Source organism: Centropristis striata, chromosome 24 (assembly GCF_030273125.1).
Source record: "Centropristis striata isolate RG_2023a ecotype Rhode Island chromosome 24, C.striata_1.0, whole genome shotgun sequence".
NCBI lineage: Eukaryota > Metazoa > Chordata > Actinopteri > Perciformes > Serranidae > Centropristis > Centropristis striata.
Window position 1 is genome coordinate 706,027 of NC_081540.1, and position 72,089 is coordinate 778,115.

General features: G+C 35.2%; 1 protein-coding gene across 2 annotated transcripts; it reads left to right on the plus strand.

The window, feature by feature from the left end:
• Positions 1-8,957: 8,957 nt before the first annotated feature.
• Positions 8,958-51,030, plus strand: abcb11b (ATP-binding cassette, sub-family B (MDR/TAP), member 11b). 2 transcript variants are annotated; one of them, XM_059327920.1, is made up of 29 exons: positions 8,958-9,089; positions 10,250-10,338; positions 10,460-10,478; positions 12,964-12,990; positions 13,068-13,119; positions 13,832-14,103; positions 14,669-14,756; positions 14,852-14,985; positions 15,059-15,230; positions 15,913-16,037; positions 16,927-17,101; positions 17,806-17,919; positions 18,000-18,110; positions 19,017-19,142; positions 21,986-22,189; positions 22,267-22,437; positions 25,305-25,506; positions 25,583-25,652; positions 26,778-26,898; positions 27,683-27,856; positions 30,322-30,426; positions 31,943-32,104; positions 33,491-33,694; positions 35,806-36,047; positions 37,153-37,309; positions 38,572-38,769; positions 43,751-43,957; positions 47,354-47,500; positions 50,705-51,030. In XM_059327920.1, the coding sequence occupies exons 2-29, from the start codon at positions 10,260-10,262 to the stop codon at positions 50,903-50,905; spliced, it is 4,059 nt and encodes a 1,352-aa protein (XP_059183903.1). In that variant the 5' UTR covers positions 8,958-9,089; positions 10,250-10,259; the 3' UTR covers positions 50,906-51,030. The 2 variants fall into 2 exon arrangements, with proteins under 2 accessions (XP_059183903.1, XP_059183904.1); XM_059327921.1 differs by lacking the exons at positions 30,322-30,426; positions 31,943-32,104; positions 33,491-33,694; ... (4 more) ...; positions 47,354-47,500; positions 50,705-51,030 and adding an exon at positions 29,273-29,551.
• The last annotated feature ends 21,059 nt before the right edge of the window (positions 51,031-72,089 follow it).

Consider the following 72,089-nt stretch of genomic DNA (forward strand, 5'->3'; position numbering starts at 1 on the left):
GTGTCTTTATCCACCTTTTTTGGTTACTTTGTGTCTTTTTTACACCTGTTTTTGATAATTTTGTGTCTTTCTTGGTCATATTGTGGAAATATGAACAATTCAAAATACCCAGTTTAGACAAACACACAAACACACCCAGACATACATGCATAGTCCCACAGGAAAACAACAACAAACAGCATGAACACAGTCGAGACAACAACAGTACAGAACATATCTCAGGCGTGTTGAGCCATCAATGTGAATGCAGTACAATATTATGGTTTTTTTTCAGTATTGAGGGTTCCAGTGTGGGGAGAGGGCAGCCGACAGATGCCAAATGTTAAAAAATGTTTAAAAAAAAGTCCCAAAATGACCAAAAACAGATGTAATGAGACATAAAATGACCAAAAAAAGACACAAAATGTTTAGAAAGGTCACAAAATGACCAAAATGCTGTTTCTTGCCTCTGTACATCTGGATGTTTATATCTGTAAATATGAGTATTTTATGTGTATATATGAGTATTTTATGTGTATATGTGAGTATTTATGTGTATATATGAGTATTTAATGTGTATCTATGAGTATTTTATGTATATATGAGTATTTTATGTGTATATATGAGTATTTATGTGTATCAATGAGTATTTTGTGTATATATGAGTATTTTATGTGTATATATACGAGTATTTTATGTGTATATATATATATATGAGTATTTTATGTGTGTATATATATATATATGAGTATTTTATGTGTATCTATAAGTATTTTGTGTATATATATATGAGTATTTTATGTGTATGAGTATTTTGTGTATCTATGAGTATTTTATGTGTAAATATGAGTATTTTATGTGTAAATATGAGTATTTTATGTGTAAATATTAGTATTTTATGTGTATATATATGAGTATTTCATGTGTAGGCTATATGAGTATTTTATCTGTAAATATGAGTATTTTATCTGTAAATATGAGTATTTTATGTGTATATATGAGTATTTTATGTGTATATGAGTATTTTATGTGTATATGAGTATTTTATGTGTATATATGTGTATTTTATGTGTATATATGAGTATTTATGTGTATCTGAGTATTTTATGTGTATATATGAGTATTTTATGTGTATCTGAGTATTTTATGTGTATATATGAGTATTTCATGTGTATATATGAGTATTTTATGTGTATATGAGTATTTTGTGTATATATGAGTATTTTATGTATATATAAGTATTTTATGTATATATAAGTATTTTGTGTATCTGAGTATTTTATCTGTAAATATGAGTATTTTATGTGTAAATATGAGTATTTTATGTGTAAATATGAGCATTTTATGTGTAAATATGAGTATTTTATGTGTATATTTGAGTATTTTATCTGTATCTATGAGTATTTATGTGTAAATATGAGTATTTTATTTGTAAATATGAGTATTTCATGTGTATCTATGAGTATTTCATGTGTATCTATGAGTATTTCATGTGTATCTATGAGTATTTCATGTGTATCTATGAGTCTTAACCAGCTGCTTCCTGTTTCTCTCTCTATCTGATTCTTGTCCTCAGCTGTTGACCAGCTGGATCCTGTTTTATTGACAGATTTCTGAAGAATTATAGTTTAGTTTCTGTTTCATGAAACATCTGGATTCTAATAAAGCTCATTTCTGTGGTTGGAGTCAGCGTTCTTTGTCTCTTGGTGGTTTTTTATTTTCTGCAGCTTGTTTATTTCCAGCCAACACAAAACATTTCCACAGTTAACAGAGTGTGTAAAGAGTGTTCTGTGGGTCAAAGGTCATCTGGAGCGTTTTAATCTTGTATTTCACCAGCAGGTGGCAGCAGAGCTGTTTCCTTCTTCATTTCCTGCCTTACAAACTAAAAATAATCTAACTCTACCACTATTAGACCAATAAGTCTTTGTTCTATCATCAGTGTAAACTACCGTATGTAATAATAATAATAATAATATAATATTGTATGTGATATAATACTGTTTTTCATGGAAGTGAAGGTTATGATTTCAATTCAGATCACATTTATTTTATGTCAAAAAAATGCTGAAATCTAGCAAAAAAAGACACAAAATTACAAAAAACAGATGTAAAAGACACAAAATAACCAAAATAAGACGTAAAAAGATACATAATTACCATAAAAGATGGAAAAAGACACAAAATGACCAAGAAAATAGTAAAAAAAAAAAAAACCCAACACAAAATAAAAAAGACACAAATTGACCAAGAAAATACACAATTGTTTAAATAAAAACAACACAAAATAACCAAAAAAGACACAAAATTACCAAAAAAGACACCAAATGAACAAAAACAGATGTAAAGAGATACAAAATAACCAAAGAAAGACGTAAAAAGATACATAATTACCATAAAAGATGGAAAAAGACACAAAATGACCAAGAAAATAGTTTTTTAAAAAAAAACCCTACACAAAATAAAAAAGACACAAATTGCCCAAAAAAATACACAATTTTTGAAATAAAAACACAAAATAACCAAAAAAGACACAAAATTACCAAAAAAGACACAAAATTACCAAAAAAAGACACAGAATGAAAAAACAAACAAGAAAACGACCATAAAAATAAATTTCTCTCACAGAAGAGACGTGTCTACAAACAAAAGATATATGATAATAATTATATTACTAATTTATTACAGATATAAACCGATTCAGCCAATGAAAAAAACAGACAGTAGAAAGACAGTAGATGGTAAAATATTATATATATATATATATGGTCATTTTGTGTCTTTTTTTTGATAATTTTGTGTCTTTTTCTTGGTCATTCTGTGTCCTTTTTGGTGATTTTGTGTCTTTTTTTGGTGATTGTCTTTTTCTTGGTAATTTTGTGTCTTTTTTTATTATTTTGTATCTTTTTTGGTCATTTTGTGTCTTTTTTTGTTATTTTGTATCTTTTTGGTCATTTTGTGTCTGTTTTTGTTAATTTTGTGCCATTTTTTGATAATTTTGTGTCTTTTTCTTGGTCATTTTGTGCCATTTTTTGGTCATTTTGTGTCTTTTTCTTGTTAACTTTGTGCCATTTTTTGGTCATTTTGTGTCTTTTTCTTGGTCATTTTGTGTCTTTTTTTTGTTATTTTGTATCTTTTTTGGTCATTTTGTGTCTTTTTTTGGTCATTTTGTGTCTTTTTCTTGTTAACTTTGTGCCATTTTTTGGTCATTTTGTGTCTTTTTCTTGGTCATTTTGTGTCTTTTTTTGTTATTTTGTATCTTTTTTGGTCATTTTGTGTCTGTTTTTGTTAATTTTGTGCATTTTTTGATAATTTTGTGTCTTTTTCTTGGTCATTTTGTGCCATTTTTTGGTCATTTTGTGTCTTTTTTTGGTCATTTTGTGTCTTTTTCTTGTTAACTTTGTGCCATTTTTTGGTCATTTTGTGTCTTTTTTTTGGTCATTTTGTCTTTCTTGGTTGTGCTGTTTAACAACCCGACTTCCAAGAAAAGTTGGACGCTCTGTAATAGAAACAGAATGATTTACAAATAATGTGACCTACATTCAGTTTAACACAGAACCAAGACCAGAGATCTGCTCCTCAAACTTCTATAAACATAAACACTCATTCAGAGTTTGATGCTTTCTATATTTATGCATATTATAATTTCTGCAGGTTTAAAAAGCTGCTCTAAGAGTCAAAGTGTTGTGAAATCTTCAGCGTAGTTTTAGACACACGTGAGATCTGATTATTGATGTTTCTGCAGCTCGACCTGCAGGTTGTTCACCTCCTGCTGAAACATTTCTACCTGGAATGCAACAACTACAGAGAAACACACATTATTTTCACACTGATAAAACATAAATCTAATATTAAAACGTTTTCTGATGAGGTAAAATGTTTCTGAACATTTTAAGTAAGAAAACAAACAAACACAACAGACAGATATTTCAGATTTTATTCATTTGCTAATGAGGCTCATCAATTAAGCATGAAAATATAATTATTTTAATTTATAGTGTCTTTTCTTGGTCATTTTGAGTTGTTGTTTAAAATAACCAATAAAAAGGACACAACATGTCCAAGAAAAAGACACAAAATGACCAAAAAATGGCACAAAATGATCAGAAAAAAGACACAAAATGACCAGAAAAAGACACAAAATGACCAAGAAAAAGACACAAAATGACCAAAAAATGGCACAAAATGACCAAAAAAGACAAAATGACCAAGAAAGACACAAAATTATCAAAAAATGGCACAAAATAACAAAAAAAGACACAAAATGACCAAGAAAAAGACACAAAATGACCAAAAAATGGCACAAAATAACAAAAAAAGACACAAAATAACCAAGAAAAAGACACAAAATGACCAAAAAATTGCACAAAATGACCAAAAAGGACAAAATGACCAAGAAAGACACAAAATTATCAAAAAATGGCACAAAATAACCCAGAAAAAAGACACAAAATGACCAAAAAAGATACAAAATAACAAAAAAAGACACAAAACGACCAAGAAAAAGACACAAAATCACGAAAAAAGAGACTCAAAACAACCAAAAAAATAAAATAAAAAATACAGCATAAAGCACAAGAAGAAGGAAAATCATCTCCATAAATAAGAAAGACTGACTCTTCTTTTTGCAAAAAGAGTAAAAGGTGTAGCAGCAGAACTTCTGAGTATTAATGGAACTTTTATTAATGTCCTGAATCACTTTTATCTGCTCATTAAAGAAATTAACTCAAAGATTTGCTCATAAAAAGAAACTAGTGAAAAAAGAAACAGATTTTTAGTTGACAAAAATACCGTTTGCAGGTCTTAGTCTATTTTGTGAAGCACGTAAATACATATTTATCTTATTATAGAGTAAAATACTTAGTGAGCCCCACTTAAACACATATAATATATAATATAAGAGAATATGAATAAAAAGCATTAAATAACTGGGTAAAATCATACAACAGCATTAAACTAAATGACTAAGAAATAGTAAAAATAAATAAGTCTTTAGTCAGGATTTAAATGCATCATTAGTGTTAAAGTGTTTTAAAGTTTAAAATGATCTGAAGCACCTTTGATCTGATCTATAAAGTCAAACAGTCTCTTCAACATGCTGCTGCTGCTGTTTCAGCTGCTGCAGGAAACTAAATTCATCTGTTGGTAAAGTGAGATAAGAGAGAGATGTTTGACAGCTTTGATGGATCTTTGTGTCCACACCAAGATTAGAACCATCACAACGTTCTCTTTATTCTAAGTTAAAAGAGAAAAGATTAGAACCAATACATCAGAACACTCACTTTATTCTAAGTTCAAGAGAAAATTACCAACAAATCACCAGAAAAACTGACTGAATCTGAAACTTTATAGTTAAAGGAGAAACACAAAAAGACTCTACGTTGGGGCATAAATAGTAATAGTAATAATAGTAATAGTTATAGTAATAATAATAGTAATAATAATAATAGTAATAGTAGGGCTGGACGATATGGACCAAAACTCATATCCTGATATTTTTAGGCCGAATGGTGATATACGATATAAAATCATGGAAAAAATGGTTTCTTGTTCATTTTATTATATATTTATATAATAATAACAATAACAACAAAAATATCTGATAAGAGTTTAATTTAAGAGCTGATATCTAGACATTTAATATGGTTTTATTCATAATAACCAAAACATTATCAATTGTGTCTTTTTTGGCCATTTTACGCCTTTTTTTGATCAATTTGTGTCTTTTGGGTCAATTTGTGTCTTTTTTTGGTCAATTTGTGTCTTTTTTGTGTCTTTTTTTCTATCACTTTACGTCTTTTTTGGGCATTTTACGTCTCTTTTTTGGTCATTTTACATCTTTTGGGTCAATTTGTGTCTTTTCTGTCATCTTACGTCTTTTTTTGGCCATTTTGTGTCTGTTTGTGGTCAATTTGTGTCGGTTTTTTTCATTTTGTGGCCAATTTGTGTCTTTTTGGGTCAATTTTGCATCTTTTTGGTTGAATTTCAATGGTTGAATGGTGATATATACGATTTATATTTGGTATTTTAATCAAAACGTGCAAAGTGTTTAGTTTTAACTCAACGCCACTAGAAATCATCATCAACCTGTTTTATTCAAAGACAAAAAAGAAAGATGGAAAGATCCAAAACAAACATTTTTGTGTAAATGTGACTATATTTAGTAGATTTCTCCTGCACAGTATTCTGTGTTCTACCACCCAGCCCTATTTTATAGTTAAAGGAGCACAAACAGACATAAATATCCTTATCATGTTTGTTTCTGGAGCTTGTAAAGCAATAAAAGCTCTGTTTGTAATCCCAGCTGGAAGTGAATGTATTAAGTCTGTGTTATTAGCTCTTTTTTGTGGGCTTTTTGTGTCTTTTTTTGGTCAAAGTTGCGTCTTTTTGGTCAATTTCTGTCTTTTTTGTCATTTTGTGTATTTTTTTGGCCATTTTACACCTTTTTGGGGTGATTTTGTGTCTTTTTTTGGTCAAAATTGCGTATTTTTTATCATCTTACGTCTTTTGTTGGTCAATTTGTGTCTTTTTTTGGTCATTTCACGTCTTTTTTTTGGTCAATTTGTATCTTTTTGTGGTCAATTTGTGTCCTTTTTGGTCAATTTGTGTCTTTTTGTTGCCAATTTGTGTCTTTTGTTGGTCAATTTGTATCTTTTTGTGGTCTATTTGTGTCGTTTTTGTGTAAATCTGACTATATTTAGTAGATTTCTCCTGCACAGTATTCTGTGTTCTACCACCCAGCCCTATTTTACAGTTAAAGGAGCACAAACAGACATAAATATCCTTATCATGTTTGTTTCTGGAGCTTGTAAAGCAATAAAAACTCTGTTTGTAATCCCAGCTGGAAGTGAATGTATTAAGTGTGTGTTATTAGCCGTCAGAGCTTGTTTCTGTGCGTTTCTAATCCCTCCATGAAGTCTTGGAGACATTATTTGCCCGGTCCAAACACTCTGCAGCCCAGAAACAGTCTGACTTTATTAGTTTTATCTGGCCGACTGACAGTAATAATCCTCTAACTACAGCATCAAATAAACAAACAACTGGACGTTCCCGTCTCAGGCCCTCCGCCTGGTTTCTCCTCCTGCAGCTGCACATTAGCATAAGACTCAGAGAGGAATTCCTCTATGAAGCCTGAGGGGAATTACAGGAATAACAACACAGGAGATTGTGACCAGCGAGGCAAATTCAGCCCTCAGAAACATTTTGCATGCAGAAAATGTTTCTGAGGGCTGAATTTGCCTCGCACAAAAAGCCCACAAAAAAGGGCGAAAAAAATGACGCAAATTGACCAAAAAAAGACACAAAATTACCAAAAAAGACACAATTGATAATGATTTTGGTTATTATGAATAAAACCATGTTAAATGTCTAGATATCAGCTCTTAAATTAAACTATTATCAGATATTTTGTTGTTATCATTATATCCGTCCAAACAAATTAACCTTTAGTTGTACCAGACATTAAAATGAACAAGAAACTAAAGAAAACAAGCTGGTTTAATCATTTTTTCCATGATTGTATATCGTATATCACCATTCGGCCTAAAAATATCAGGATATGAGACCAAAACAGACACAAAATGACCACAAAATGGAAAAAAATGACACAAATTGGCCACAAAAAGACACAAAATGGCCAAAAAAAGACACAAATTGACAACAAAAAGACACAAATTGACCACAAAAAGACACAAATTGACCGTAAAAGATGCAAAATGACCGAAATAGACACATATTGACCAAAACAGACACAAAATGACCACAAAATGGAAAAAAATGACACAAATTGACCACAAAAAGACACAAATTGACCAAAAAAAAGACGTAAAATGACCAAAAAAATATCTTCAAAACCAGCAGAATCCATTCACAAAAACAGAGAAAGAGAAATCTGTCAGATTTATTGTTGGATTTATTCTGAGACTTTTGGTCATTTTGTGTCTTTTTATGTTCAAATTTGTGTCTTTTGTGGACAATTTGTGTCTTTTTTGTTCATTTTGTGTCTTTTTAAAAAAATCATTTTACATCTTTTGGGTCAATTTGTGTCTTTTTTTAAATCATTTTATGTCTTTTTTGGTCATTTTACATCTTTTTTTAGTCAATTTGTGTCTCTTTTGTTCATTTTGTGTCTTTTTTGTCATTTTGTGTCTTTTTCGGTGAATTAGTGTCTTTTTTTAAATCATTTTATGTCTTTTTTGGTCATTTTGTATATTTTTTGGTCGTATTATGTTTCATGCAATGTTCAGATTTATGTCCTGCAAAATAGTGTTCTTGTCTTGTCTTAATGTAAATAACAAACTGTGGAAGTTTCATGGTGAAATCTATAAATTGCACAGTAATAAATCATATTTCCGTCACATCTTTGATCTCCTCTTTGTCTCTATTGTTACATAATCTGATTAAAGCATCTCCTGGTCACCTCCAGCCTGAGAGGATGAAGAATTTGTGGGATTTTTTTGTCCCCTTTACGTCTTTTTTTGGTCGATTTGTGTCTTTTTTGACATTTTACATATTTATTTGGTCAATTTGTGTCTTTTTTTTGGGTCAATTTGCCTTTTTTTTGTCATTTTGTGTCTTTTTTTGTTCATTTTGTGTCCTTTATGGTCTTTTTTATGTCTATTTTTGTCATTTTGTGAGGTTTTTCTCTCGCAATCAGTCAGTTTTTTCCAGCAAATTTGTGAGTTTTTTCTGGTAAATTTGTGTTGCAGTGTAATAAATCATATTTCCGTCACTTCTCTTTGTCTCTATTGTTAGATAATGTGATTAAATCATCTCCTGGTCGCCTCCAGCCTGAGAGGATGAAGAAAGATGAAGAAAGAGGTAGAATATTGACCTGCTGGCGGGTTCACTCACCTTTTTAACATTCATGAACGTCCGGAGGGACGATTACCTTCAGAGAGAAAACAACCAGCGTGACCCTGAGCTCTCTTTAAAAAGACTTTCTGATTCTGGGCCAAACCAAACAGTCTGACTGACGAGCTGCCGGACACTAAACACCTCAAACATCTGTTGGAGGACTTCATCTAGGAGGCTTTCTGCTGCTCCTTTTATTATTAGAACTAATGCATCAAGGACAGAACAAACAAGGCTTCTGTTGAGAAAGAAACGTGTTGGTATGTCTCCGTTCTTTTCTGATAAAAACTTCATGTTTGTTGAGTGGTTGCAGCACAAACTGCAGCAGGTTTAAAGAGTCTGGCCTCTAAAATACCAGATTCATTCGCTCCTCATGCACCATGCAGCTGCACTTTCTCTGCATTCAATTTTAGCAATTTAAATATTTTTTTGTATCAAATTTGTGAGTTTTTTTTCTCGCAACTTGTCAGTTTTTTCCAGCAAATTTGTAAGTTTTTCCCGGTAAATTTGTGTGTTTTTTTTCTCACATTTTGTGAGTTTTTCTAGTCAATGTGTGAGTTTTTTTCTGGTAAATTTGTGAGTTTGTTCTCCCCAAATTGTGTGTGTGTGTGTGTGTGCGTGCGTTAGTTGTTTCTTGCAAGTTTTTTTTTGTTTTTTTGTCCCAATTTGCGAGTTTTTTCTGGTAAATTTGTGTGTTTTTTTCTCACATGCTCATTTTATATCTATTTTTGGACAATTTGTGTCCTTTTTGGTCAATTTTTGTCCTTTTTTGTGAATTTTTATGTCTATTTTTTTGTCAATTTGCCTTTTTTTTGTCATTTTGTGTCTTTTTTGGTCATATTATATCTATTTTTGGTCAATTTGTGTCTTTTTTGGTCATTTTGTGTCCTTTAGGGTCTTTTTACGTCTATTTTTGTCATTTTGTGAGTTTTTTTCTGGTAAATTTGTGAGTTTGTTTTCCCAAAATTGTGTGTGTGTGTGTGTGGTGGGGGGGGGGATGTTTGTTCTGCTAAATTTGTAGCTTCTTTGTGGTAAATTCGTTAGTTTTTTCTTGCAAGTTTTTTTTAGTTTTTTTGTCGCAATTTTTTTTTTTTCTGATAAATTTCTACGTTTTTTCTGGTAAATTTGTGAGGTTTTTTTCTTGCAAATTTGTCTTTTTCTCTCGCAATTTGTGAGGTTTTTTTTCTGGTAAATTTGTGAGTTTGTTCTTCCAAAATTGTGGGGGGTTTTGTGCAAATTTTTGAGGGTTTTTTTGCCGCAAATTGTGAGTTGGGTAAATTCGTGAGTTTGCTGTCCCAAAATTGTGTGGGTGCAAATTTGTGAGCTTTTTTTTCGCAATTTGTGAGTTTTTTTGAGGTAAATTTGTTGTGTGTTTTAGTTGTTAAAGCAAATATTCTTCTTTATTTTGTGCTTTTTGTAGACCCGTCAACATGCCGAGTGGATCAGTGAGACTGCAGAGCATCAAGAAACTGGGACAAGAAAATCACAGCTACGAGTTCTCAGACGAAGGTAAAAACAGAAACAGAGATTTATTATCTTATCTGAATAAAAGATAAAGGTTAAAATAAGACTTACGGCTGCAGACGTAAAGTGTAAAAACGTTAAAAGCCTGTTTTATTTTTTCTTACAGAAGCAGCCGGATCCAATGCGTAAGTACTTTTTTAAATGTTGCTATTTTTGCAGGTTTTTTGGGATAAAAGTCGACTGTTTTATATTATATAGTTTCATTTGCTCCTGATAAATGAGGCTGCAGCTGCACTTTCTGTGCAATTTAAATAACGTTTTGTTGTTCAGCAGGACAAAAAGCTTTGAAGAGCACAAAACGCTGAAAACGTGCTCCGAAATTTGATATTGAGCAACTTTAAAGACAGTTTTTTCTGGTAAATTTGTAATTTTTTCCTCACAAATTTTTGAGTTTTTTTTTGTCGCAATTTGTCAGTTTTTCTAGCAAATTTGTGATTTTTTTCTAGTAAATTTGTCTAAAACTCTGCCGTGTTTCGTCTCATCACCCCTCAGGAAAAAAACAGCCAACTTTAAGTTTTAAACATTCTGTTTCTCACCTGGTTCTTCCTCTCTCCCTCTTCATCCTCCTCTCTCCCTCTTTGCACTGAAATCACAGAAAACAAGCAGAATTTAAGAACGAATAGTCATCTGTTTTTGGTCAATTTGTGTCTTTTTTTGGTCGATTTGTCTTTTTTGTTAATTTGTATGTCTATTTTTTGTCAATTTGTGTCTTTTTTGGTCATTTTACATATTTTTTTGGTCAATTTGTGTCTTTTTTGGTCTTTTTACATCTTTTTGTGATCAATTTGTGTCTTTTTTTTTGGTCAATTTGCGTCTTTTTTTGGTCATTTTGTGTCTTTTTTTGGTCATTTTTTGGTCAATTTGCGTCTTTTTTTGATCATTTTGTGTCTTTTTTGGTCATATTATATCTATTTTTGGTCAATTTGCGTCTTTTTTGGTCAATTTGTGTCCTTTTTGGTCAATTTGTGTCCTTTATGGTCTTTTTTTACATCTATTTTTGTCCTTTTGTGTCTTCTTGTTGGTCAATTTGTCTTTTTTGGTCTTTTTATGTCTTTTTTGGTCATACAGTAGCCACAAAGAATGCAGGTTTAAGACTCGTCTGCATCACAAACTGTAGAGAGAAATAACAGAGACAAACCAGTAAAACAGTTTTTTTCTATAAAATAGCGAACATTTTGAACAAACAGTACCTATAAACCTGCAACAATCTCAAAATACTTTGAATTCATTTTCTTTTAAATACAATTTGAATGTTTGTTGCATATTTAGTGTTTTACTTGCTTGTGTTTTTCTTCATTATAATTCATTTTGCTTGCTTTTATAGTTTTTTTATCATTTGTTTCTGGTCCTTTAAAGCGCTCTACCTTTCCTTTGGATTGGAGAATATAAATATAAATAGAGTGGCTTTCCATTCACAGGAACAGAGGGAGATTATTAGAAGAGATTATCTGCGTAGAGGTCAATGACCAGCAGGACTCTCTGTGTGTGTGTCTGTGTGTGTGTGTGTGTGTGTGTTTACATTCTCCTGTTGAGTCTCACGTGAGACCAAAGAGACATTTCTAGGTAATAGGTAAAACTTCAAAATAAGAGCACAGAACACAGTGTGAAGTAATGCAATCGTGAAGATTTATTGCACAATTTAATGCAACTAACAGCAATTTTGATCATTGATTAATCAGGCGATTATTGTTTCCATTAATGAGGTTTCCAGATTGTTTTTACCTCATTTATATGTGTTGCTTTTCAGCAAAGGTTAAAACCACCTCGACCAAGTCTAACATGATTTTACTGAAGTTTTTGAAGAGATTTTTTTTTAATTTTGCAGTGTGCATTCAGCATTTCAATGCATTTTTAATGCAATCTTTTGTGTTTAATGTTTTTTTTGTGTGTTTGTGTTTTTTTGTATTTTTTTGTGTTTTTTGTAATTTTCTTTTTTTTTTTTGCATTTTTTTTTTCTGTCTTTTGCATTTTTTGTGCGTTTTTGTGTTTTTATGTGTGTTTTTTTGTGTAATTTTTTGTGGGTTTTTTATGTGGGTTTTTTTATTTTATTTTTTGTGTGTTTTTATGTGTTTTTTGTAATTTTATTGTTTTTTTAATGTTTTTTTTTGTAATTCTATTGTGTTTTTTTTATGTTTTTTTGTGTGTTTTTTTGTACTTTTTTTGTGTGTTTCTGTGTTCAAAATGTTGATCCAGTAAGTCAAAATAAATAAACAAGAGGTTTTTTTTTTTCAGTCATTGGATTATTATTATTGATGCATTTATGAAAGAAGCATTTTACTGTTATGCGTCGTGTTTTTTATGATAAATCTCCACCTGAAGAGTAAAGCTGTCAGATAAATGCAGTGGAGTAGAAGTATAAAGTTACATAAAATGGAAATACTCAAGTAAAGTAAATCAAAATTGTACTTTAGTACAGAACTTGAGTAGATGTATTTAGTTACATTCCACCTCTGGTTATTAAACGTCTCTTTTTAACCCTTTTATGTCTCTTTGTAGCTGTTTTGTGCCCCTTTGTAGTCTCAAGTAGAAGTTTAAAGTACCTCAAAATTGTACTTAAAAGCTTGAGTAAATGTACTTATTTCCACTAATGTTGTGTGTTTTTTCATGCAGGACCACAACAACTAACAAGGATGACAAGTGAGTAAATGATAATAGAGATCCTGTATATTTTGCACGTCTTGTATAAAAACTGACTGATGTTTTATTCCAAACAGGAATAAAGGAGATAAAGAGCAGCCGGCCATCAGAGTCGGCTTCTTCCAGCTGGTAAAAACTTTCTTTATGTGGTTTCTTTCCTCCATATGAGCTGCAAACTGGTCAATTTGTGTCTTTTTGTGGTCAATTTGTTTAGTTTTTTGGTCTTTTTACGTCTATTTTTGTCTTTTTGTGGTTAATTTGTGTCTTTTTTGGTCATTTTACATCTATTTTTGGTCAATTTGTGCCTTTTTTGGTCTTTTTACGTCTATTTCTGTCTTTTTGTGGTCAATTTGTGTAACATGCAACAATGCATGCAATTTAAATATTTTTTCGTATCAAATTTGTCCGTTTTTTTGTCGCAATTTTTCAGGTTTTTCCAGTAAATTTGTGAGTTTTTTTGTTGCAATTTGTGAGTTTTTTTGTTGCAATTTGTGAGTTTTTTTCTGGTAAATTTGTGAGTTTGTTTTCCCATAGTTGTGTGGGCGGGGGTGCAAATTAGTGATTTTTTTCCTCACAATTTGTGAGTTTTTTCGGTGATACAAATGCATGCAATTTAAATATTTTTGTATCAAATTTGTGAGTTTTTTTTCTCGCAATTTGTCAGTTTTTTCCAGTAAATTTGTGAGTTTTTTTGTTTTTTTCTCGCAATTTGTCAGTTTTTTTCTGGGAAATTCTTAAGTTTTACTGTTAAATTTGTGAGTTTGTTGTGTGGTTTAGTTGTTAAACCAACTCTTCCTCCCTATGAGCCGTGTGGACACTAACTGGAGTGTTTCTGGTCCAGTTCCGGTTCGCCTCCTGCAGCGAGGTGCTGATGATGGCGGTGGGCAGCGTCTGTGCGGTTCTCCACGGCTCGGCTCAGCCTCTGATGCTGCTGGTGTTCGGGCTGCTCACCGACACCTTCATCGAGTACGACATCGAGCTCAACGAGCTGAGCGACGACAGGAAGGAGTGCTTCAACAACACCATCCAGTGGAAGAGGAACTACAGCGACTACGACTTCTCCACCAACCAGACCTGGGAGATGCTGGTCCCGCTCAGGAACAGGACCTGTGGGTGAGGAGAACATCTAGAACATCTAATGTAGTAGAAGATGTGACAGAAAGAGGAGAATCTACAGGTTTAACTACAGATATCAGCAGGAAACTTACAGTTTGTTATCCACTTTAACCTTCTGGAGGCTGCAACAGAACCAAAGCTTCATCACATCCAGACTAGAAAACAAAGCAGACCAAAACAGACACAAAAAGACACAAAGTGACTTAAAAAAAGACACAAAATGACCAAAAAAAGACACAAAAAGGAACAAAATGACTTAAAAAAAGACAAAATGACCAAAAAAGACACAAAAAGACACAAAATGACTTAGAAAAAGACACAAAATGACCAAAAAAGACACAAAAAGGAACAAAATGACTTAAAAAAAAGACACAAAATTACCAAAAAAGACACAAAAAGGCACAAAATGACTTAAAAAAAGACACAAAATGACTTAAAAAAAGACACAAAATGACCAAAAAAGACACAAAAAGGCAAGTGCATGAAAATAAAAACATGTTTTGCATGTTTTTGTGTCTTTGTGTTGCTCATTTGTGATTAATAAACTGTATTTGTCTTTCAGAATTCTGGACATTGAATATGAAATGACCTTGTTTGCTCTATATTACGTTGGAATTGCATTAGCCGTCTTCTTGCTGGGATACTTTCAGGTAGGACTTAACATGTTATTTATACATGCAAACACTTTCACTGGATCAGATCTTCTGCAGATCAGAGTCTAACTGGTGTGTTTTCCCGCGGTCAGATCTCTCTGTGGGTGACGTCAGCGGCGCGTCAGATCCAGCTGATCCGGCGGATGTACTTTGGTAAAGTGATGCGGATGGAGATCGGCTGGTTCGACTGCACCTCCGTCGGAGAACTCAACACTCGCATGTCAGAGTGAGTGGGACAACGATCAGCATGTTTGGAGTTTTGGCGTGCATGTTTTACAGTGTCTGTGTTTGTATTACAGCGACATCAACAAGATCAACGACGCCATCGCGGACCAGGTGGCCATCTTCCTGCAGCGCTTCACCACCTTCGTGTGCGGTTTCTGCATCGGCTTCGTCAAAGGATGGAAGCTCACCCTCGTCATCGTCGCTGCCAGTCCTCTGATCGGGATCGGAGCCGGACTCATGGCTCTGGTGAGACTTACATTCACATTTAGTCATTCAGCAGACGCTTCTATCCAAAGCCACTTACAGAAAAAGGGGAACAATGAGGTTCCTGCTGCCTCAAAAAGGCCAATTCCATCGTGAAAGACTCATCACACCTCGGTCACAAACTGAACTGCTGCCATCAGGCAGGAGATCCAGATCCATAAAAACCAGGACAAACAGACTAAAAAACACTTTCTACCCACCAGCCATTATCTCACTGAACGGTATTACCAAAGCATAGCTTTTATGTTTTATATGTTATGAATGTTTGGGTGGGATATGTGTGGGCTGTGAGGTATTTATGCACTTTTTTATGTCCATAGTGACTTTTTACTCATTTATTGCTACTTTTGCACCGAACAAGGAATGCACTTAATTTCGTTGTACCTGTTACAATGAAAAATAGATATTATTATTATTGGGCACCCCCAATAATAACATGGAGTCAGTTTGATGTTGATGTCATGGTGTATTGTAGGTTTAGCAGGGAGGAGCAGCAGTTTAGTTCAGTTGACTTCTCTTAACTTCTGCTGACTTGATTGAACTCGTTAAGACTTTTCTTCTCTTGTAAACTTGATCTGACAACTTGACTCCTCTTGACTTGAATCCTCTGGACTAAAACTGACTTCTAGTCTCCATTAACCATGCTCCACTGTGTCTCCTCCAGTTTGTGTCTAAGCTAACGGGCTTGGAGCTGCAGGCGTACGCTAAAGCTGGAGCTGTAGCAGACGAGGTGCTCTCCTCCATCAGGACCGTCGCTGCTTTCGGTGGAGAGAGGAAAGAAGTCCAGAGGTACAAACATCAAGACCTCCTTTAACACATTCAGGACTGAAACGGCTGGAAAAACTGCCTGTAAAACCTTTAAAATCAGCCCCTAAAACCAAGTTTCTCTGTAAATCCAACAGAAGTGTCAACTCTTCTACTAAATAATAGATTTTTCAGCCTCTGTAGCAGATAGAAATGAAATTCATAAAGTATCTGAGAGCTTATAGCTGTTATATCTGAGCTCCCTCCGCTATAGTCGTCTTCACCATGATTTATAAGTTCTGGAAAAGCCCCATGATGCATTGCCACACTCCCACATATATTCTCATTTTGTGTCTTTTTTTGTCATTTTGTGTCCTTTTTTGTTCATTTTGTGTCTTTTTTTGTCATTTTGTGTCCTTTTTTGTTCATTTTGTGTCTTTTTTTGTCATTTAGTGTCTTTTTTTTTTAAATCATTTTGTGTCTTTTTTGTCATTTTGTGTCTTTTTTTGTAATATTTCGAGAAAAAAGTTGCAAATTTACTAGATTAAAGTGGCAAATCTACAAGAAAAAAAGTTGCAAATTTACTAGATTAAAGCGGCAAATCAGTGCGAAAAAAGTCGCAGATTTATAAGAAAAAAGTGGGAAAAAGCAACTTTTTTCTCACAGATTCACACCTTTAAATCTCATAAATCTGCACATTTTTTTCTTGTAGATTTGCCACTTTAATCTTGTAAACTTTTTTCTGAAAATATGACCCCCCTCCCCCTGGATGTATGTTTTTTTTTTACACATTCTGGCTGTATGTAATATCCTCCAATATTCTCTAGGGTAGAAATTTGGAATTTGCAAGTATTTCAATGAGTCCTATTAAGGGTTAATAAATGTGTAAATCTCCATATATCTATCTCTTGAGCTGAGCTTGTCCTGTGTGCAGGTACGACCGTAACCTGATCTCAGCCCAGCGTTGGGGCATCAGGAAGGGTCTGATCATGGGTTTCTTCACCGGCTTCATGTGGATGGTGATCTTCCTGTGCTACGGTCTGGCCTTCTGGTACGGATCCGGCCTGGTGGTGGACACCGAGGAGTACACACCGGGAACCCTGCTGCAGGTATCTTTGCCTGTTTCTATGTCATTTTGGGTCCGTTTTGGTCACTTTATGCCAGATTTTTGTCATTTTGTGTATTTTGATGTCATTTTATACCTGTTTCTTGGTCATTTTGTGTCTGTTTTGGTAATTTTATGCCAGATTTTTGTAATTTAGTGTATTTTTCTGTCATTTTATGCCTTTTTTTTGTCATTTTGGGTCCGTTTTGGTCACTTTATGCCAGATTTTTTGTCATTTTGTGTATTTTTCTGTCATTTTATGCCTGTTTTTTTGTCATTTTTGGGTCTGTTTTGGTTATTTTATACCTTTTTTGTCATTTTGTGTCCGTTTTGGTCACTTTATGCCAGCTTTTTGTCATTTAGTGTAATTTAGATTTAGATTCAGAAGTGTTAGATAATTTATCTTGTTTTAAGAGTTAATTTCTTATTTTAATGCTCATGCTTATTTCTAGATTTAATAATCTTAATTTAAGAAATCTCTTGGTTTTATTCTGCTTTTAAATGGTTTTATTCTGCTTTTATTCTTGTTTTAAGAGTTAATTTCTTATTTTAAGTGTTGAACGTGCTTATTTCTAGACCATTTCCCTCAGATTTACTGTTTGATCTGGTTTTTAAACACCTTTTTAGCAGTGCACATATAGAATTTCCCCATTTTCTCTGCTAACGGCTCGTGTTTGTAGCTGTAACACCCTGACCTTGTTATTCCAGGTGTTCTTCGGGGTCCTGATAGCAGCCATGAACCTGGGCCAGGCCTCTCCGTGTCTGGAGGCGTTCGCTGCCGGCCGCGGAGCTGCAACCATCATCTTTGAGACTATTGAGAGAGTGAGAACAGACGTTAGCATTCTGAAAGTTTCTCATCCTTACAAGGCTCTTTGTTAATATTTTAACCGTGTCACCGACAGGAACCGGAGATCGACTGTCTGTCTGAGGCTGGGTATAAACTCGACAGGGTCAAAGGAGATATCGAGTTCCACAACGTGACCTTCTACTACCCCTCCAGACCCGAAGTCAAGGTATTCTCTCTTTAAACACTTACAATTTGATCTGTGGGAACAGAAATGTTCACTTTTTGCCTTTATGCAAGGTGTCATGTGAGAACCTGGTCCCACAGGAATCCGTGAAATAGCCACGGATTAACTCAAATTTCCGTGAAACTGACACGGATTCCGCTACAATGCAAGTTAATGACAGTCATATCCCGTGGCTATTCCATGGATATTTGTTCCTATTGGTTTGTTCCAAGTCACGTGACTTTCAAGGTCCCAGCGGTCAGAACAAAAAACATGGCGGACAGTTCTCTCATTTTTAGTGAAAAAATCAATATTTTGACTTAGTTTCTGCATAAAAATGGATTTTGATCACATTTCTAGTGAGAAATATATGTTTTATTTTGTAAATATTCACTCAGTGAATGTACATAATCACTTTGTATGTTGGAATATCGTACAAACAGAGTTATTCTTCAGTGACTTTGCAAATTTACTAGATTAAAGTGGCAAGTCTACAAGAAACAAATGCACAGATTTAAGAGATTTAAAGTGGCATATCTGTGCGAAAAACAACTATTTCCTCGCAGATTCACCACTTTAAATCTCTTAAAAATCTGCGACTTTTTTCTCTCGTAGATTTGACACTTTAATCTCGTAAACGTCTTTCTCAAAATATTAGGCTACCCCCCTCCCCCAGGTCCGTATGTTTTTTTTTTTTTTTTACACATTCTGGCAGTATGTAATATCCTCCAGGGTTGAAATTTGGAATTTGCAAGTTTTTCAATGATTGCTCACCGTATCTCAGGTTACAGCTTTTGTTTGTAACACACACATTTAGCTCAACACAAGTCAATTGATCATTGCTGCTTTCTGTTTTATTAACAGACTCTCTCTTGGATTAAATGCACATTGTGTTTTATATTCTATCAGATCCTGGACCAGCTCAGTGTTGCGGTGAAGTCCGGGGAGACCACGGCCTTCGTGGGCCCGAGTGGCGCCGGGAAGAGCACCGCCGTCCAGCTGATCCAGCGGTTCTACGACCCGAAGGAGGGCATGGTGGGTTTGGTGTCTCATGGGGGGTTTGGTGTGGGTTTAGTGCCACATGGTGGGTTTGGTGTGGGTTTGGTGTCACATGGTGGGTTTGGTGCCACATGGTGGGTTTGGTGTCACATGGTGGGTTTGGTGCCACATGGTGGGTTTGGTGTCACATGGTGGGTTTGGTGCCACATGGTGGGTTTGGTGTCACATGGTAGGTTTGGTGCCACATGGTGGGTTTGGTGCCACGTGGTGGGTTTGGTGCCACGTGGTGGGTTTGGTGCCACGTGGTGGGTTTGGTGCCACGTGGTGGGTTTGGTGCCACGTGGTGGGTTTAGTGTCACGTGGTGGGTTTGGTGTCACGTGGTGGGTTTGGTGTCACGTGTTGGGTTTGGTGTCACGTGTTGGGTTTGGTGTCACGTGTTGGGTTTGGTGTCACGTGTGGGGTTTGGTGCCACGTGGTGGGTTTGGTGCCACGTGTTGGGTTTGGTGTCACGTGGTGGGTGTGGTGTCACGTGGTGGGTTTGGTGCCACGTGGTGGGTTTGGTGTCTCGTGGTGGGTTTGGTGCCACATGGTGGGTTTAGTGTCTCATGGTGGGTTTGGTGTCACATGGTGGGTTTGGTGCCACATGGTGGGTTTAGTGTCTCATGGTGAGTTTGGTGTCACATGGTGGGTTTGGTGCCACATGGTGGGTTTGGTGCCACATGGTGGGTTTGGTGTCACATGGTGGGTTAGGTGCCACATGGTGGGTTTGGTGCCACATGGTGGGTTTGGTGCCACGTGGTGGGTTTGGTGCCACGTGGTGGGTTTGGTGCCACGTGGTGGGTTTGGTGTCACATGGTGGGTTTAGTGCCACATGGTGGGTTTGGTGTCACATGGTGGGTTTGGTGCCACATGGTGGGTTTAGTGCCACATGGTGGGTTTGGTGTCACATGGTGGGTTTAGTGCCACATGGTGGGTTTGGTGCCACATGGTGGGTTTGGTGTCACATGGTGGGTTTGGTGTCACATGGTGGGTTTGGTGCCACAAGGTGGGTTTGGTGCCACATGGTGGGTTTGGTGGCACATGGTGGGTTTGGTGTCACATGGTGGGTTTGGTGCCACATGGTGGGTTTGGTGTCACATGGTGGGTTTGGTGCCTCATGGTGGGTTTGGTGCCACATGGTGGGTTTGGTGCCACATGGTGGGTTTGGTGTCACATGGTGGGTTTGGTGCCACATGGTGGGTTTGGTGCCACATGGTGGGTTTGGTGCCACATGGTGGGTTTGGTGTCTCATGGTGGGTTTGGTGTCTCATGGTGGGTTTGGTGTCTCATGGTGGGTTTGGTGTCACATGGTGGGTTTGGTGCCACATGGTGGGTTTGGTGTCACATGGTGGGTTTGGTGCCACATGGTGGGTTTGGTGCCACATGGTGGGGTTGGTGCCACGTGGTGGGTTTGGTGTCACGTGGTGGGTTTGGTGCCACATGGTGGGTTTGGTGTCACATGGTGGGTTTGGTGCCACATGGTGGGTTTGGTGTCACATGGTGGGTTTGGTGTCACATGTTGGGACGTGTGACGCTCTTTCTTCTATAAACGGATCTTTTTCTGACAGATTTTTCCTCGTGAGATTGAAGACTCCCTCGCCACGCTGCAGCCGCCGACTCCTTCCTTTAAAGCTTTTTCTTTCTACTTGATTCAAAAATAACCATTCCCCGAGGGTGATAGAAGTACAGGATAATCTGTTTCATTATTCAGCCAATGGGTTCTAACAGCCTCATTTTTCACTTTTACTGGAATTAGAGCTCTCTGTACACTTTACTCTCATATTCCTTTCAGCTCCCAGAAGAAAATAGCCCCTAACAGCACAAGGAAGGTTAGACACCAGACCTGGCTGTTGGAAAGTAGCATTATGCACACGTCTTTTTTAGGCATTTTGTGGCTTTTTTTTGGGTCATTTTGTCTGTTTTTGGTCACTGTGCGTCTTTTTTTGGTCATTTTTTGTCTTGTGTTTTTTTCCCGGTCAATTTGTGTCCTTTTCGGGTCATTTTACGTCTTTTTGGCCAGTTTGTGTCTTTTTTTGGTAATTTTCTGTCTTTATCGGTCATTTTGTGTCTTTTTTTGGTCATTTTATGTCTTTTTTTCGTTCAATTTGTATCTTTTTTGGCCAATTTGTGTCCTTTTCGGGTCATTTTGTGTCTTTTATCAGTCAATTTGTGTCCTTTTCTGGTCATTTTACGTCTTTTTATTAGTCATTTTGTGTCTTTTTTGGTCATTTTGTGTCCTTTTCTGGTCATTTTACATCTTTTTGGCCATTTTGTGTCTTTTTTTGGTCATTTTATGTCTTTTTGGTCATTTTGTGTCTTTTTTTCGTTCAATTTGTATCTTTTTTGGCCAACTTGTGTCCTTTTCGGGTCATTTTACATCTTTTTGGTCATTTTGTGTCTTTTTTGGTCATTTTGTGTCTTTTTTCGGTCAATTTGTGTCCTTTTCTGGTCATTTTACGTCTTTTTGGTAATTTTGTGTCTTTTTTTGGCCATTTTGTGTCTTTTAATTAGTCACTTTGTGTCTTTTTTATGGTCAATTTGTATCTTTTTTGGCCAATTTGTGTCCTTTTCTGGTCATTTTACGTCTTTTTGGTCATTTTGTGTCTTTTTTTCGGCCAATTTGTGTTTTTTTTTGGTCATTTTACGTCTTTATCGGTCATTTTGGGTATTTTAGATATTTTCTGTCATTTTTTGTGTCTTTTTTTAGGTCAATTTGTGTCCTTCTCTGGTCATTTAACGTCTTTATGGTCATTTTGTGTCTTTTTTGGTCATTTTGTGTCTTCTTTTGTGTTTGTTGTTGCAAAGTGCTTTAATGGCGCCATCTATCCATAAATTCCAGGTGACCCTGGACGGCCATGACATCAGAGGGCTGAACATCCAATGGCTGCGCTCTCTGATTGGCATCGTGGAGCAGGAGCCCGTGCTGTTCGCCACCACCATCGCAGAGAACATCCGCTACGGCCGGCCCGGCGTCTCCATGGATGACATCATCAGCGCCGCCAAGGAGGCCAACGCCTACAACTTCATCATGGACCTGCCGCAGGTAAACAGGCGGCTCCAGGACTCACCTGAGCTCCTGTTAGGCCTGATAACTTCACCTGGTTCTGTTTCATCCCACAGAAATTCGACACCCTGGTTGGAGAGGGCGGAGGGCAGATGAGCGGCGGGCAGAAGCAGCGTATCGCCATCGCCAGGGCGCTGGTCAGGAAACCTCGCATCCTGCTGCTGGACATGGCGACCTCGGCCCTCGACAACGAGAGCGAGGCCACGGTTCAAGAAGCTCTGGATAAAGTGAGTCTGACTGGTCTATGTGCAGCATTAGATCATGAGAATCAGAAGCCTTTATCGTCATTGCACAGGGCAGTAAAACCAAATCAACCCGTCCAAAACGTATAAAAACACACAAACAATATTAGAGATATTTCAATGTGCAGGCTGGTTGCTAGACTAAATTCCCCTACAAAGGCAACATTTTATATACTGTTAGCACTTCTTTGTTTAAGTTGTTATTAGAGATGACGACCTTATAACATCTTTGAGGCAAGGTTATTATAGTTAACGAAATAAAGAAAACTAGAATTGAAAAAACATTTTTTTAGTTAACTGAAATAAAAATAAGAATGAGAGCTTTTTAAAAAACAATAACTGAAACTGTATTGTGTGGTTACAAAACTAACTAAAACTAACTCAAATTATAGTGAAAATGTTCTTCGTTTTCATCTTTGTCAACTTTTTTCATACGTAAATCTTTTTGGTTGATATGAAATCTATTTCATCTATCTGGTTTTATGACTTAATAAACTTATTGGAGCTGAGATGGATCAGACAAAGGAAATAAAGGAAACATTTATTATGAGCCTCCGGCCCCCGCGGCTCGTTAAGGAGAGCCTCCGGCCCCCTCGGCTCGTTAAGAAGAGCCTCCGGCCCTTGTGGCTCGTTAAGAAGAGCCTCTGGCACCCGCGGCTCGTTAAGAAGAGGGGAGAAACACGGGGAGAAACACGGCCCCGCCCCCTGGTGGTTGGTGGACTACTGGTGTAGAAAGTGTTGGTTAGATATGCAGGAGAGACGCATTTTAAAATGGAAATATCGCCGACGATCAGGTTAATTTAAACGTGATCACAATTAAAATTTGATTAATTATGCAGCCCTAGGTTTCATTGTTTGAAATGTGGCAGGTTTTTCTCTTGCAATTATATAAAATTAATCCATAGCTGTATCATGCTGCTATCTGAGCTTCTACAAAAGGTTCATCAGCCTGATTTCCTTTGTAATACGTTTCGAGGGAAACATATTTTCTGGGTAACCTTTGTTCTTGACGCATCACAGAAACGTTTCTAATCAAAGTCCACACGGTTGGTGGATGGACGGGTCAAACAAACGGAGGTCTTTAACCTCGGAGACAGCTGTTTGTGTCAAACCAAATGTCAACACTGAGTTATTTACCGCCTCGCTCTATTTCCTCGTGTATCCATTTGATCCCGTTTGTCCTCTCAGAGTATTTTTTCAGTTCAATCCTGCTTCGAATCAGCCTGCACACCTGAGACCGTCCACTCATAAACGCCTGCAGCACATTTAATCCTGATTACAATCTTCATCAGAATAATCGTGATTATCATTTTGGCCTAATCGTGCAGCCGTGTAGAACCCGATAATGTAATAACCCCGAAAATGTAATAAAAATCTGCACTTGAGTCCATTGAAAATGTAATAAAAAAGTGTATTACATTATTGGGAAATGCACTTTATTACATTATCGGGAAGTTACTACATTATCAGGTTTTATTACATTTTCAATGGACTCAAGTGCAGATTTTTATTACATTATTGGGAATTTATTACATTATCAGGTTTTATTACATTTTCAATGGACTCAAGTGCAGATTTTTATCAAATTATCGGGAATTTAATACATTATCAGGTTTTATTACATTTTCAATGGACTCAAGTGCAGATTTTTATTACATTATCGGGAATTTATTACATTATCAGGGTTATTACATTATCGGGAAGTTATTACATTATCAGGTTTTATTAAATTTTCAATGGACTCAAGTACAGATTTTTATTACATTATCAGGGTTATTACATTATCTGGAATTTATTACATTATCGGGAAGTTATTACATTATCGGGAAGTTATTACATTATCAGGTTTTATTACATTTTCAATGGACTCAAGTACAGATTTGTATTGCATTATCGGCAATTTATTACATTATCGGGGTTATTACATTATCGGCAATTTATTACATTATCGGGGTTATTACATTATCGGGAATTTATTACATTATCTGGGTTATTACATAGGTTCTACAAGCCCTAATGAAACCTATAAATTAATTAAATTAAAAAAAGGACTAAAAACTTTCCTTTTTAGCAAAACCTTTGGTTCCTCCCATCTAGATGGTTTTTAGATTATGTATGTATGTTTTTAGCTGTTTTTTCCTTTTTTTAATTAGACTGTTATGCTTTTAACCTGTAGCACTTTGAGATTTCCTGTAATGTAAAGTGCATTACAAATAAAATGTATTATAATTATTATTATTCTATAGATAGGAGAATGAACATCTCTTCACAGTCTTCTCAGACACAAATTGACCAAAAAAAAGGACACAAATTGACAAAAAGATATAAAATCAGCAAAAAAAGGACACAAATTGACAAAAAAGACACAAATTGACCCAAAAAAGGACACAAATTGACCACAAAAATGACCAAAAAAAAGACACAAATTGACCCAAAAAAGGACACAAATTGACTCAAAAAAGGACACAAATTGACAAAAAGACATAAAATTACCAAAATGGACACAAATTGACCAAAGAAAGACACAAAATGACCACAAACAGACACAAATTGACAAAAAAAGACAAATTGACAAAAAAGACACAAATTGACCAGAAAAAGACACAAAATGACAAAAAAAAGACAAAATGACCAAAAAAAAGACACAAAATGACCAAAAAAGATGTAAAATTGCAAAAAATACAAATTGCCGTGGGTCAACAATAATTGCGTGCCGTTGGAGTGTAAAAGCACTTTGAAAAATAATAAAAATAGACACCAATGACCAAAATAGACAAAGTGCCACAGCTGACAAAATGAGACATTAAAATTAATTTTCCAGGGTGTAAAACAGATCTTCCGTTTGGTTTCAGGTCCGGATGGGTCGCACCACCATCTCCATCGCTCACCGGCTCTCCACCATCAAGAACGCCGATGTGATTGTGGGATTCGAGCACGGCCGAGCGGTGGAGAAAGGAAAACACGACGAGTTACTGGAGAGGAAAGGAGTCTACTTCACTCTGGTCACCCTGCAGAGCCAAGGGGACAAGGCTCTCAACGAGAAGGCTCGGGAAAGTAGGTCCCCCAGAGACATTTACTAAATATAGAGTCTAAAGAGACCAAGTTCTGATTGTTGGATCTCTTGTGTTAGTGGCTGACAACGAAGAGCAGCCGGAGAAGTTGAATCTGTCCCGAGCAGGAAGCTACCGCGCCAGCCTCAGGTACCATCACTCACTCATTTATTACCCGAGGATTAAATACATGCATCTAAATATTATTATTGAGGTGTGTCATGGCAGAAACTGGCACTTTTATTTACTTAACTATGTACAGGTGCATCTCAAATGACTTAAAAAAAAGACACAAAATGACCAAAAAAGATGCAAAATGACCAAGAAAGGCACAAATTGACAACAAAAGACCAAAAAAGGCACAAATTGACCACAAAGACACAAAATTACAAAAAAAGAACCAAAATGGCCAAAAAAATACACAAATTGACCAAAAAAATACACAAAATGACCAAAAAAATACACAAATTTACCACAAAATGACCAAAAAAAGATGCAAAATTACCAAGAAAGGCACAAATTGACAACAAAAGACCAAAAAAGGCACAAACTGACCACAAAGACACAAAATTACAAAAAAAGAACCAAAATGGCCAAAAAAAAGACACAAATTTACCAAAAAAAGACACAAATTTACCAAAAAAAGACACATTACCAAAAAAAGATGCAAAATTACCAAGAAAGGCACAAATTGACCACAAAAGGCACAAAACGACCAAAAAAAGACACAAAATGACAAAAAAAGACGCAAAATGACCAAAAAAGATGTAAAATTACCAAGAAAGGCACAAATTGACCACAAAAGACACAAAATGACCAAAAAAAGACACAAAATCACCAATAAAGGCACAAATTGACCACAAAGACACAAAATTACAAAACAAGAACCAATATGGCCAAAAAAAGGCACAAAATGACCAAAAAAGGCACAAAATGACCAAAAAAGGCACAAACTGACCAAAAAACCTAAATTTTCTCTCTTCCTGTTATTGTGTCCATCTATATGACTCAATACTTGTTTGGGGCTGTTTGACTTGAACTACTGGAAATGGACTTTTCAATCATATTCTAAAATATTGAGATGCACCGCTAGTTACATTTATTTAATATTTGAAGCTTTTCTAGCTGAAACAACCATCCAGAGCTCCTTAGTATTGGTGGAGTCATAATGACTGCAGGAACAACAGCAGCAGCAATAAATCCTGTGTTCTTTGAATGTTCATGTGCATAAAGTGGACGCTATGGATGACAGCAGCTCTTGTTTTTTATTTGCAGAGCCTCGATCCGCCAGCGGTCCAGGTCTCAGATGTCCAACCTGATCCCAGAGTCTTCTGTGGGGATCGCTGGAGAGCTCGGCCCCAGAGCGTACTCCGTGTCTCACGTAGATAAATCTCAGGTTGGTTTACAGTTTTATACGTGGCTGGTTGACTATAAAGACACAAATTGACCAAAAAAAGGTGTAAAGTGACCAGAGAGATACAAAATGACCCAAAGAAAGACAAAATGACCAAAAAAGACGTATATTGACTGACAAAAAGACACAAAATGACCACAAAATGACCAAAAGACACATACAATGACCAAGAAAGGACACAAATTGACCACAAAAAGGACACAAAATGACCAAAATAGATGTTAAATGACAAAAAACCCCACAAATTGACCAAAGAAAGACACGAAATTACCCAAAAAAATTAACAAATTGACCAAAAAAGATACAAATTGACCAAAAGAGATGTAAAAAGACCAAAAAACAACAACAAATTGACCAAAGAAAGACACAAAATGACCACAAAAAGACACAAATTGACTAAAAGAAGACATAAAATGACCAAAAAAGGACACGAAGTAACTCAAAATATAAACAAATTGACCAAAATAGACGTAAAATGACCAAAAAAAAGACACAAATTGACCAAAAGACATAAAATTACCAAGAAAAGACACAAATTGACCACATAGACACAAAATGACAAAAAAAAGACACAAATTGACCACAAAAAAGTATATAAATTGACCACAAAAAGACACAATTTGACCAAAAAAAGACGTAAAATGACCAAAAAAGGACGTAAAATGACTCAAAAATTGCATACCGTTGAAATGTGGGTGTTTCTTGGTATTTGTTGTTCTCTGTAAATCCTCAGACTGTATAACTGTTTCTCTGTGTTAACGCTCAGGTGAAGCTCCCGCAGGAGGAGGAGGAGGAGGAGCAGGTGGAGCCGGCTCCCATCACCAGGATCCTGAAGTACAACGTTCCCGAGTGGCCGTACATGCTGTTTGGATCGTTCGGAGCCGCTTTAAACGGAGGAATCAACCCCGTCTACTCTCTGCTCTTCAGCCAGATCCTGGCGGTCAGATTCACTCAAACTCTTTCCTTTAAACTAAACCCAATTTCACAGGAATTGTCCATTTTTTTCTGTTCCTGCCATTGGAGTAAAAGTGATAAAAAGGACTGTATATTTAAAATAAAATCTCCAGACATCCAGGGGCTTTAATGCGTCATTGTGACAGCAGATAAATAGTCTGAGGAGGCTTTTATGATGGATCGGACTGTTTGATTAGTGGGAATACGGGGTTCCTTCCACAGGTTGAAGAAAAAAGACTGAAGTGTTCAGTGGCTCTTTAAATCTCTTAAATCTGCAACTTTTTTCGCACAAATTTGCCACTTTAAATCTCTTAAATCTGCAATTTTTTTCGTGTAGATTTGCCACTTTAAATCTCTTAAATCTGCAAATTTTTTTGCGCAGATTTGCCACTTTAAATCTCTTAAATATGCAACTTTTTTCTCGCAGATTCACCACTTTAAATATCTTAAATAGGCAACTTTTTTTCTCGCAGATTTGCCACTTTAAATCTCTTAAATCTGCAACTTTTTTTCTTGTAGATTCACCACTTTAAATCTCTTAAATCTGCAACTTTTTTGCACAAATTTGCCACTTTAAATCTCTTAAATCTGCAACTTTTTTCGCACAAATTTGCCACTTTAAATCTCTTAAATCTGCAACTTTTTTTCTTGTAGATTTGCCACTTTAAATCTCGTAAATCTGCAACTTTTTTCGCACAAATTTGCCACTTTAAATCTCTTAAATCTGCAACTTTTTTTCTTGTAGATTTGCCACTTTAAATCTCTTAAATCTGCAACTTTTTTCGCACAAATTTGCCACTTTAAATCTCTTAAATCTGCAACTTTTTTCACACAAATTTGCCACTTTAAATCTCGTAAATCTGCAACTTTTTTCGCGCAGATTCACCACTTTAAATCTCGTAAATCTGCGAATTTTTTCGCGCAAATTCACCACTTTAAATCTCGTAAATCTGCAACTTTTTTTCATGTAGATTGCCACTTTAATCTAGTAAATTTGCACCTTTTTTCTCTTCCCATTTTGATATCCACTGAAGTTACCAGATATAGTTCTTGGCCTGATGAAGGGTTAACAGGAGTAGCAGTCTTTGAGCATTTCTCATCATCTGCATCACGCACCGCTCTGCTTTCTGAACACAGAGACTCTAAATATGATTAATGGTCACATCAGATGAAGGTCGACTTGTGGATTTCCTGCACTGGAGCAACAATATTAACAAACGTCACGTAGTGTTCTTGTAGAGAACATTAGAGATGTGAGAGCTGGAGAATAATCAGGTGGAACCGATGTGTCTGATATGGAAACAGGTCTGACGTACGAGGTCATCTCTATAACCGAGTAAATACATGATGGTTTATCTCCACATGTTGTTCTACTCACTCATGTGTCTCTGTGTGTTTGTAGACGTTCTCAATAACAGAATGAGTGGCTCAGAGGACGGAGATTGATAGCATCTGCCTGGTTGTAAAATGAACAAAAAAAGGCACAAAATGACCAAAACAACAACAAATTGACCAATGAAAGACACAAAATGTCCAAAAATAGACATAAAGTGACCAAAATAGATGTAAAATGACCAAAAAGACAAATTCACAAAAGACAAATTGACAAAAAAGACACAAATTGACCAAAAAAGACACAAATTGACCAAAAAGACCCACAAAATGACCAAAAAACCCCACAAATTGACCAAAAAACCACAAATTGACCAAAAACCCCACAAATTGACCAAAAAAACCCACAAATTGACCAAAAACAACAACAAATTGACCAAAGAAAGACACAAAATGACCACAAAAAGACACAAATTGACCAAAAGAAGACACAAAATGACCAAAAATAGACACAAAATGACCAAAATAGACATAAATTGACCAAAATAGATGTAAGATGACAAAAAAAGACACAAATTGACAAAAGACAAATTGACAAAAAAGACACAAATTGATCAAAAAAAAGGACACAAGTTGACAAAAAGACATAAAATGACCAAAAAGGACACAAAATGACCAAAAAACCCCACAATTGACCAAAACAACAACAAATTGACCAAAGAAAGACACAAATTGACCCAAAAAAGGACACAAATTGACAAAAAGACGTAAAATTACAAAAAAAAGGAGACAAATTGACCAAAAAAAGACACAAAATGACCAAAAGAGACATAAAATGACTAAAAAAGGACACAAAATGGCCAAAAAAGACACAAATTGACCAAAAAAAGATGTAAAATAGCAAAAAATCCGTGGGTCAACAATAATTGCATACCGTTGGAGTGTAAAAGCACTTTGAAATGTCTGAGGACTGTATATGGCCTGATGGCTAACTGTTTATCTGTGTTTAATGCTCAGGTGAAGCTCCCAGAGGAGGAGGAGGAGCAGGAGGAGAACCAGGAGGAGGAACAGGAGGAGCAGATCATTTGTACTCACTCCTGTGTCTCTGTGTGTTTGCAGACGTTCTCGATAACAGATCCCGTGGCTCAGAGGACGGAGATCGATGGCATCTGTCTGTTCTTCGTCATGGTCGGCGTGGTCTCCTTCTTCACTCAGATGCTGCAGGTAGAGCAGCAGACTGTCAGGCTTTAGAGCTTCTCCATCGTTTTTACCTCCTGCTACACTCTAAACTATTGTCTGGTACATGAACAGTAAAATACTGGCAGCAATACCAGGCAAAATCTTATATAAAATAAGTTTGTAGGAAAAAAAAAACAGAATCCAGCATTCTACTGTTAATTCTACAGTTCCTCTACTGTTATTTACTTTACGGTATGTTACTGTGATAAAACCACATAAAATCCTGCTTTTCATTGATTTTTACAGTAGACTAAAACACAGTATAGCAGGGATGGGAAACAGGAGGCCCAGGGGCCGCATAAGGCCCGCACCCTCACTTGAAGTGGCCCTCAGTACAACTACATGCATTTGAGCATGAAATCTTAAAAGTGCAGTGTAAAAATGCACAAAATGACTTGTTGCAATTAATGTTGGTCTGCTGTTCTTGCACTGAAAACAAAAGAAATCACAGTAAGTGGTTATTTTTTACTTGCTTCAAACCTTTTGTATTCCTATTTATACTGTTATACATGTATTTGAGCATGAAATATGTTAAGTTACTGCACTGTAAACATATTTAATATTAAAAACAAAATGACTAAAAAAAGACACAAAATTACTTAAAAAAGACACAAAATGACCAAAAAAGACAGAACAACTGACACAAAATGACAAAAAAAAGACACAAAATAACTAATAACTATAACTAATAACTAGTTGCAATATTGTTGCAGTATACAATGCAGTCATTTTTATAAATGGAGCATATTACTGTCTGAAAGCCAATTACTACAAATTAAGCACTGTCTTCACTGTAATCTCAGTAATTTTAATAAACCATATACTGAATGAGTTAGTTAAGTAAAAAACAGCCATTAAAAATGTGGACAAGAAGAGACTTAGAAAATATATATATAAATATTGCCCAGAATGCATTGTTTTCTACAGTATAATACCTTTTTAATGGAAAAAAACTGTATGTTACGGTCACAATTTGGCTGTTTTCTTACACCAATCTGTGACAATGTAGTGTTGAAGGTTGGGGAAAGACAAGAGAGCTCCTTTATTTTGTTAAATTGATTCCTCTTTTGGAGAAAAACAGATGTTCTGACTGCTCTGTGATTGATCCGTGAGCTCTGACAGCCCGGAGGTTCAGACATCTCAGATTAGTTATATTATAGTTCGCACAAATTTGCCACTTTAAATCTCTTAAATCTGCAACTTTTTTTCTTGTAGATTCACCACTTTAAATCTCTTAAATCTGCAACTTTTTTCTTGTAGATTTGCCACTTTAAATCTCTTAAATCTGCAACTTTTTTCTTGTAGATTTGCCACTTTAAATCTCTTAAATCTGCAACTTTTTTCTTGTAGATTTGCCACTTTAAATCTCTTAAATCTGCAACTTTTTTCTTGTAGATTTGCCACTTTAAATCTCTTTTTTCTTGTAGATTCACCACTTTAAATCTCTTTGTTGAGAGTCGGCTGGTGTTTTGTCTTTAATAAAACCCTCGTGTGTCCTCAGGGTTATGCTTTCTCCAAGTCTGGCGAGCTGCTGACCCGCAGGTTACGGCGTCTGGGCTTCCACGCCATGCTGGGCCAAGAGATCGGCTGGTTCGACGACCACCGGAACAGCCCCGGGGCGCTGACCACACGCCTCGCCACCGACGCCTCGCAGGTCCAAGGGGTGAGTTAAAGATTTAAGATTTAAAGATTTAAAACAGTAACGGAGACTGAACTGGTTATTCTGCTTCGATGACTGGCTTCAATGGAATCCACTGGTTAGTTTTGTTTTGTTTTTTCCAATAACGGCCCAAAAAACAGATGGGATTTAGGATCGATGTGACTCTAGTCAAAAAAAAACAACAGAAAAAATGTCAGAATGGAGCTATAAAAACCTCCTACAAAGTCTAAATTAGCCTATCAACATGACTAAAAGGCCATAAAAACGCAAAACTAGACTTGAAGTTGACAAAGTATAGATAGACAGACAGACAGGCAATTTTGTAATTGTAAGTCTCTTTTGGTCTAATTTTGTTTCATTTGACGTCCTTTTTTGGTGATTTAAAATCTAATTTTGGTAATTTAACGTCTTTTTTGGTCATTCTGAATCTAATTTTGGTAATTTAATGTTTTTTTTGGTAATTTTATGTCTTTTTTTATGGTAATTTTTGCCTGGAAATATGATAATATCCATGAAGAGATGCAGATAATACTGTGCAGGTCATTGTAAGTCTAATTTTGTTTCATTTTACGTCCTTTTTTGGTAATTTTAAATCTAATTTCGGTCATTTAACGTCTTTTTTGGCCATTTTAAGTTTTTTTTTTTTTTTCATTTTATGTCTTTTTATGGTCATTTTAAGTCTACAGTTGGTCATTTATTGTCTTTTTTTGTCATTTAATGTCTTTTTTTGTCATTTTATGTCTTTTTTGTCATTGTAATTCTCTTTTGGTAATTTTACATCTTTTTTTGTTCATTTCGAGTCTAATTTTGGTCATTTAACATCTTTTTGGCCACTTTAATTTTTTTTTGTCATTTAATGTTGTTATTTTTTGTCATTTTATGTCTTTTTTTATGGTCATTTTAAGTCTAAAGTTAAAGATTTAATGTCTTTTTTGTCATTTTACATCTTTTTTTATGGTCATTTTAAGTCTCTTTTGGTCATTTTAAGACTAATTTTGGTCATTTAACGTCTTTTTTGGCCATTTTAAGTTTTTTTGTCATTTAATGTTGTTTTTTTTGTCATTTTACATCTTTTTTGTTCATTTCGAGTCTAATGTTGGTCATTTAACACCTTTTTTAGGCCATTTTAAGTTTTTTTGTCATTTAATGTTTTTTTTTGTCATTTTACGTCTTTTTTTTATGGTCATTTTAAGTCTAAATTTGGTCATTTAATGTCTTTTTTGTCATTGTAAGTCTCTTTTGGTCATTTTAAGTCTAATTTTGGTCTTCTGATGAGTCTAAAAATCATCCTTTTCCAGAGAGATGTGTGTCTTTGTGGAGTTGATCTCATCTGATTCTGGTTCCACTGGTCCCAGTAACGCTCCTTCTTTTCTTCTCGTCTTCTCCAAGGCGACGGGTTCTCAGATCGGCATGATCGTGAACTCTCTGACCAACATCGGCGTGGCCATCCTGATGTCCTTCTACTTCAGCTGGAAGCTCACCATGCTCATCCTCTGCTTCCTGCCCTTCCTCGCTCTGTCCGGAGGCTTCCAGGCCAAGATGCTCACCGGCTTCGCCAAGCAGGACAAGCTCGCCATGGAGGCCGCCGGACGGGTCGGAAACCTTAATAAATAAACTCTTAAAGTAAAAAATACACTCTTAAAATAAAAAATAAACTCTTACCACAATCTACACTGGAATAAATACTTGGAGAAATTACAGGAAAACTCTGTCAAACTGCATGAGAAATAGGGCGTAAAATAAAAAATTGCATATCACCGTAGTAGACACTTTTAATTACCGTAAATCAAGGAATAGTACAAAACTTTTGAAAACAGTTTTACTGTAAAAATATAAAAAAATTCATGTAAAATTAGAGAAATACCATAATGTCACAAGGACACAATTACCCTAAAAATAAAGGGACTTTTCAGTCTAAATTACAGTTTTTGCTGATATTTACATTTAAATTTACAGTAGAAAACCCAGCTCTGGCAACTACAGTTGCAGGTATTTTACCGTAAATTAAACAGATGTAAAATTAAAAATGTAATATCGTAGTAGATGCTTTTAATTACTGTAAATCAAGGAACAGTACAAAACTTTTAAACTGTAGAAAACACAGTTTCTTTCATGTAAAATTAAAGAAGAAATACCATATTTTCACAAGGAAACAATTACCCTAAAAATAAAAGGAATATTCAGTCAACATGACAGTTTTTGATAATATTTACATTCAATATTTAAATTTACATTCATACATTTACAGTAAAAAAACCTACTCACTGTATTTTTTACGGTGAAAACACAAAAACACATTTTTTTTTTTTTACAAAAAAACACATAAAACATGAAAAACAAACCAAAAACCCACACAAAAACCACAAAATTACAAAAAACACATACAAACACACTCAAAGCACACCAAAAACATAATAAAAACACACAAAAAAACAGTAAACACAAAAGATTGCATTACAAATGCTAAATGCACAAAGCTAAAATTAGAAAAACCTCTGCCAAAAAAGTAAAATCATGTTAATACACTTCGAGGTGTTTTTTTTTTTTACCTTTGTTAAAAAGGGTTGTTTTACATTGTTATATTTAGTCGTCTCAATGATTGCGCTTCACTTTCAGCTGCTGGTGACATCAGCTGACTTATTTACTGACAGCTGAACAACAGCAGCCTCTATTTTAGTCTATTTTAGGCTCTAGTTTCCAGTTTTCAGTCGTCACTGATGAAAAGCTCCACAGCCTTAAAGCTGAACTCAGATCTCGACAGTATGACAGTATTTTATTAGCTGCTCCAGTATTTTATTAGCTGCTCCTGTATTTTATTAGCTGCTCCTGTTTTTGGTAAGTTATTCACTGTTGGGGATTAAAATGGCGTCATGCTACAGACAACACACAGTGGATAAAACCTTTATGTTTTAAAAAAGGATCCCCATTAGCTTATTAGTCTGTATTGGTAATTTTGTGCCTTTTTTAAATCATTTTGTGCCTTTTTGTGTCTCTATTGGTAATTTGGTGTCTTATTTTTAATCATTTTGCGTCTTTTTGTTTTTTTTGTCTTTTTATGCTTTTTGTTGGTAATTTTGTGTCTTTTTAAATCTTTTTGTGCCTTTTTGTGTCTTTTTATTGGGTTGTTTAGTCTTTTTTTTTTGGTCTTTTTGTCTTTTTGTTGGTAATTTTGTACCTTTTTTAGTCATTGTGTCTTTCTATGTCATTTTGTGTCTTTTTTTGTTGTCTTTTTGGTTTTTTTGGTGGCAATTTTGTCTCTTTTTGTGTGTTTTTTTTAAATCATTTTGTGTCTTACTTTTAATCATTTTATGTCTTTTTTGTGTCTTTGTTTTGTCTTTTTGTGTTTTTTTGTTGGCAATTTTGTGTCTTTTTTTAATCATTTTGTTTCTTTTTTATGTCATTTTATGCCTTTTTTGTGACTACAGTGAGAGCCAGAAAGTTAACACTCAAAGAAAAAAAGTCAATTTCCTGTGAACTTCCTTTACACTATCTCAATTACCCCACTGCAGTAAACTCCACCCATCCCAACCAGCCGGATTAAATGAAAGTTTAATGATCCCGTGGCAGCTACCTACTGCAGCAGCATGAAATAGGATAAAGATAAGACCAGAGGGAATCCTTTATCTATAGTCTCCTTCTCACATTAAAAACACATGAGAATTAGAATCAGCTGGTTTAATGGCGTCATTGACTGGTTGTTTCAGATTTCTGGCGAGGCTCTGAACAACATCCGGACCATCGCGGGTCTGGGGAAGGAGAAGGTGTTTGTGGAGATGTACGAGGCCCAGCTGGACGCTCCGTACCAGGCCGCCCTGAAGAAGGCCAAGGTCTACGGCGCCTGCTACGGCTTCGCCCAGTGCATCGTCTTCCTCACCAACTCCGCCTCCTACAGGTTCGGAGGCTACCTGGTGAAGCAGGAGGGGCTCCACTTCAGCCTCGTCTTCAGGTGAGACACCAGACTCGCCAAAAACTGCCCCAAATTTTGCATTGAAATGAATGGGACGGCCGAAAAAAAGAACAATAATTGGAGATATTTAAACGTCTACTTCTCCGGCATAATTTCACCTAGAGACTCCATTTAAACTTTAAACAGTAGACACAAGTCTTGTGTATCGGTGTATTAATCCACGTTTCGATAGGTCATATAGTTTTTTATCAATCCCTGTTCAATGACCATGATCATTGTGTCTTTATTGGTAATTTGGTGTCTTATTTTTAATAATTGTCTTTTTATTGTTGTTTTTTTGTCTTTGTGCTTTTTGTTGGTAATTTTGTGTCTTTTTTTTAATCATTTTGTGTCTTTTTATGTCATTTCGTGTCTTTTTTGTGTCTTTAGTAATTATGATGGCAATTTTAATCATTTTGTGTCTGTTTTTTGTTGGTCATTTTGTTTCTTATTTTGGTCTTTTTTGTGTTTTTTGTTAGTAATTTTGTCTCTTTTTTTAAATAATTGTGTTTTTTTTATTTCATTTTGTGCCTTTATTGTATCTTTATTGGTAATTTTGTGTCTTATTTTAATCATTTTGTATCTCTTGTCTTTTGTGTTTTTTGTTGGCAATTTTGTCTCTTTTTGTTTCTTTTTTTAATCATTTTGTGTCTTTGTTTTTTTTTTTTGTCTTTTTTATGTCTTCTGTGTTTTTTGTTGGTAATTTTGTGTCTTTTCTAATCATTTTGTATCTTTTTTCAGGTCATTTTGTGCCTCATTTTGTGTCTTTTTTTAATCATTTTGTATCTTTCTTATGTGCCTTTATTGGTAATTTTGTATCTTTTTTAATCATTTTGTGTCTTTATTGGTAATCTTGTATCTTTCTTATGTGCCTTTATTGGTAATTTTGTGTCTTTTTTAATCATTTTGTGTCTTTATTGGTCATTTTGTGTCTTTTTTAATAATTTTGTGCCTTTTTGTCTCTATTGGTAATTTTGTGTCTTTTTTTTAACCATTTGTGTCTCTTTTTGTGGAATGAAACCCTCCTATCCTGTTCTAAAGCCCAGTTCCTGCAGGCGGAGATAAAACCAGAAGGATAACTCACTCGGTGTTTTTTTGTTTTCAGGGTGATCTCGGCCATCGTGACGAGCGGCACGGCGCTGGGCAGAGCGTCCTCGTACACGCCGGACTACGCCAAGGCCAAGATCTCTGCAGCGCGGTTCTTCCAGCTGCTGGACCGCGTCCCTCTCATCAGCGTCTACAGCGACAAGGGAGATAAATGGGTACGTTGGGCTGCATGATGCTGCATGCTAGAGGAAAAGAAGCTGCTGTATGATGGATTCAGAAAGGAATCCAGATGAAAAAACTCTGATTTATTATTCTTTTATTGCCTTGCTCATTAATTTTACATCAGCCATGAAAGAGAGATATGTAGATGGAGGATTGTTCGTGCTTTTATCATGTTTTACAGCCGATAGAAAGAAGAATATGCTGCACACAGAGCTCCTTTAAAGACACGAGGCAGTTTAGATCATAAACCCCTCCAAAGGAAATGGGCTTTTTGTTTGCAATTGTGTCTTTTTGGTTATTTAGTGTATTTTTTTTAATCATTGTGTTTTTTGTTGGTAATTTTGTGTCTTTTTAAAATCATTTTGTGTTTGTTTATGTCAGTTTGTGCCGTTTTTGTGTGTCTTTGTTGGCAACTTTGTGTCTTTTTGGTTATTTTGTGTATTTTTTTGGTCTTTTTGTGTTTATGTTGGTAATTTGGTGTCTTTTTTTAATAATTTTGTGTCTGTTTATGTCAGTTTGTGCCTTTTTTGTGTCTTTATTGGTTATTTTGTGTCTTTTTAAATCATTTTGTGTCTTTTTGTGTCTTTATTGGTAATTTTGTGTCTTTTTTGTGTCTTTATTGTTTGTCTTTTTGTCTTTTTTGCTGGTAATTTTGTGTCTTTTTTAATCATTTTGTGTCTTTTTGTGTCTTTATTGGTAATTTTGTGTCTTTTTTGTGTCTTTATTGTTTGTCTTTTTGTGTTTTTTTGTTGGTAATTTTTGTGTCTCTTTTTAATCATTTCGTGTCTTTCTTGTGTCTTTGTTTTTTTTTTGTCTTTTTGTTTTTTGTTGGCAATTGTGTCTTTTTGGTTATTTTGTGTATTTCTTTGCTCTTTTTGTGTTTTTTGTTGGTAATTTGATATCTTTTTGTGTCTGATGTGTCTTTTTTTGTCATTTTGTGTCTTTTATGTCATTTTGTGTCTTCTTGTGGGTTTTTTTTTTGTTATTATGTCTTCTGATTTTGTGTCGTTTTTGGTCATTTTGTGTCTTTTTATTTCATTTTGTGCCTTTTTTGTGTCTTTATTGGTAAAGAGCCCCTTTAAATACATGAATCATTTTAGATCATAAAAAAAAACCCTTGAAAGGAAATGAAATAGAATAAAACTCTTCACTAGCTGGATGGTCCAGGAGGTGGCAGCCTAACACCAGCTGCTCTGACCTCCTGTTCCTCTGTTCCTCTGGTTCTCTGTTCCTCCCTCCCACTGTGTGTTTGCAGGAGAACTTCCAGGGGAACATCGAGTTCATCGACTGTAAGTTCACCTACCCGACCCGGCCGGACATCCAGGTCCTGAACGGGCTGAATGTGTCGGTGAAGCCCGGCCAGACGCTGGCCTTCGTGGGCAGCAGCGGCTGTGGGAAGAGCACCAGCGTCCAGCTGCTGGAGAGGTTCTATGATCCCGACCACGGCACCGTGGTGAGGACCGAATACTGCAAAATACTGACACGTACACACACTGGAAGGGCCATTAGTCATCTTTTTAATCTTCATTCAATCTAGATTATGTCTTCTCCAAGAGGGACCTGAGAAAAATAAACATTCTCAACTAAAAACTGCTCAGCAGAGAGCTGAGAGTCTGATCCATCTGAACTCCACTGGAAAAAACTAACATTTAAATATAGTTTGCTTGTCCTTTTGACCCGTTTACGGCAATTAAATCACAATAAAACTGCTGTATTAGCAGCAGTCAGCAGAGCTCTGATCATCCAGGACTCCAGTTAGAAAACAAGCATCTTTAAGAGTTGTTTGCATGAAATCTCAGACTTTTAAGTCAATGCAAAATCAGCTTAAATGTAGATTTGTGGTGTCTTTCCCAGGTCTGATCGATCTGAACTCCACTCAAAAAACAAACATTTTAAATATTGTTTGCTTGTTGTCCTGCAGACAGACCTGACAAAGCAGAAATGCAGACTCATTTCTGCTAACTTTGACCCATTTAATGCAATTAAAGCACAATAAAATGTGTTATTTTGTGGTTCATCCTGCTGAATTAGCAGCAGCTCTGATCATCCAGGACTCCAGTTAGAAAACAAGCATCTTTAAAAGTTGTTTGCTTGTCATTTTGCATGATGAAGCACAAAATCCTCTCAACTTAAATGTAAATGTTTTAGTCTATTATTCATTTTTTAATCTTTATTTAATCACTCAATCTAAATGGTGACTTCAGTTAGAAAACAAGCTTTTTTAAGAGTTGTTTGCATGAAATCTCAGACTTTTAAGTCAATGCAAAATCAGCTTAAATGTAGATTTATTAGTCTATTATTCATCTTTTTCTAAATCTGAGGTCTGATCCATCTGAACTCCAGTGAAAAAACAACATTTTAATTGTTTGCTTGTCATTTTGCATGATGAAGCACAAAATTCTCTCAACTTAAATGTAAATGTTTTAGTCTATTATTCATCTTTTTAATCTTTATTTAATCACTCAATCTAGATGGGGTCTCTTCCAAGAGAGACCTGATGAAAATAAACATTCTCAACTAAAAACTGCTCAGCAGAGAGCTGAGAGTCTGATCCATCTGATCGATCTGAACTCCACTGGAAAAAACAAACATTTTAAATATTGTTTGCTTGTCCTTTTGACCCGTTTACGGCAATTAAATCACAATAAAATGTGTTATTTTGTGGTTTATCCTGCTGAATTAGCAGCAGCTCTGATCATCCAGGACTCCAGTTAGAAAACAAGCATCTTTAAGAGTTGTTTGCTTGTCATTTTGCATGATGAAGCACAAAATCCTCTCAACTTAAACGTAAATGTTTTAGTCTATTATTCATTTTTTAATCTTTATTTAATCAGTCAATCTAGATGGTTTCTTTTCCTGAGGAAAATAAACATTCTCAACTAAAAACTGCTCAGTAGAGAGCTGAGAGTCTGAGGTCTGATCGATCTGAACTCCACTCAAAAAAACAAACATTTTAAATATTGTTTGCTTGTCCTTTTGACCCGTTTACGGCAATTAAATCACAATAAAATCAGTTATTTTGTGGTTCATCCTGCTGTATTAGCAGCAGTCAGCAGAGCTCTGATCATCCAGGACTCCAGTTAGAAAACAAGCATCTTTAAAAGTTGTTTGCATGAAATCTCAGACTTTTAAGTCAATGCAAAATCAGCTTAAATGTAGATTTATTAGTCTATTATTAGTCTGATCGATCTGAACTCCACCCAAAAAACAAACATTTTAAATATTGTTTGCTTGTCGTCTTGCAGACAGACCTGACAAAGCAGAAATTCAGACTAATTTCTGCAACCTTTGACCCATTTACTGCAATTAAATCACAATAAAATCAGTTATTTTGTGGTTTATACTGCAGCTCTGATCATCCAGGACTCCAGTTAGAAAACAAGCATCTTTAAGAGTTGTTTGCTTGTCATTTTGCATGATAAAGCAAGAAATCTCAGACTTTTAAGTCAATGCAAAATCATCTTAAATGTAGATTTATTCATCTTTTTAATCTTTATTTAATCACTCAGTTTAAATGGTGTCTTTTCCAAAGAAAGACCTGATAAAAATAAACATTCTCAACTAAAAACTGCTCAGCAGAGAGCTGAGAGTCTGAGGTCTGATCGACCTGAACTCCACTAAAAAACAAACATTTTAAATATTGTTTGCTCGTCGTCCTGCAGACAGACAAAGCAGACATTCAGACTAATTTGCTTGCATCACGATGCAGTTATTTCGGCGTCCTTTTGACCCGTTTAATGCAATGAAAGCACAATAAAATGTGTTATTTTGTGGTTTATACTGCTGAATTAGCAGCAGCTCTGATCATCCAGGACTCCAGTTAGAAAACAAGCATTTTAAAAGTTGTTTGCTTGTCATTTTGCATGACGAAGCACAAAATTCTCTCAACTTAAATGTAAATGTTTTAGTCTATTATTCATTTTTTAATCTTTATTTAATCACTCAATCTAGATGGTGTCTTTTCCAAGAAAGACCTGATAAAAATAAACATTCTCAACTAGAAACTGCTGAGTAGAGAGCTGAGAGTCTGAGGTTTAACTAAAGGTTCATTTGTTTGGACAAATATAATAATAACAACAAAAATATCTGATTAGAGTTTAATATAAGAGCTGATATCTAGACATTTAACATGGTTTTATTGATCATGAGTTTGGTTATTATCAAGAAAACTGTGGAAAATGTCAAGAGAGGGGTCTAATATTTTTTCCATGACTGTATTTTGTGTCATTTTGTGTCTTTGTTTACTCATTTTTACATCCATTATGGTCAATTTGTTTCTATTTTGATCATTTTGTGTCTTTTTTAGTTATTTTTTACATCTGTTTTTTGTCATTTTGTGTCTTTTTTAGTTATTTTTAAATCAGTCTTTTGTCATTTTGTGTCATTTTGACATCTATTTTTTGTCATTTTGTGTCTTTTTTTAGTTATTTTTAAATCTGTTTTTTGTCATTTTGTATCTTTTTGTCATTTTGTGTCTTTTTTAGTTATTTTTCCATCTGTGTTTTGTCATTTTTACATCTATTTTTTGTCATTTTGTGTCTTTTTTAGTTATTTTTCCATCTGTTTTTTGACATTTTGTGTCATTTTTACATCAATTTTTGGTCTTTTAGTCATTTTGTGTCTTTTTTTAGTTATGTATCCATCTATTTTTGGTCATTTTGTGTCTTTTTAGTTATGTTTCCGTCTTTTTAGTTATTTTTCCATTTATTTTTGGTCATTCTTACATCTACAATCATAGAAACATTTTTGATAATAGACAAAATAATCAATAAAACCATGTTAAATGTCTAAATATCAGCTCTTAAATTAAACTCTTATCAGCTATTTTTGTTGTTATTATATTTGTCCAAACAAATGAACCTTTAGTTGAACCAGACATTAAAATGAACAAGAAACTGAAGAAAACAAGGGTGACTGTGTATATATATAATATATATATATATATATATATATATATATATATATATATATATATAAATATATTCCAGTCACTCTCTCCTGAGGCTCAGTTGTACCTGGAGTGTCAGCGTACAAAGTAAAATCAAAGTCAAAGACTAATTGTTGGACATTGAGAGATATGAGGAATACTTCAATCACTGAGTCAGTCAGACGTTTCTGCTGACTTTGAGCTTTGTGTAATAAAAAGAAAGAGAAGAAAGTGGAAAGGCCTCCAGCTCTGAGCCAGCGAGGGACTGGAGCCAACATCCAAACGGGATAATTGATCTGGAAGTGGTTTGGAAAGAGGACGGCCTGGTTCTGTGTCTGATTTAAAAAGGACAGCGTCACCTCTGCCTGCCGAGCAGAGAAATCACACAGAGATGGTGTTATGATAGCTCATTAAGTGGATTGTATTTCCACTCGTTGCTTATTATATTGCCTCGTCCTAATGGTTAAATCAATGTCCTGCTGCAGCTGATCCATGGCCACCACTCCACCGGGGTCACCGTCTGGTAATATGAGCAAAAAAGATGTAAAATTACTAAAAAAAGACGGAAAACGACCAAAAAAAGACGTAATATGAGCAAAAAAGATGTAAAATTACTAAAAAAAGACATAATGAGCAAAAATAGACGTTAAATGACTAATAAAAGACGTAATATGAGCAAAAAAGACGCAAAATGACAAAAAATGACGTAAAATGACTAAAAAAAAGGACGTAATATGACCAAAAAAGACGTAATATGACCAAAAAAGATGTAAAATCACCAAAAGAAAGACGTAATATGACCCAAAAAAAGACGTAAAATTACAAAAAAAAAAAGACATGAGCAAAAATAGACGTTAAATGACTAAAAAAAGACGTAATATGACCACAAAAGACGTAATATGACCAAAAAAGACGTAATATATATAAGTCTACTCCTCAAATATAAGTCTACTCCTCAAAGTTTGATTGTCACTAGCACTAATAGCTCTTATTGCACTATACCTTGATTGTTTGCTTTTACTCTTCCTGTAAGTCGCTTTGGATAAAAGCGTCTGCTAAATGACTAAATGTAAATGTAATATGACCAAAAAGACGTAAAATGACTAAAAAAAGACGTAAAACGACCAAAAAAAGACGTAATATGAGCAAAAAAGACGTAAAATGACTAAAAAAAGACGTACAATGACTAAAAAAAGACGTAATATGAGCAAAAAAAGGACGTCAAATGACTAAAAGAGACGTAAAATGACCAAAAAAGACGTAAAATGACCAAAAGAAAGACCTAATATGAGCAAACAAGACGTAAAATTAAAAAAAGAAAGACATAATGAGCAAAAATAGACGTTAAATGTCCAAAAGACGTAAAATGCCAAACAAAGATTCTCTGCTGAGCAGAGAAATGTTATGATAGCTCATGAAGTGGATTGTATTATTATATTGCCTTGCCCTATTGTCCTAATGGTTAATGGTTTCCTGATTGTCCTGACGGTTAAATGAATGGTTTCAGCTGATCGACGGCCACGCCTCCACCGGGGTCAGCGTGTCCTTCCTGCGCTCTAAGATCGGCATCGTGTCCCAGGAGCCCGTCCTGTTCGACTGCAGCATCCAGGACAACATCAGGTACGGAGACAACTCACGGGAGATCAGCATGAACGACGTCATCTCCGCCGCCAAGAAGGCCCAGCTGCACGACTTCGTCATGTCGCTGCCAGAGGTAACCGTACGGGTTTTATATCGGGTGTTTGAGAGAGCAGCTGAGGCTGGAAACTCACTAAAAAAGACTAAAAATAACCCAAAAAAATGTAATATGACCAAAAAAAATGTAATATGACCAAAAAAGATGTAAAATGACTAAGAAAGACGTAATATGAGCATAAAAAGACATAAAATGACTAGATATTAAAACAGCTGGAGAAAGATTCAAAATGTTTCTTTCAGAAAATAATTAATAATGACACAAAATGACAAAAAAAAGACACAAAATGACTAAAAAAGACACAAAATGACTAAAAAAGACACAAATAAGACACAAAAAGGCACAAAAACGACCAAAAAATACACAAAAAGGCAAAAATGACCAAAAAAGACAACTTAAAGGTTGGAACAAAAAAGGTAACTTGTGTCTTTTTTTGTTCATTTTGAGTCTTTTTTTTTGTTCATTTTGTGTCTTTTTTGTTCATTTTGTGTCTTTTTTTGTTCATTTTGTGTCTTTTTTGTTCATTTTGTGTCTTTTTGGGTCATTTTGTTCATTTTGTGTCTTTTTTTGTTCATTTTGTTCATTTTGAGTCTTTTTTGTTCATTTTGTGTCTTTTTTGTTCATTTTGTGTCTTTTTTGTTCATTTTGTGTCTTTTTTTGTTCATTTTGTGTCTTTTTTTGTTCATTTTGAGTCTTTTTTGTTCATTTTGTGTCTTTTTTTGTTCATTTTGAGTCTTTTTTCACAATCACCACAATATTATCTATCAAGTACTGAGTGCAATCAGAGCTGATTAAAAGGTTTTTATTGGAGTTTACTGATTGTTAGCAGAGAATAGAACCATCAGACTGGATTTTTAGAGCTGATAATGCTTTAAATATGAATTATGGATGTTCCTTACGACTAATTTATCATCTGATCAGCAGAAATTTAGCACAACTTAGCATCAAACAAGATCCCAAAAAATGATTGTAGCATTTATTGTGAGAGAGGTTTTTTAGTAATGAAATGCTGTTTTAAATCAGCAGTGAGATGAAGACGTGTGAGCAGTGACGGAGGTCTGAGAATCTCAGAGTTCTGGAGGTTTTGATTCATTCTGAGCTGCTGTTAGACTGATTCAGAGCTCGCCAGGTGACTTTCCTTCATCAGTGGAGGTGTAAAGCTGCTGCCAATCAGGAGGAAACTACACTCAACTAGACTTTAACCCTCTGGAGGCTGCAACAGCCCCAAAAAACATGGCTTCTTCAGCACATCCAGACGGAAAAACAAAGCAGACCAAATAAAGACACAAAAAGACACAAAATGGCCAAAAAAAGACACAAAATCAGAAGACAGAATAACCAAAAAAAACCCACAAGAAGACACAAAATGACTAAAAAAGACACAAGACAAAAAAAGACACAACAGACACAGAATTACCAAAAAAAAGACAATTTAAAAAAGGTAATTTTTCTGTTCATTTTGTGTCTTTTTTGTTCAGTTTGTGTCTTTCTTGTCATTTTGTGTCTTTTTTGGTCAAAATGACAAAAAAGACACAAAATAACTAAAAAAAGACACAAAATAACTAAAAAAGACAACAGACACAAAAATTACCAAAAAAGATACAAAAAGTAATTTGTGTATTTTTTTGTTCATTTGGTGTCTTTTTTGTTCATTTTGTGTCTTTTTTTGTTCATTTAGTGTCTTTTTTTGTTCATTTAGTGTCTTTTTTGGTAATTTTGTGTTTTTTTTGTTCATTTATTGTCTTTTTTTGTTCATTTTGTGTCTTTTTTGTTCATTTTGTGTCTTTTTTTGTTCATTTTGTCTTTTTTTGTTCATTTTGAGTCTTTTTTTGTTCATTTTGTGTCTTTTTGTTCATTTTGTGTCTTTTTTTGTTCATTTTGTGTCTTTTTTTGTTCATTTTGTGTCTTTTTTGGTTCATTTTCTTAAAGTGAGGGCCGTATGTGGCCCCCGGGCCTCCCGTTGCCCCTCCCTGGTCTAGACGTGCTCGTCCCTCAGAGATAATTGGAGTTTTAAAAGGTGACATGAAGGAACAGGCTTGATACGGTTCTGTTAAATAGTTTGGTAGGAGTTTGTGTAAACTTTGTCTGTTAGAGCAGCGTTTAGCCTCGGGACGATCTGACACACTGTCTCAGGGGACGGAGGAGGAGGAAGAGTTATTAATAAATATAAGTTTAAAAAACAGTTTAAATGGTGTCTTTTCCAAAGAGAGACCTGATAAAAATAAACATTCTCAACTAAAAACTGCTCAGTCGAGAGCTGAGAGTCTGAACTCTGATCTGAAGTTGTTTGCTTGTCATCTTGCATGATGAAGCATGAAATCTCAGACTTTTAGGTCAACGCAAAATCAGCTTCAATACAGATTTATTAGTGCTGCGTTTTAGAATATCATAGAAAGTTTATTCATGTCAGTAATTCAGTTTAAAAGAAATGACCAAAAGAAGACACAAAAGGACACAAAAAGTCGCAAATTGACCATAAAAGATATAAAATGACCACAAAAGACAAAATTACAAAAAACCCACATAAAATTCCTGAAGACTTCTCTCTATTTTCTCTTTCACAAAGAGCCACAAATTGACTGAAAAAGACAGAAAATGACCAACAAAAGACACAAATTTACAAATAAAGACGCAAAATGACCAACAAGACACAAATTGACGACAAAGACACGAATTGACAAAAAAAAGACGAAATGGCAAAAAAAAAGACACAAATTGTCAGAAAAAAAGACATAAATTGACGACAAAAAGACACAAGTTGACGACAAAAAGACACAAGTTGACGACAAAAAGACACAAAATGGCCAAAAAAAGACACAAAATGACCAACAAGACACAAATTGACGACAAAGACACAAATTGACAAAAAAAAAGACAAAATGGCAAAAAAAAGACACAAATTGTCAGAAAAAAAGACTCAAATTGACGACAAAAAGACACAAAATGGCCAAAAAAAGACTGAAAATGGCAAAAAAGACAAATTGTCAGAAAAAAGACACAAAATGGCAAAAAAGAAATTGTCAGAAAAAAAGACACAAATAGTCCGAAAAAAGACACAAAATGACCAAAAAAAAGACTCAAAATGGCAACAAAAGACACAAATTGTCAGAAAAAAAGACACAAATTGCCCAAAATAACAAAAAAGACGGAAAATGACCACAAAAACCTGTAAGACTTGTCCCTATTTGATCTCTTTCTGTCATTGTGTCCATCTACATGCACTCAGTCCTTGGTTGGTCTAGTGTAAAATGATTTTCCATCATATTCTGATGTTTTGAGCTGCTCCTGTAGAGATATTAACCTCTCTGAGACTCAGAATGTGTCCTCATGATGTTCTCCAGGTTTATTATGACAGAACATGAAGTTAGAGACTGATCAGACGTGACTCACTGTGGTTTCTCCTTCCTGCGTCAGAAATACGAGACCAACGTGGGCGCCCAGGGCTCCCAGCTGTCCCGCGGCCAGAAGCAGCGCATCGCCATCGCCAGGGCGATCATCCGCGACCCCAAGATCCTGCTGCTGGACGAGGCCACGTCCGCCCTGGACACCGAGAGCGAGAAGGTACACGCTGCATTACACTCTGACCCAGAGCTGGGCATTGGTGAGGTTACCCAGAAATTAGAAATTAGAAACCACATAAAATTCCTGAAGACTTCTCTCTATTTTCTCTTCCACAAAAAGCCACAAATTGACTGAAAAAGACACAAAATGACCAAAATAAAGACACTAATTGACAAAAAATAAAAGACACTAATTGACCAAAAAAAGATACAAAATGACCAACAAAAGACACAAATTGACGACAAAAAGACACAAATTGACGACAAAAAAACACAAATTGACGACAAAAAAACACAAATTGTCTGAAAAAAGACACAAAATTGTCCGAAAAAAGACACAAAATGGCAAAAAAGACACAAATTGTCAGAAAAAAAGACACAAATAGTCCGAAAAATGACTCAAAACAACAAAAAAGACGCAAAAGGACACAAAAAGTCGCAAATTGACCAAAAAAAGACGCAAAATTACACAGAAAGTCGCAAATTGACCATAAAAGATATAAAATGACCACAAAAGACAAAATTACAAAAAATCCACATAAAATTCCTGAAGACTTCTCTCTATTTTCTCTTCCACAAAAAGCCACAAATTGACTGAAAAAGACACAAAATGACCAAAATAAAGACACAAATTGTGCTTTTATTTTGAAAAAAATCGCAAACATTATCATTAGCACTAGAGCTAACGAGCACTTTTACTATAGTTAAGACAACAAATATAGCCACTAATATATATGACAGAATAAATAATCTTTAACAAACCTTGTGTCCTGTCAGCTGCCACTATAGAAGCCTTTTTCATATTTTATATCAACTTTATATGAATTACTACGCACTCATTGTAAAACACCTTGAAAATGTACAAACAGACACAAAATGACCAACAAAAGACACAAATTGAAGACAAAAAGACACAAATTGTCTGAAAAAAGACACAAAAAAGGCAAAAAAGACGCAAAATGACCAAAAAAAAAGACTCAAAATGTCAGAAAAAAAAGACACAAATTGTCCGAAAAGACACAAAATGACCAACAAAAGACACAAATTGACGACAAAAAGACACAAAATGGCAAAAAAGGACACAAATTTACATTAACAGTCTTATCATAACATGTGTTCCTATCAGTAGCAGCTCAAACCAGATAATTTACTGTATTTTATAAAGCGATTACATTAATATTGAGCAGAATTTAGTTCAGAGTTTTGGTCCGGCCCCTGCAACCTTCGTGGTGTTGGTCATGTGGCCCCTTGGGGACATTAATTGCCCACCCCTGCTCTACACGCTTATAGACACAATATCAGCTGCTGGATAATATTCTTCAGGCTCAGAGAGCAACCAGGGCACGCACTTAATTACTATTATCATTAACATCATTATCATTCATCATCTCTATTATTATCTCAGCCCTCCAGTAGAGACTCTTTAAGACGCTGTGCACAAGCTTTTATACTTTATAATGTACCGAAAGTATCAAAAGTAAAAGTACTCCTCATGCAGAATGATCGTTTTATATTTTGCAAATAAATTATAACATGATTTGTATTGAAATAGAGATATGAATTACAATAAAACGTTGCACAAAACTACCAAAAAATACAATAAAGTTGCACAAAACTGCTACAAATAGATGCAAATTACAAAAAAACATGCACAAGATGTCCAAACCAAGCATTCACAAGATGCATTTTATGCAGCTTTATTATTCTACTTCACTACATTTAGAATTAAATATTGAACTTTTTACTCCACTACATTTATCTGACATCTTTAGTTACTTTTAGGCAGAGATTTACCATTTAACATGATCAATTTTTAAGTGATTTGACATTTTCTTTTAATTAAACCTCATAACAGTATATTAAGTAGTTAAAATGAGCCTTACCTTTGCTGCTTACATAAATGCAACAATACAAATCATGTAATAATATATGCTGAATATATAAAACATAAAATCTGTCCATTCTGCATCACGAGTACTTTTACTATTGATACTTTATAATAAACAGGGTTCGTACACTTTAGCAGTGGTCAAATTCAAGCATTTTTCAAGGAATTTCAAGGTAAATTTTCAGTCTTTTCCAGTATCTTCCACCTGTTGTAAGTGTCATGTTTTAGATGAGTACTTATATACTAAAAGGTGTAATTTCACTGAACCAAACCAACAGAGATGGTGTTACACTTTTAGGAGGAACGACCTTCCTTTCAGATGTTCAATGAAAAAAATAATGAGTAGCCTATCTGGAATGAAGACTGTTCCTCCTGACCAAAAATAGATGTAAAAGTGACCAAAAAATACACAAAATTACAAAAATAAAATGCAAAAATGACCCAAAAAAAAAAAATCACACAAAATTGTCGAAATAGAAACAAAATGACCAAAAATATATGTAAAAGTGACCAAAAAAGACACAAAATGATGTAAAAATGACCAAATATCCATCTATAGTCAGATTGCAAGAGAAATACAGTAAGAATTTCAAGCATTTACAAGCACTTTATCCAAAATCCAAAAAGCACTTTTTAAACCTTGAAAATACATTTAAATTCAAGCATTTTCAGGTATTTCAAACAGCCGTAGGAACCTGAAGAAAGAAGCTATCAGGTTGTATAAAATGCATGTTATGAATCCTGAATAGATGAAGCCACTGAGGAGCAGAAAAACACAAAATGACCAAAAATAGATGCAAAAATGACTAAAAAAGACACAAAATGATAAAAATAGATGCAAAAATGACCAAAAAAATCACACAAAATTGTCGAAATAGAAACAAACTGACCAAAAATAGATGTAAAAGTGACCAAAAAAGACACAAAATGACCAAAAATAGATGTAAAAATGACTAAAAAAGACAAAATTACAAAATAGATGCAAAAATGACCAAAAATAGATGTAAAAATGACCAAATATCTATCTATAGTATAGATGGATATAGTCAGATTGCAAGAGAAATACAGTAAGAGTTTCAAGCATTTACAAGCACTGAATCCAAAATCCAAAAAGCACTTTTTAAACCTTGAAAATACATTTAAATTCAAGCATTTTCAAGGATTTCAAGCAGCCGTAGGAACCTGAATAAAGAAGCTATCAGGTTGTATAAAATGCATGTTATGAATCCAGCCTGACGGTGTGTGTGTGTTTGTGTGTGTGTGTGTGTGTGTGTGTGTGTGTGTGTGTGTTTGTGTGTGTGTGTGTGGCCCCTGCAGACGGTGCAGGAGGCCCTGGATAAGGCCCGAGAGGGCCGCACCTGCATCGTGATCGCCCACCGGCTCTCCACCATCCAGAACTCTGACATCATCGCCGTCATGTCCCGCGGCTTCCTGATGGAGAAGGGGACCCACGACCAGCTGATGGCCCTGAAGGGGGCCTACTACAAGCTGGTCACCACCGGGGCCCCCATCAGCTAACTGGTGATCACCGGGGCCCCCATCAGCTAACTGGTGACCACCGCCCATCAGCTAACTGGTGACCACCGGGGCACCATCAGCTAACTGGTACCACCGGGGCCCCCATCAGCTAACTGGTGACCACCGGGGCCCCCATCAGCTAACTGGTGACCACCACCCATCAGCTAACTGGTGACCACCACCGCCCATCAGCTAACTGGTACCACAGGGGCCCCCATCAGCTAACTGGTGACCACCGGGGCCCCCATCAGCTAACTGGTGACCACCGCCCATCAGCTAACTGGTGACCACCAGGGCCCCCATCAGCTAACTGGTGACCACCGGGGCCCCCATCAGCTAACTGACAGACACAACAGGGCCCCCATCAGCTAACTGGTGACCACCGCCCATCAGCTAACTGGTGACCACCGGGGCCCCCATCAGCTAACTGGTACCACCACCCATCAGCTAACTGGTGACCACCAGGGCCCCCATCAGCTAACTGGTGACCACCAGGGCCCCCATCAGCTAACTGGTGACCACCACCGGGGCCCCCATCAGCTAACTGGTCCACCGGGGCCCCCATCAGCTAACTGGTACCACCACCCATCAGCTAAATGGTGACCACCAGGGCCCCCATCAGCTAACTGGTCCACCGGGGCCCCCATCAGCTAACTGGTACCACCACCCATCAGCTAACTGCTGACCACCGGGGCCCCCATCAGCTAACTGGTGACCACCAACGGGGCCCCCATCAGCTAACTGGTGACCACCGGGGCCCCCATCAGCTAACTGGTGACCACTGGGGCCCCATCAGCTAACTGGTGACCACCGCCCATCAGCTAACTGGTGACCACCGGGGCCCCCATCTTTTGTGGTCAATTTGTGTCTTTTTGGTCATTTTATGTCTTTTTTGTAATTTTACATCTTTTTTGTTCATTTTGTGTCTTTTTTGTCATTTTACGGCTTTTAAATTAAACTTAACTTACGACTTAATTTAATTTATTCTAATTATAATGATTATGTCTTAAATATACATTATTAAAATATTACAAAAGACCAAATTTAAAAAGTCTGTTTAATATGGAAATGTTGCATCCAAATGACTCAAAACTTGGTTGACTTTAACTTCTGGAAATGGACTTTACATCATATTTTAATGTATTGAGATGATCCTGTAAATACCATTTAAAGAAAGAAATATACACCTGTTTAGTCTTACAGTATTTATTTTGGGGTTTTGTGAGTCAAACTTGATTTTGGGGTATTTTAAGGTTGTTTTTTTTGTTATATTGGCAGTTTTTGCAGCAGTATTCAGAATTATACCCCATCATTTACTCGTCTCCTGCACCAAATCAGTCCTCTGTTAGTGTTAATGTGCATATTAAACCATTTTCTGATGTTTTCGGAGCTTTAATGGAGGAAGAATAATTCCCCTTTGCTGGCTTCCAAGTTCTGTTGGCTTGTTTTTGCAACATAACTGAAGAAAAAACATGTTTTCTGAATATTCATGGTCACTCGCTCTGCAGAACCACAAGAGTTTATTTGGCACAGATTGTTACTATTTACTGTATTCTGACTGTAAGATAGAAAATCTATTATCATATTTTACATCATTTTATCAAAGCTTTTGGTAAACTAGAACAGTTCCAGAAATATTCCTTGTAGCTTTCTTGCCAAAAGTTGCATGAAAAGATCACATTTTCATGTTTTTACAGAGAGAATAATATGATGTTATGTACAGTAGAATATATTCTTCTAGATAATTCAGTTTAATGGCTTCATCAGACGCATTCCTGTTTGTTTTTAATACCATGTGATTGTAACTTTGATGCTTTATGGATGGTTGTTTTTTATGCTTTACGGTGAAATTAAATAAATCTATTAAAGTGTCTGAGCCTGTTTAATGAAGCTTGTCTCTCTGTTTTTAGTCATTTTGTGTCTTTTTTTGGTCATTTTGTGTCTTTTTTTGGTCATTTTGAGTCTTTTTTGGTCAATTTGTGTCCTTTTTTTGGTCATTTTGTGTCTCTTTTGGGCATTTTGTGTCTTTTTTGGTAATTTTGTGTCTTTTTTGGTCAATTTGTGTCTTTTTTTGGGGTAATTTTGTGTCTTTTTTTAGTCATTGTGTCTTTTTTTGTCATTTTGTTTCTTTTTTGGTAATTTTGTGTCTTTTTTGGTAATTTTGTTTCCTTTTTTTGATAATTTTGTGTCTTTTTTTAGTCATTTTTTGTATTTTTGGTAATTTTGTTTCTTTTTTGGTCATTTTGTGTCTTTTTTGGTCATTTTGGGGTCAATTTGCGTCTTTTCTTGTGTCTTCGATTTGTAGCTGTTTTGTGCAACTTTGTTGTATTTTTTGGTAGTTTTGTGCAACTAAAATGTAGTAAAGTAGAAGTATAAAGTAACATAAAATGGAAATCCTCAACAGAATAAAACCAGGGGTTTATTTCTAAAGCAGAAATGTATTTCTCAGTTAGCTGTCAGTCACGTTTTAAGCTGATATTCCTGTAATAACGTCAGTCGCAGCATATTAAAGCAGCGCGGCATTAAAAGCTGCAGCAGCTGTGAATGTTTCCACTGAGACACATGTTGGGATGATGCATTCAGGGCCTCCTGCTGTGTGAAGATAATAGTGGATGGCAGCGTTTCAGAGCTTAGAGCTGCTGTCGGCCTCTCCTTCTGCTGCTTCACTTACAGAAACCAAAGCATGAATAAGCAGCGTGATAGTAAAACAGCTACTTAACAACTCTGGGATGAACTGAATGAATTCTCTCCTCCGACACCAATATTAAATCTGCCTCTTGACTCTCCGTCCTGAGCTCACAGGTGCTGCTATTTTTATGTTTTTTTTGGTAGTTCTGTGCATTTTTATTTTGTATAAATTGACATAAAATGGAAATACTCCAGTTAAGAACACCCAAATTGTACTTAAGTGCAGAACTTGAGTAAATGTACAGCTTGAGTTAATTTTCAGGTCCAAATTTAAAGTGATTAGACGTCAAATGACTGTACAGAGACAAACAAACAAAAAATACATCAAAAGAAGAAAAAAAAATCCACAAAACTACCAAAAATATGCAAATTGTCTATTCAGGGACATAAAACAACTAGTTAGAGATATAAATTACAAGAAAAAGTTGCACAAAACTACCCAAAAAATACATTAAAATGCTATAAAGTTGCACAAAACTACTAAAAAATACATCAAATACTATAAAGTTGCACAGAACTAGCAAAAAATACATAAAAATGCTATAAAGTTGCACAAAACTACCAAAAAAATACATAAAAATACTATATAGTTGCACAAAACTACCAAAAAAATTCATAAGAATACTATATAGTTGCACAAAACTACCAAAAAATACATCAAAATATTATATAGTTGCACAAAACTACCAAAAATACATAAAAATGCTATAAAGTTGCACAGAACTACCAAAAAAATACATTAAAATACTATAAAGTTGCACAAAACTACCAAAAATATGCAAATTGTCTATTCAGGGACATAAAACAACTAGTTAAGAGATATAAATTACAAGAAAAAGTTGCACAAAACTACCAAAAAATACATAGAAATGCTATAAAGTTGCACAGAACTACCAAAAAAAATACATAAAAATACTATAAAGTTGCACAAAACTGCTACAAATGGATGCAAATTACACAAAAAGATGCACCAAATGCTCAAACCAAGCATTCACAAGATGCATTTTATGTAACTTTCGAGGTAAATGTTGAACTTTTTACATTTCTACATTTATCCGACAGCTTTATTGAATAATTATTAGAGGAGCAAACAATAATCCACCTGCAAGTTTTCTGACTTTACTCTCATCATTAATATTCTTATTGAGCTTTTTAGCATGAAAGTTTCATGAGAAATTAGCATGAAAATGTTATTTATAATTGGCAACATTTGGAAGCAGAGAAGAAGAAATTTCTCCCCAAACTTTAGAGGGAAATATTGAACTTTTCTACTCCGCTACATCTCTCTGAATTAGACCTTTTCTTTTAATTAAACCTCATGAAAGTGATGAGTTCGATCTTTACACAATTAAAACTTCTGCTTACATAAATGCAACAATACAAATCATGTAGTAATAAATCTGGAATATACAGTCAGGATAAAAATATTAAACCACCTTGTTTTCTTCAGTTTCTTCTTCATTTTAATGTCTGTTACAACTAAAGGTTCATTTATTTGGACAAATAAAAATATCTGATAAGAGTTTAATTTCAGAGCTGATATCTAGACATTTAACATGGTTTCATTCATCATAACCCAAATCATTATCAATTGTGTCTTTTTATTGGTCATTATGTCTTTTTTGGTCATTTAATGTCTTTTTCGGTCATTATAGGTTTTTTTTTTACATTTGATGTCTTTTTATTAGTCTTTTTTGGTCATTTTGTGTCTTTTTATTGGTCATTTTACATCATTTTGTGTCTTTTTATTGTGCATTTTACGTCTTTTTTGGTCATTTTACGTCCCTTTATTGGTCATTTTGTGTCTTTTTTTTGTCATTTTACATCTTTTTATTGGTCTTTTTTGGTCATTTAATGTCTTTTTTGGTCATTTTACTACTTTTTTTGGTCAATTTGTGTCTTTTTTTGGCCATTGTACATGTTTTTTGGCCATTTTGTGTCTTTTTATTGTTCATTTTACATCTTATTTGGTCATTTTGTGTCTTTTTTGGGCCATTGTACATCTTTTCTGGTCCTTTTACGTCTCGTAACGACTAACACTTGGTTCTCTTTTTTTTCAGCATGAAAGTTTAATGATAAATTAGCATGCAACCCTTTAAAAAGCAACTCTTATTTACAATTAGCAGCGTTTGGAAGCAGAAGAGAAGGAATGTGTGTGCTAATATTGTGTGTGTTTGCTGGTGTTGGCTTGTTTTTGTGGCCTGAGATCACAGAAAGACGGCGAGCAGCCAGTTTCTCTGGTCTCCGCCCGCGGCGCCTGGTTTCATCAATCAGAATCGCATTGACACGACGTGGCACAAAGTCAAAGCGTGTCCTCTCGCTGAATGAATCAGCCAGATTAGATTCATCTGAGGAATGCTAATGTAGCAGCGCTGCGTCTGGCTCTGGAGATGTTGTGATTAAAGACTCCATTTCCCAGAGGTCAGTGTGCTGTGATCACATATTACCACCGACTGATAGATAGATAGATAGATAGATAGAGCGGCTGGGACATCATCTGCACTGTGACCACGCTGCCGCCGCCACGGCAACAACACCCGTTAGACAGCAGGGACGCAGGTTAATATTCCTGTCGGAGGAGACAGTTCATTCACAGAGCTGTTAGGGAGCTGGTTTACTGTCATTTTGTGTCTTTTTTTGGTCATTATGTGTCTTTTTTGGTCATTTTACATATTTTATCATTGTTTTTTTTGCACATTTATACCAGTTTGGTCTTAAATTCCCTTTAAAATCCTGTTGTGTTGAAGTAAACTAGTTTATACCTGTTGAATGGATGTGAATTCATCGTGTTGAGGTATTTATACTTTTTTGGTCATTTTGTGTCTTTTTTCTAGTCATTTTGTGTCTTTTTTCTAGTCATTTTGTGTCTTTTTCTAGTCATTTTGTGTCTTTTATGGTCATTTTGTGTCTTTTTTTGGTCATTATGTGTCTTTTTTGATCATTATGTGTCTATTTTCGGTCATTTGTGTCTCTTTTTTTGGTCATTTTGTGTCTTTTATGATCATTTTGTGTCCTTTTTGGTCATTGTGTCTTTTTGTTTTTTTTTTCTAGTCTTTTTTTTAGTCACTTAGTGTCTTATTTTTGTCATTTTGTGTCTTTTTCTAATCATTGTGTCTTTTTGTGTCTTTTTTCTAGTCATTTTATGTCTTTTTTTGTGTCTTTTTTCTAGACATTTTGTCTCTTTGTGTCTTTTTTCTAGTCATTTTGTCTCTTTGTGTCTTTTTTAGTAATTTTGTCTCTTTTTGTGTCATTTTTGTGTCTTATTCTGACGTCATGAAGAAGTTGTGCTGCGGCGCCTTGGTGGCCTCCAGAGGGTTAAACTGTTATTCTCTGGATTTATAACCTGTTGGTCCTTGTTGAATGGATGTGATTTCATGGTGTTGAGGTATTTAATTTAACATATTTAGTGTGTGTCCGTTCTCTATTTGACCATCTGTCCGCGGAGAGAGAAGAGAACAGGTGAGAAGTCTTTCAGCTGCAGGTTAAACATGTAGGAGGAAGAAAATCCTCACAAAATGTTTCTCTGGCTGCAATTCAATATGTTCCACAGAGAGAAAAAACCACTGACTGGATCAGAAATGTCCCTCTGCTGAGACGGATTTACTCTGTTATTGCTTTCTGTCCAGCAAATATAATGTTGAAGAATAATCCTTAAACTACAGAACTAGCTTCTGTTCTAAATCATGAGGAAAGTCAAAGAAAAACAGCTTTAATCTTAAAGTTTTTAAGCTTTGCAAGCTTCATGTGTTCATAGTCAAGTCTGTGTTCATGCATTCGTCATGAATTTTGTCCAGATTGTGTATTTTTATTGTCTCTTGATGACAAAAAAAGACCCAAAAAATGTAAACTTACCAAAAAGACACAAAATGACCTAAAAAAAAAGACACAAATTGACCCAAAAAAATTGAAAAAAAGACACATTGTCCAAAAAAATGACAAACAAAAAAAATACATATGAATACTACAAAGTTGCACAAAACGGCTCCAAATAGATGCAAATTACAAAAAAAGATGCACAAAATGTTGATGGACTGAACTTTAGAAAGTGTTGCTGCTTGGTTGGATTTATTTTGTCAGGTCGGACTTTTTAACTCTATGGAGTCTTGGACTATTTTGTCCATTTTTGAATTCATGTGTTTTTGTGTATTTCTTGTGTCTTTTTTGGTCATTTTGTTTCTTTTTTTGTCATTTTTTTTTTTTTGTCATATTGTGTCTTCTGTGTCTTTTTTGGTCATTTTTGTGTATTTTTTCTAGTCATTTTGTGACTTTTTTTGTCATTTTGTGTCTTTTTGTGTCTTTTTAGTCATTTTGCGTCTTTTTTGGTCATTTTTGTGTCTTTTTCTAGTCATTTTGTGTCTTTTTTTGGTCATTTTGCGTCTTTTTTGGTCATTTTGTGTCTTTTTTGTCATTTTGTGTCTTTTTTTTGTCTTTTTGTGTCTTTTTTTAGTAATATTGTGTCATTTTTTAGTCATTTTGTGTCTTTTTTGGTCATTTTTGTGTCATTTTCTAGTCATTTTGTGTCATTTTGTGTCTTTTTTTCCCGTCATTTTGTGTCTTTTTCTAGTCATTTTGTATATTATTGTAATACATGATGTGAACCTGTTGGTGCATGTTTGAGTCCTATACTGAGGAGATAGTGATGGTCTGGTGAGCTGGTATTGCGTCTATCTTTAGTGGTTTATACTGGTGGTTTCCCAGTAGAGCCTCCTATCAAAGCCAGTGGAATAAACAGGAGAATATCTCCACTTCCTCCTCATTATCCTGCTGATCTAACCTGCAGAGATCTATAGAATAAACCTGCTGTTTCTGATCTAACCTGTAGAGATCTATAGAATAAAGCTGTTTGTGCAGACAGTGTGTTGATAGTGAGGGCCGGCAGCAGCAGCAGCCTGATGTGTTGGTTTGCTGATTGTTCCCAGTGAGTCTTCCACAGCTCAGTAAGTGGAAGTGAGGCGGCGTGGAGCAACAGAAGTCAACGAGCTGAGAGAGAATCAGCAGGTTGTTCACTGAAGGTCAATCATTGCCTCGTTAGCTGGAAAGCTATCTGCTAATCCGGCTAATGGGCCTGTTCACACACTGCATCTGATTGGGAATTAGCTTTCAGACGGCGTTCCAGTTACACAGCAGCATTAATGTTATCTGGGCTACGAGGGGAATATCTGGCCAAGAGGAGCTGAAAGGAGAAATATCAGCCGGCTAACAAACCAGGAGGTTACAGGAAGGAGGTTCCTCTGGAAGGAGGTTCCTCTGCTCCCTGGAGCTGCAGCTGCATCAACAATCAATGCTGAGCCACACTAAATGACCAAAAAAGACACAAAGTGACCAAAAAAAGACACAAAATGGACAAAACAAGGAAACAAAATGACTAAAAAAAAAGACACTAAATGACCAAAAAAGACACAAAATGACAAAAAAAAGACACAAAATGACCAAAACAAGGAAACAAAATGACTAAAAAAAAAGACACAAAATGACCAAAACAAGGAAACAAAATGACTAAAAAAAAGACACAAAATGACCAAAAAAGACACAAAATGGACAAAAAAAGACACAAAATGACAAAAAAAAAAAGACACAAAATGACCAATAAAAGACACAAAATGACAAAAAAAAAGACACAAAATGACCAAAAAAAGACACAAAATGACCAAAAAAAGACACAAAATGACAAAAAAGACACACAATGACCAAAAAAAAGACACAAAATGACCAAAACAAGGAAACAAAATGACTAAAAAAACTCAAAATGAGCAGCAGCAGTAATGTTCTGTGGGCTCTTTGAAGGAGGGAATATGTGGAGCTGTTGTGGAGGTGAAATGATAAATATGAGGCGGTAACATCAGGCTCATATTTCTGATTTAAACCAGGAGGTCCCTGTGGTCCCAGGAGCTGCAGCTGCACCAACAATGAATGCAGACGGAGCCATGATATAGTTTAATACGGAGGCTTTATTCATCCCAGCGGGGTCTTTCCTTATCACCGGGGTCAGCAGAGCGGCGCTCCACAGAGCTCATAACCAGCAGAGAGAGACTCTCCTAATGAACCAGGAGATTCATCTGATCCTCCTACATCTAAAACACAGCAGCAGCAGCAGCCAAGGTCACACAGCCAGAGACCAGGACCCAGAGACCAGGACCCAGAGACCAGGACCACATCTGATCTCAGGCCAGATACCAGATTCATCCTCAGCCTCGTCTTCACATCAGCTCCCATCAGATTATTAACCCTGTGGAGTCTCTAAAGTCTCCAAATAATCCAGACTTGTTGACTCCATCCAGACTAGAAAACAAACTGTAAATGTACCTCTAAAGTTCTGGCTGTAAACTCCATGAGGCCAGTTTCAGTTTGATCACATTTTATATTGGACTAAAGGACTAAAAAAGACACAAAATGACCAAAAAAAGACACAAAATGACTAAAAATGACCAAAAAATGCACAAAATGACTTAAAAAAAAGACACAAAATGACCAAAAAAGACACAAAATGACTAAATAAAGACACAAAATGACCAAAAAATACACAAAATGACAAAAAAAGACACAAAATGACCAAAACAAGGAAACAAAAAGACAAAATGACACAAAAAAAAGACACAAAATGACCAAAAAAAGACACAAATTGACCAAAAAAAGACACAAAAAGACACAAAATGACCAAAACAAGGAAACAAAAAGACAAAATGACACAAAAAAAGACACAAATTGACAAAAAAAAGACATTAAATGACCAGAAAGACTAAAACACATCAACACATGAACACTTCCAAAATGATGTGGCGACCCCCAGAAATCATCTGGGGACCCCATTTGGGGCCGGGACCCCCAGGTTGAGAACAGCTGGTTTAATGCAGACGGAGCTGCTCAGATATGAAAAGCTGGTCATTTCTAATTCACGTCTCTCTTCTATAATTGTGATTTTTATCTCCATCACTAGAAATGTAACCGTCAGGATATAAAGAGGAAATGGAGTTCTTTCATGAAATAATGTGATTCGTTCATATGTTCCATGTGCTCTCATCACCTGAAAGGTCCCAGTAATATCAGCTCTCATCACCTGAAAGGTCCCAGTAATATTAGCTCTTATCTATGAAATTAAAACATGTCTGCATGAATCATAATGTTACATTTAAGACCTTTTCCATACATGTTAGACCTCATCTGCAGCCTGTCACACTGACATTTACTATACATTTACTATACAGAAGCTCCAAATCAAATTATTATTATTATTATTATTGTGCTTTTTACTCCACTGCATTTATCTGACTGCTTGAAAGAAGAAAAAAAACTCACAAAACTACCAAAAATAAGCAAATTGTCTATTCAGGGACATAAAACAACTATTAAGTGATATAAATTACACAAAAAGTTGCACAAAACAACCAAAAAATACTATGAAGTTGCACAAAACAGCTACAAATAGATGCAAATTACAAAAATGTTAAATGTAATACCTTTTCCATGGTTTTCTTGATAATCACCAAAATTATTATTAATTGCAGGCATTAAAATGAACAAGTTTTTTTGGTCAATTTGTGCCTTTTTTTGGTATTTTCACATCTAATTTTGGTCATTTTGTCTTTTTCTGTCATTTTTACATCTGTTTTTGGTCGATTTGTGCCTTTTTTGGTCATTTTTACAAACATTTGTCTATTTCTGTCATTTTTACATCTATTTTTGGTCATTTTGTGTATTTTTTTGGTCATTTTTACACAATTTTTTGTCCATTTCTGTTATTTTTACATCTATTTTTGGTCATTTTGTGTCTTTCTGTCATTTTTACATCTATTTTTGGTCATTTTGTGTATTTTTTTGATCATTTTAACATCTATTTTTGGTCGATTTGTGCCTTTTTTGGTCATTTTTACATACATTTTTGTCTATTTCTGTCATTTTTACATCAATTTTTGTCTATTCCTGTAATTTTTTACACCTATTTTTGGTCATTTTGTGTATTTTTTTGGTCATTTTAACATCTATTTTTGGTCGATTTGTGCCTTTTTGGTCATTTTTACATCAATTGTTGTCTATTTCTGTCATTTTTACATCCATTTTTGGTCATTTTGTGTCTTCTTTTTGTCATTTTTCCATCTAAAAACATGCCATATTACCCATCATAGCGCCCCATGCTGTGAAACATGATATTCTGTGTTCACACTGTGTCCTTCCTCACTGATATTAATGAATAACAACAGAGTTTTTGTAGACGGTGTTATATGTAATTCAGCCCTCGGCCTCCCTGTGGCCACAGTCTCTGTTATTGGTGCTGTAATAATGATTATGATAATGAAAAGCTTTAATGGTAATGGCCGTCATCAGTAAGGATGAAATTAGTCTGGTGTTTCTCTTCCCCCTGGGTTAATGATACATCTTCAACTATGGATTTATTCTACTCTGACCGCTCTAATTCCACGTTTATGGCTCTGAAACACATGAAACCTCAGCAACTTTTAATGCTGCAGCTGAAATCACATTCAATCACCTCCTGATGGAAAACAAATCCTCCCTGTTCATGCAGCGCTGTGTTTTCAGGCTCCACGCTGTTTGTTCTGACTCTATTAAAAGGTCAAGTTTGTATTTTCAGAGTTTAATATTATTCTGAGTTAAGAGGACACTTAAAAAATGAGCTTTTGAGCGTTTCACAGCAGCAGGTTTTAATGCAGCTGTGCAGCTTTAGTTACCTTTCAAGTCGAGATTTAACATGAAAAACATGATGCTTTTAAAGTGGTTAGACATAAAATGACTATACAGAGACAAAAAATACATCAAAAGAAGAAAAAAAACTCCATAAAACTACCAAAAATGTGCAAATTGTCTATTCGGGGGCATAAAACAACTAGAAATAGATATAGATTACAAAAAAAGTTGCACAAAACTACCAAAAAAATACATAAAAATACAATAAAGTTGCACAAAACAGCTACAAATAGATGCAAGTTACAAAAAAAGATGCACCAAATGTCCAAACCAAGCATTCACAAGATGCATTTCATGCAACTTTTAAAGTAAAAAGTTCAATATTTACCTCTAAAGTTTGTGGAGTAGAAGAATAAAGTTGCGTAAAATGCATCTTATGAATGCTTGGTTTGGACATTTGGTGCATCTTTTTTGTAACTTGCATCTATTTGTAGCTGTTTTGTGCAACTTTATTGTATTTTTATGTTTTTTTTGGTAGTTTTGTGCAACTTTTTTTGTAATCTATATCTATTTATACTTGTTTTATGCCCCTGAATAGACAATTTGCACATTTTTGGTAGTTTTGTGGAGTTTTTTTTCTTCTTTTAATGTATTTTTTGTCTCTGTATAGTCATTTTATGTCTAATCACTTTAAAAGCATCATGTTTTTCATGTTAAATCTGGACGTGAAAAGTAACTAAAGCTGCACAGCTGCATTAAAACCTGCTGCTGTGAAACGCTCAAAAGCTCATTTTTTAAGTGTTTTAATAATATTTAACTCTGAAAATACAAACTTGACCTTTTAATAGAGGTCAACTTTGTTTAGTAATTTATATCTCTTTCTAGATGTTTTATGTCCCTGAATAGACAATTAGCATATTTTTGGTATCTTTGTGTTTTTTTTTTCTTCTTCTTTTGATGCATTTTTGTCCATTATTAGGTTTCGGCCCTGTTTACGTCTGTAAAACGGTTGAAAAATATTAAATCTGATTAATTAATTACTCTCTTTTTATTATTTTAAGATGCTGATTTAGTTGCAGTTACACATCCGTCCAGTAGGGGCGCTGTCGCCAAATACAAGGAGTCAGAGGCATTCAGTTAACAGGGTCACCAATTAAACCGTAACACCTGTAGATAATTAAAAGCCCCCCTGTGGGTTCACTGGCTTAACTAATTTAATTATAACTTTAATGTGACAACACAAGTAACACTTATAGATAACTTCATCGCACTATTGTTCCCCTCAAGTTGATTTTGTGACTCTTTTAAGCCCTGAAACATTAAAAATACAGCTAACGGCTAATGCCAGCTAGCGCTAACGGCTAATGACAGCTAACGGCTAATAACAGCTAGTTTTAACGGCTTAACCAGACTATAACAACAACATAACTCACCAGAAAGTCCTTTTCCAAGCAGCAAAACACAAAACGGAACATCTCCAGCTTCGAAAATGGTACAAAACTGTTTCTGCTGGCATCTTTTCAGCACCGGTGTTATGAAAGATTCGGTCTCCCGGCGATATGTTTCCCGCTGCTCGAATGACTTCTTCTTCTGTGGTATTCTAATGGCTGCGGTGTTTGAGCGCCGCCTGCTGGCCATAATAAATAACAGTAAATTTAGTGGTAAATCTATTAAATCTATATTCATTTCATTAACAAATGTGTATTTTTAATAACACAAGGGATGTAAACAGTATTTATAAAACAAAGAAATAATACAGCTTAATATAGATCACCTTAATTGACCCAAAAAAGACGTAAAATGACCCAAAGAAGACACAAAATGACCAAAAGAAGACACAAATTGACCTAAAAAGACAAGTTGACCACAAAAAGATATAAATTGACCACAAAAAAACCCAAAAATTACAAAAAAGTCACAAATTGACCAAAAAATTACACAAATTGACCAAAAAAGACACAAATTGACCACAAAAGACACAAATTGACCAAAAAATGGCACAAATTGACCAAAAAAAAGACACAAATTTACTCCAAAAGACACAAAAATGACCAAAAAATGGCACAAATTGACCAAAAAAGACACAAATTGGAAAAAAAAAAGGCACAAATTGATCAAAAAAGGCACAAATTTACCACAAAAGACACACATTGACCAAGAAAAGGTGCAAAATGACCAAAAAAGATGTAAATTGACCACAAAAAGATGTAAAATGACCCAAAAAAAGCAAACAAAATGCCTGTGATATAATGTAAGGCGGTGGTTCCACCATGTGTTTATGTTTCTCCTGTTGTCAGGCTGTAATTACTGCTCTGAGCCTGTTTACAGCAGTAATTAGTGACAGACAGACAGATTCTGCTCTGTTTCACTGTTTAGTCAGCCAGCTGAATGTAAACAAGAGGAAACACAGAGTGATGCTGCTGTTCTGCTAATTCTCTATTAACATGCATGGAGAAAATAAAAAGAAATACATGTCGAAACAATGAAATCATGTCACACAACTTGTGGGATCAAAGTGCATTAAGTTTCAGACTGACACCCACTAAAAATGATGAAAACCTGCTTTTTGGTTATTTTACATTTTTTTTTTGGTCATTTTGTGTCTTTTTTTGGTCATTTTATGTCTTTTTTATGGACATTTTGTGCCTATTTTGATCGTTTTATGTCTACTTTGGTCATTTTATGTCTTTTTTGGTGAATTTGTGGTGAATTTGTGTCTTTTTTGGTCATTTTGCGTCTTTTTTGGTCACTTTACATCTTTTTTTTAATCAGTTTATGGATTTTCTTTTAGTCAATTTGTGTCTTGTGGTCAATATTTGCCTTTTTATGTCATTTTATGGTCACTTTTTTTGGTCAATTTGCATCAGTTTTTGGTCATTTTGTGTCTTTTTTTGGTCATTTTACGTCTTTTTTTATGGACATTTTGTGCCTATTTTGATCGTTTTAAGTCTACTTTGGTCATTTTATGTCTTTTTTGGTGAATTTGTGTCCTTTTTTGTGGTCAATTTGTGTCTTTTTTTGGTCATTTTGCGTCTTTTTTGGTCACTTTACATCTTTTTTTGGTCAGTTTATGTATTTTGTTAGTCAATTTGTGTCTTGTGGTCAATATTTGCCTTTTTTGGCCTTTTTATGTCATTTTATGGTCACTTTGTGTCTTTTTTGGTCAATTTGTCTTTTTTTGGTCAATTTATGTAATTTTTAGTCTTTTTTTAGTCATTTTGTGTATTTTTTTTGTCAGTTTGTTTCTTTTGTCAGTCAATTTGTGCCTTTTTTGGTCATTTTAGGTGTTTTTGTGGTCTTTTTGTGTCTTTTTGGTCATTTTGTGTCTTTTTGGGGTCAATTTGTGCAAATTTCGGTTGCAAATTTCGGTCATTTTAAGTCTTTTTTTATTTATATTTTGTGCCTTTTTCATGGACATTTTGTGTCTATTTTGATCATTTTATGTCTACTTTGGTCATTATAAGTCATTTTTGGTCAATTTACATCTTTGTTTGGTCATTTTGTGCCTTTATTGGTCACTTAACATCTTTTTTTGATCAATTTGCTAAATGACAAGATTACTTTGTGTTTATTTGTGGTCATCTTGTGTCTTTTTTTGGTCAATTTATGTCTATTTTTGGCCAATTTATGTCTTTTTGTTGTCAATTTGTGGCTTTTAATGGTCATTTTACTTCTTTTTTTTGGGGTCAGTTTGAGTTTTTTTGGTTAATGTACATCTATTTTGGTCACTGTCTTTTTTTTGTTTAATTTGTGTCAATATTTTTGGTCATGTGCATGTTTCTGCAACGCCCACCATAAAGATGAGAACCTGCCGGATTAAAGGAACTTTGTTCTGCTGAATCTCTGCCACAAAAAGCTCAAAGAGTGAAATGAAATCAAGCAGCTCGCTAACATGAGAGTCACAGAATGAATCCATGAGGATCCTCGTCTCAGCTGACACTGTTGTTACACAGACAGGAGAGCTGATCTGTCATGGCTGGGTGTGTGTGTGTGTGTGTGTGTGTGTGTGTGCTCTGAGCTGACAGTGACATAACTCACCTGTGAGCTGGTGTCTGCTGAGAGAGAGAGATGGATGTTTTCCAGGCTGCAGCACTGTGAACCAGCAGGGTTTTAGTGTGTGTGTGTGTGTGTGTGTGTGTGTGTGTGTGTGTCCATGCAGCCAAACTAAATGTTTGTGTCCTGGTTGTTTGACTTCCTCAGAGACAGACGAGGTTACACTTATTATAGCCACCTATGATGTGGCACAAATGACCAAAAAGGGACACAAATTGACCCAAAAAGACACAAAATGAGCAAAATAGACGTGACATGACCAAAAAGGACACAAATTGAACACAAAAAGATGTAGAGTTAACAAAAAAGGCAGAAAGTGATCAACAAAAAGACACAAATTGACTAACAGAGATGTAAAATGACCAAAATATGACACTAATTGACCAAAATAGACGTAAAATTACCCAAAAAGGACATAAATTGACCAAAAATATATATACGAATTTACCAAAATAGACATAAAATGACCAAAAAATTACGCAAATTGACCAAAAAAGGCACAAAATGAACAAAATAGATGTAGAATGGCCAAAAAATGACACAAATTGACCAGAAAATGACATAAATTGACCCCAAATTGACCAAAAAAGACACAAAATTACCAAAAAAGACGTAAATTGACCAAAAGACACAATATGACCACAAAATGACCAAAAGAGACACAAATTGACCAAAATGACCACAAAATGACCAAAAGAGACATAAGATGATCAAAATGGAAAAATGGACATAAATGACAAAAACGGCCAAATTGACCAAAAGAAGAGACACAAAATTACCAAAAAAAAGACACAATATGACCACAAAATGACCAAAAGAGACATACAATGACCAAAAAAGGAAACAAATTGACCAAAAAAAGACGTAAATTGATGACAAAAAGACACAAAATTACCAAAAAAAGACATAAGATGATCAAAATGAATGTAAAATTACCAAAAAAGACACAAATTGACCAAATAAAGACACAAAACGACCAAAAGAGACATAAAATGACCAAATAAAGACACAAATTGACCAAAAAAATATACAAATTTACCAAAATAGACATAAAATGACCAAAAAATGATGCAAATTGACCAAAAAAGGCACAATTGACCCCAAAAAAACACAAATTGACAAAAAAAGACACAAATTGACCACTAAAAGGCCCAAATTGACTAAAAAGACACAAATAGATCCCAAAAAGGCACAAATTGACCACAACAAAGACACAAAATTACCAAAAAAGACATACATTGACACAAAAAAGACACAATATGACCACAAAAAGACGTAAATTGACCAAAAAAAGGCGTAAAATGACCAAATAAAGACACAAATTGACCAAAATATTTGTAAAATGAGCAGTGTGTGAGCTGAGGGTGAGGTAATTGTGAGTCTGTCTGGTGATAAAGAGATATATATCTATAGAGATGTTGTTTTTTATCCAAACTAAATGTTTGTGTCCAGGTTGTTTTTTCTTCCTCTCAGACAGACGAGGTTACACTGATTACACCATAAAGAACCAGCAGGAGCAGTTATTGTCCTGAGATTATCTCCCATCAGCCCCCAGGACCCCCCACCACACACACACACACACACACACACACACACACACACACACACACACACACACACACACACACTAATTAGATTGTGGATCACCTCCTGGAGGAGGAGGAGCTCCTGGAGTCTCTAAATGAAGCGATAGAGAGGAAGAAGATGAGATATAATGTTAAACTTGACCTTGGTCCATGTGACTTCAGCCTGATGGTTAACTCTTCCTCCTCCTCCTCCTCCTCCTCCTCCTCCTCCTCCTCCTCCTCCTCCTCCTCCTCCTCCTCCTCCTCACTAACAGAACTCTGTTCAATCCATTTCTGATGTTTGATTATCACTAAAAACTTTGATCAGTCCCTCTAGAGGAGACAGAATATTCCTCCTCCACACACACACATTCATACACTCACATAAACAACACAGAGCACAGTTGTCCAAAAAAAGACATAAAATGACAAAAAAAAGACACAAATTGACCAAAAAAAGACACAAATTGACCCAAAAAAGACACAAAATGACCACAAAAAGACAAAAAAATAGCAAAAGATGCAAAATGACCCAAAAAGAAGTAAAATGACCAAAAAATGATCACATTTGCCACATAAAGACACAAAATGACCACAAAAAGACAAAAAAATAGCAAAAGATGCAAAATGACCCAAAAAGAAGTAAAATGACCAAAAAATGATCACATTTGCCACATAAAGACACAAAATGACCACAAGAAGACAAAAAAATGACAAAAAAGATGCATTATGACCAAGAAAGGCACAAATCGACCAGAAAAAGAAACAAAATGACCAAAAAAGGAACAAATTTACCAGAAGAGACACAAATTGAACACAAAATGACCAAAGGGGGGGGGGGGTGGGGGGGGGGGGGGGGGGGGGAGGAGAGCTCTGCAGGAGGTGCAGATGGAAGATGGAGGAGTTTAAAGAGGAACAGAGAGAGAACAGACGGAGGAGGAGCTCTGATAATGTGTGTGACAGTAGAAGCTGCTGGAGGAGAAAAATGGCCGACTGTTTCTCTTCTTCACCATCAAACCTGTCAGCTTCCTGTCTCTTCTCTCATTTATTATCTTCTCTGTCTCTCTGGTTCTCCTTCTGATAATATCACCTCCATCTTCCTCCACTTTCTGTCTGCTTCACAATCCTCTCAGAGCCACAAACAAACAGGCTCGAAATGTGAAAACAGGGATATTTCCAAAGCAGGAATCTGGAGACAGGAAATAGGAAACACACGTTTTCTACAAACTTGTCAACACAGAAAGCTTTGTGAGAAGCTTTTATCCTGAGACGCTCCACTCAATCCAGATCCTGATCCAGATCCAGATCCTACTGACCTGGATACACAACCACTCCTGAGACGCACTAATGACTTCTGCTCACACAATCTAAAGCTACATTTAGAAACTTGGGAAGACAAGAAGTCACTTTCTTTACCAGAATAAGTCTGAAGTTGAAGTTCTTCAGTAAATTAACTTTCCTGCTGGGAGAGGTCTGCAGAAACAAGCTTCATAAATATGGGTCCTTTTCTGGTCATTTTATGTCTTTTTGTCATTTTACGTCTTTTTGTAGTCCATTTTGTGTCTTTTTTTGTCATTTTACGTCCTTTTTTGGTCAATTTGTGTCTTTTTGTAGTCAATTTACGACTTTTTTTTGGGTCAATTTGTGTCTGTTTTGGTCATTTTACGTCTTTTTTGGACATATTACTTCTTTTTTTGGTCAAATTGTGTCTTTTTTGGTAATTTTACGTCTTTTTTGGTCATTTTGCGTCTTTTTTTGGTCAAATTGTGTCTTTTTGTGGTCAATTTATATATTTTTTTTGGTCAATTTGTGTCTTTTTTGGTCATTTTACATATTTTTTGGTCGTTTTACATATTTTTTGGTCATTTTACGTCTTTCTTTAGTCAATTTATATCTTTTTTTGGTCAATTTATATCTATTTGTGGTCAATTTGTGTCTTTTTGTGGTCAATTTATGTCTTTTTTGGTCATTTTACATATTTTTTGGTCATTTTACGTCTTTTTTTTGGTCAATATATATCTTTTTTTGTGGTCAATTTGTGTCTTTTTTGTGGTCAATTTATGTCTTTTTTTGTAAATTTGAGTATTGCTGTGGTCAATTACCATCTTTTTTGGTCATTTTATGTTTGTTTTTTGTAATTTTCTGCCGTCTTTGGTGGATTTGTGTCCTTAAGGGACTATTTGACTATTCTTCTCAAGCAGCTTCCCACCAGTCACCAGATAGATTATCAGCCTTTCTCCTCCTCCATCTATTCCCTGTTTCCTCTTTAAACTCCTCCATCTCCTCCTCCTCCTCCTCCTCCTCTTCTCTCTCCAGGCGTGTTTCCAGTGGTTTGTGTTGCGAAGCGTCAAATTGCCAGTGAGATGTGGGTCAGGTGAGGGAGAGATGGATGAGGTTTTAATAGAGATTAATTAGCTCCCAGATGAGCCAGTCCACTCCCCACGGCTCCTAAAGACCATTAGAGTCCACGTCTAATGTACAAGAACACTACAGAAGAACTTAAAAAGAGAAATTAACTCAGTTCTTCATTGATGAGTGAGAGGGAAACGTGACCAGACCTGATGAATCAATGTTAAAGGTCTGAGAGGAACTTCATCACAGGAAATGAGCCAGAAGAAGACAAAGAGCTTCTGTTCTGTTTTCACCAGCCGCTGGACAGGAAACTAGTTTAGAGTTTCAGACTTTCAAACTGAGGCTGCTGAGGCCTGATCACCAGGACTCATTAAAGTCTAGTGTACATCCATCAATTCAGCACACAAATCCACCAAACAAGACGTATAATTACCAAAAAATACATAAATGTACCAAAATGGATGTAAAGTGACATAAAAAGACACACATTGACCAAAAAAAGACATAAATTGACCGAAAAAAAGGCATAAATTACCAAAAAAATACATACATTTACAAAAATGGACATAAAATGACCACAAAAAGACAAATTGACCTAAAAAGACAAAAAATGACAAAAATAGATGTAAAATGACCCAAAAAAAGACAAACTTACCATAGAAAACCAACAAATTGACCAAAATAGATGAAAAAAATACACAAATTGACCAAAAAAGACGTAAAATTACAAAAAAAAGACATAAATTGACCAAAAAAACCCTAAAATGACCAAAAAAGGCACAAATTGACCAGAAAAGATGTTAAATTACCATAAAAGGACACAAATTGACCAAAATAGACGTAAAATGACCCCAAAAAAAGACAAACTTACCATAGAAAACCCACAAATTGACCAAAATAGATGAAAAAATACACAAAATTGACAAAAAAATACACAAATTGACAAAAAAAGACGTAAAATTACAAAAAATATACATAAATTGACCAAAAAAAACTAGAATGACCAAAAAGGCACAAATTGACCAGAAAATTTGTTAAATTACCAAAAAAGACACAATTGGACCAAAATAGACGTAAAATGACCCAAAAAAGACAAAATTACCACAGAAAACCCACAAATTGACCAAAACAGATGAAAAAAAATACACAAAATTTACCAAAAAAGTTGCAAATTGACAAAAAAAGACAGAAAATTACAAAAAAAAAGACACAAATTGACCAAAAAAAGACACAAATTGACCATATTTCCAAGAGGTCCTATCACCAGCACCAGGATTTCTTTGAGTCTAATGTAAACAAAGAGCAGAAAGTTTTCTCAAAACCAAACTAATCCCAGATTGTGACCATGTGGAACCAAAACTCACCAGCTGTGTTTTTTAATGAAGTTCTGACGTATCAAACATTTAACTCACAACTGATCAGCTGTTTCCTCTGGTGTTGAATCTCATTCCTGAAGATTTCTCTCCAAACTGACCAAAAAAAGATGTAAAATTCCTGAAGAATCCATTTTCGCTCTTCTTCTTCTTCTTCTTCTTCTCTTGTTGACAGATTAGCCTACAGCACCACATCACACTGCCCCCTGCTGACCAAAGGACGTTACTGCAGCTTTGTTTATTTGATGGAAACTCACAAATTCACTTTTTCTCTAATGCCACAAATTTTGCTTTAAATTTTGCTTTGACTGATATTTTTTAAGGAGTTGGTGGACATAAAAAAAACACACATCAAAGACACAAATTGACCAAAAAAAGATGTAAGATTACCAAAAAAGGCACAAATTGACCAAAAAAAAAGTAAAATGACCAAAAAAAGACACAAATCACCACAAAAAAGATACAAAATGACCAAAAAAGACACAAATTGACCAAAAAAAGACTTAAATTCAACAA

Coding starts and splice junctions, on each gene's coding strand:
- abcb11b (XM_059327920.1), top strand. CDS start 10,260: ATGCCGAGTGGATCAGTGAGACTGCAGAGCATCAAGAAACTGGGACAA. Junction 22,190..22,266: donor TCATCATGGACCTGCCGCAG/GTAAACAGGCGG, acceptor TTCATCCCACAG/AAATTCGACACCCTGGTTGG. Junction 47,501..50,704: donor TGGACACCGAGAGCGAGAAG/GTACACGCTGCA, acceptor TGGCCCCTGCAG/ACGGTGCAGGAGGCCCTGGA.